This window comes from Thamnophis elegans, chromosome 13, assembly GCF_009769535.1.
Source record: "Thamnophis elegans isolate rThaEle1 chromosome 13, rThaEle1.pri, whole genome shotgun sequence".
Lineage (NCBI taxonomy): Eukaryota > Metazoa > Chordata > Lepidosauria > Squamata > Colubridae > Thamnophis > Thamnophis elegans.
Genome location: NC_045553.1, coordinates 33,307,586 through 33,379,674, shown reverse-complemented (window position 1 = coordinate 33,379,674; position 72,089 = coordinate 33,307,586).

Genomic DNA, 72,089 nt, shown 5'->3' with positions numbered 1-72,089 from the left:
CATCTGCCTGCAATCCACACTGTATATCGGATATTAATATGATTGAGCAGGTCCAGAGGTATTCCACGAGAAGAGTACTCCATTCCTCTACTCACAATAGAATCCCTTATGCCACCAGGCTTGAAAGTTTGGGCTTGGACAATCTGGAGTTGCGCCACCTGCGGTCTGATCTAAGCATAGTACACAAAATTGTCTGCTACAGCATCTTATCTGTCAATGACTTCTTCAGCTTCAACCTCAATAATACATAGGCAAACAATTGATACAAACACAAGGTAAACCACTCCAAAATCGATTACAGAAAATACAACTTCAGCAACAGAATGGTCAATGCCTGGAATGCTCTACCTGTCTCCATTGTTACATCCTCCAACCCTCCGTTGTTACCAGTGGTGGGTTCCAGATCCTGTTGCAACCTGTATGGTACAATGGGGCCAGCGTCCACCATATGCACACGTGCACCACACACACAGTGCACGCATGCGTACTTACCACCTGCAATGCTCCAGCTGCTCAGCAGAGCATCGCACAGGCGCTGTACACTCCATGTGTGTAAGCCCTGATCAGCTCAAATACAGGTAAGGAGGGTAGTTAGGCAGGTGGGTCCTCTGGAGTACCGTACCGGAACGGTAGCTGGTGCTCCAAGCAATCATTGGTATACCCGTACCAGGGCGTACCGATTGTATCCCACCACTGGTTATTACATCCTCAAACCCTCAACCCTCAAGTTAAGGCTTCAACCTTAAACTGTCTACCATGGACTTCACCCCATTCCTAAGAGGTTCATAAAGGGGATGTACATAACTGCACCAGCGTGCCTACCATCCCTGTCCTACTATCCCCATTTATTTATATTCATTTCCTTCGTTCATGTCCATGTTCTTATTTATACCTGCTATCTTGTACATGTTTGATAAACTAACTAAATAAATAAAAATAAATAAAGAATCTCCACATGGCCACAAGTCCAGCCTCCTTTGAATTTCATTGACTCTTATCTAACTCTTAGCAGGTGCTAACCGTTAGAATATTCCTGTGCATAGGCATGATTACAAATACTTCAGTTTCATTGGACTATCACATGTGGACTTGATCTTTGACCTGAACACCCCCCCCCATGCCTGAAATTAACAAATTGTTTATGCTATGTTTTGAGAGGGAATTCTCTCAAGCGATGTGTTTCAAGGCTATTGAGTTTCTTTCATCTGCATGTTTTATGTCACTCCAGTAAAATTAAATCTTGTCAACCTCTATGCAAAATGTATCACATTCTTATGAAAATGGAAGTGTAGAATGAAGAGCCTAGATATTGTTCAGCAATTAAAGAGATGCCAAATAAGTGCATGTATGTACAAAAAGTTGTATCTTAGACAGTAGAACATGCTAAAAACTACAAGTGCAGTTTACAGTGAAATGCACATTAAAATGCATACCTTGGGACAAATGCATGCAAGTATGCATGCAAATATTCTTGTATGCTGCCAAACTCCCTAGACAAGGACTTGGGTATAAATCTCTAACCTCTGATAACACGCTACTAAGCTTCAGTTCAGCACAAGTCTCTTATGTGCAGCATGGCTAGATAAGAATCTTTATTTCAACTACAATAAAGTCATATAAAACAGTAAATTGTCCTTTCTCCTTTCTAACAGGGAGAAGTTCTCACTCATATCCAGAGAAACTTAGAACATAGAATAATAAGTTTGGAAGGGACATTGGAAGCTCATGGCAGGAGATCCTATGCCATTGTGGACAAATGGCTTTCCAGTCTCTTCTTGAAAGCCTCCAGTGATGGAGCAACCATAATTTCCAGAGGCAAGCCATTCCAAAAATTTATTGTTTTTTTACTGTCAAGAAATTTCTCCTTAGTTCTAGTCCTGGATCTCTCTTTAATGACCTTTCACCCATTATTTCTTGTCCTGCCCTCAGGTGCTTTGGAGAATAAATTGATTCTGTGACAGTCCCTCAAGTCTTGGAAGATCATATCAACACTAGTCCTTCTCTTTGTTAGACTAAATTAGGGGGTGTCAATCTTTTTTGTATTTTGGTGATGAGAATTGGATGCAAGTCTCGCCACACTTGTAGATCCATTACAGGTAGTGACCACAATAGGAACTGATAACTCCATTGTTAAGCAATATGGTCTCTAAGCCAAACATCATGTGATTGTGATGGGTTTATGATTTCACTTCTCATTTGGGTGTTTAATGAATCATCTGCAGCCATTAAGAAATGACCACAATTTGCATTTTTCCTGCTGTTTCTACTTGTTAGAAGACAGTGAAGGTCATAAACAGCTATGGAGGTCATAAATGGTAATCACATGACCATGGGACGTTGCAATGCAAGACTGGTCATAAAGTTACTTTTTAACACAATTGCAACAATTTGAACAGTTGCTAAACAGGGCACCTGTTAAGCAATGTCTACCTATACTCCTTCTTTCTATTCATCCCATATTTCAGTAGACTCGTTGCCTTGAACTTCTTATCTTTGAAGTTATGCAATTATTGGTTGTTGTTATACCAAACATTTCTCATCAACTTCCTTGACTTATTTCTCAGAAATGATTTTTGGATGAAGTTTGATAAAAACAAACTTGAGGTCAGCAAAATAAGAATTTGATGAAATTGAAAAAGGTAGATGATGTTTATCTCCCAAAAGGCATGCCGGAATCCTCTCAGAAGAACTTCAAACAAGACTGATGTCCTCCTTGTAAATAACTCCAACTGTACCGTAGAAGAGAATACATTTTTTCTATTACCTGATAAATTCTTACAAATCTCAAAAAAAGTTTGCAAAATGCTGTTCAACCACAATTGCTGACAAGAAACTCTGTTATAACAAAGTTCTGGTATATTGTTCCATGTCTAAAAGAATTAGTTATACTTTTTTCTGCTAATGTTTTTTTTTTTTTTGATGTTTTAATTTATTACATTTCTGTTGCTCGATGTTTCAAAATAGAACACTGGTCTATTACTGTAAATAAAAATGTGGGAGAATTGGAGCCTTCACTAGCTGAAAATACATATTTGTTCTTTTACAGGCTGTGATATATTAAAATCCATCTGTAAGATCCACAGAAATAGAAAAAAAAAGAACCCCAAATCAAATATTACATGGCACAAGTGATTGGATCCATTCTACCTCTTGTAATATTGTTTGTTTTCTGATTTCCAAATAACCACTATTTTCTTACATATTAATTTTGACAGCAAACATTTCACTAATGTATAGTTAATACAGTAAGTTCAGTGGGAAATAAAGTATACTTCACTCTCTCCACACTCATGCTGAGAAGAAAGAAGCAGCTGTGACACTGAGTGAACAATATTGGAAGGAATGTTGTAGGAGGAAACAATCCACGTTGTATAACTTTTTCTGCTCTGAAAGTTGGAAATAGCAACCACTATACAAGAGTTGCATCTTCTCAATCTGAATCATTCCAGTAGAAACAGCAGTAAGCTACTGTTGGAACATTTGTCGTTAACTTACTGTCATTTACTGCTGGTTATGAGTGAAATCTATGGGAAACAACAGAAAACAAGGATACATGGCCAATGTAAATGCATTCATATTGATAGTTTAGAGCTATGGTGGCCTAGGGGTTAGAATGCAATATTGCAGGCTAATTCTGCCCATTTACAGTAGTTCTATCCTGACTGGCTCATGATGCAATGAAGTAACTACCGTATTTTTCGGAGTATAAGATACACCTTTTTCCCTTTAAAAAGAGGCTGAAAATCTAGGTGCATATTATCTACTGAATACAGCATTTTTTTGCCTTCTGAAACCCCGCCCGCTTCACCAAAATGGCCGTGCATAGCTTGTGGGAAGCTTTCAGAGAGCTCCTGGGGGCTGGGGAAGGCAGAAATGAGCAAAAAATGGCCTGTTTTTTTGCTCAATTTTGCCCCCCCCACCAGCCCCCAGGAGCACTCTATGAGCTTCCTAATGCCCCTTTTGACAAAAAAAATGGGCCCGTTTTTGAAAAAAATGGGCTATTTTTGCTCATCCCCCCCCCCCCCCCCGGAATACTCTACAAGCCTCCAAAGGGCTATTCATGCACTTTTTTTGAAAAAAAAACCAGACCCATCTTCGTGAAAAACGGGCCATTTTTGGAAAGTTTGCAGAATGCAAAACCTTTTTTTAAAATTTGCCTCTTCAAAACCTTCGTGAGTCTTATACTCCAGTGCATCTTATACTCTGAAAAATATGGTATTTCTCTGGCTAGTGGCTGACTCTGACTGGCTCAGAGGTAGCTTCCAAACTCAACCTCTGATTTGTCTGCCATTTGACCCCAAATAACTCTGCAATTTGGACACAGAATTCCCCTAGTAGGTAATAGTCCTGCTGTTCATATCTAAGCTTACATAAGGCAACTTTGCCTCCCCTTGACAAAGAGAAGGGGCATCACCATTTTCCTTAATAAGACATAGAAGGTTTTTCTAACTATTGTAACTATTGGAAGAAGCTTCAGGAAAAAGCCAAGTGGCTACTTTCCTCTTCAAAGTGTCAGAAGGTGAATGTGTGGAGTTTTGTGTTGCTGTTCATCACAGGTTATGTTTGCTAGAACCTTCATCCAAAAGATATGGTCCTATGATATACCCTATGATAAAATATATTCCAAATATTCTTTTAACTTTTCTTGAGTTATGTAACTTGACTTTAACCTGTTTATTTTTCTCTTTCAAGGGAAAAATGCTATTTTCTTGAAAGACTAATATAAATTGAAAGGGCTTGACTTGCCATGACCATACTCCATTCATCTTGATGTCCTTTCCTAACACTATTTGAGGTTTTAACAGAACCTCTTCAAGAATAAATTTAAGAATTTTGCTTTTACTAGTAATAGCTGCCAGTGTAATCCACCTTCCATCTTTCAAAAATGTTTCTGAGGTTCTGAAAAGCATTACATTAATCAAGGCATAATTTCAGGATCTTTTCCCAAGGACAGAAATTCTTTTCATCCCATAATTTCCATAATAACCATTATATTTCAAAATTAGTGCTTTTGACCTTCATCCATCTTCTCTATGGCCTTTTGCAATATCTAATTATGGGAGATTCATGTGACAGATGTCTAGAATTTTGGGTCCTCCCCATGCTTCTTATTCTTATATTATGCTCCAGGGAGAGGTCAAGAAGAAGGAGGAATATAAATGTAGCCTTTTTCCCCCCAAATGTTGGATTGGCCAGCATTTTGAAATGTTTGAATGTTCAAAGTATTCCATTTAAAAATGCTATGGTATGTTGACCTTGAAAAAAAAAAGAGGAAGACATTTCTCCCCTGTTCATAACATCTTCTTCCATGTGACTACCTGTGGAGTCTCAAGGACTTCAATGAGTGAGGATATGGACTGACGATTTTTGTTCTTTTGAACAGTTGTTAATGGATTCTTAGTGCATATATGATATTGTTGTTCTTTCAATTTTGTGAAGCCACTAGTGCCATGTGGAGTTGCCAGTCTAGAAGTAAAGCAACATAAAATAAAATATTCCCCAAAGGACAATTATATAGAAAAGGAAATGAATGGAAGGGAAAGGAGTGGAGTGGAGAGGAGAGGAGAGGAGAGGAGAAGAAAGGAAAGAAAAAGAAAGGAAAAGAAAGGATTTCCTTTAACCCTTAAGATGGATTAAACAAACAAACAAACAAACAAACAAATAAATGAATACGTACATACATACTTACATACATACATGCATAAATAAATGCATAAATAAATAAATGCATAAATAAATAAATACATTGAAATAAGTGAAGAGAAGGGAAAGGAAAGGAAGGGGAAAGAGGAAAGAAAAAGGGGGAAAAAAGAAATGCAAAGGAGGATATCCATTGGTATCTTTTGCTCATCTTTTACTAAATAAGGACAAGTAGAGCAGTTCAGTCCATGACATCATCATCCTATTTCTCTATTGTCCTAAATATTATAATTCCTTAGTGGAAGTTTAATTTTTTTTTTTTTACTTAAAGAAACAGTTTATTGGATGAAACTGTTCTCCCATATCCAGGAAAGTAATTTACCTTATCTATAACATGGGAGAAATACAGAATGTTATTTAAATGTGCACTAAAATGAGACACAGGAGGAGATTTTTAGATGAGAAACAAAGATGGGTTGGCCATAATTAAAAAATGTTTCTCCAGTAAATAATGCTTGATCAAAAACCACAAAACTTATTTATCATGCAAAGTTTTGCTCTGCAACTTGATTGTTTTCCCCCTGCCACCAGGATATGTAACTAATTTATTTTTTTCATGCACAATCTGAAAAGTTTATTCAAGTGATTCTAAGGATGTATAAATCAGTGTGGAAACGATTTAGTATTGGAATATTTATCTTCTCTCTTCAGGATACATCAGTATGAAATAAAAACAATCAAGTTTTATCTTGCTGCCTGAACACTCTTCATGCTTGTCTGGATCTTTTCACAAGAGGGAAAACAGCTGCAACTCTGATAGTCTGAATAACCAGAACTGGGGGGAAAAAACCAAATATCTGACAGGACAGAGAGAAGAATTGCATCTGGAGAAAAATAATGGAAATGCATGAATGATGTTTGCCAGGAATAATGTTTTGGATCTGAAGGAATTCAGAAAAATGTTCCAATGTTTTATTTTTCTTTGAAAAAAAGAGTACCAGCAATGAAAGAAAACACCGCTTTGTAGACATGATTAGATCTGCTGGTAGATTAGGTAAATTGGAGGCAATATTGAGAAATACCATATTTTTGGACTAAAAGACGCACCGGAGTATAAGACGCACCAAGATTTTGGAGAGGTTAATGAAAAAAAGAGGTTTTTGTCCTCCCAAGCCCCCCAGGAGCATTCTGCAGGCCTCCCAAACCTTCTGCATGCCCCATTTTTTGTGAAAAATGGGGCATGCAGAGAGTTTGGGAGGCCTGCAACGTGCTCCTGGGGGCCACAGAGGGCAAAAACGTGATGCATGTGGGATTTGGGAGGTGAAAAATGGGCCCGTCCTGAGCTGCGACTAAAAAGGAACTCTTGGCTGGCCAAGGGAACTCCCACCTATCACATGGCAAATGTCCTTGACCACCAGGACCTGGAAGCCTGAGCCTCAAGAAAAGGCAGGTTGTTAAAGGCAGGTTCCCTAAATTGCTGATGCAGGATGATTTCCATTTGCTGGGGGGGGGGAGATTTTGGGGGGAGGCGGGTGTGTGTGGATGAGGCTGCTACACTGTGCTGTGGGCTTTCTGAAACTCCTGACAAGCTTGTTCTCCCTAAATAGTAAGGCTTCATTTCAAATTGATCTCAAATCTGCTTTTCTCTACCCCTCCCATGGCAGGGCAAGACTAAACATCTCTCTCAGTGCTTTATTTTTTATTTTATTTTATTTTATTTTATTTTATTTTATTTTATTTTATTTTATTTTATTTTATTTTATTTATTTTATTTTATTTTATTTTATTTTATTTTATTTTATTATTTTATTTTATTTTATTTTATTATTTTATTTTATTTTATTTTATTTTATTTTTTTTTATTTTATTATTTTATTTTATTTTATTTTATTTTATTTTATTTTATTTTATTTTATTTTATTTTATTTCATTTTATTTTATTTTATTTTATTTTATTTTATTTTATTTTATTTTATTTTATTTTATTTTATTTTATTTTATTATTATTTTATTTTATTTTATTTATTTATTTGTTTATTTGTTTATTTGTTTATTTGTTTATTTGTTTATTTGTTTGTCTTGTATGCCGCCCACTCCCGGAGGACTCCGGGCGGCTCACAAAAGACAAGGGAAAAGGGGGAACAAGACAAAGACAACATATTAAAAACAAAACCAACATTCACAATTTCTATGGAGGTAGATGCTTCTCATCTCCCCCCAGCCTGCTGGAACAGCCAGGACTTGGTGGCTTTGCAGAAGGCCGGGAGGATAGTAAGGATCCGGATCTCAACAGGGAGCTCGTTCCAGAGGGCTGGAGCTGCAACAGAGAAGGCTCTCCCCCGGGGAGTCGCCAGCCGATATTGGCTGGCAGATGGAATCCGGAGGAGACCCAACCTGTGCGATCTAATTGGTCTGAGAGAGGTAATCGGCAGGAGGCGGTCTCTCAGGTACCCAGGTCCGATGCCATGTAGGGCTTTATAGGTAGCGACCAGCACCTTAAAGCGGATTCGGAGACTAATAGGTAGCCAATGCAGCTCGCAGAGGATAGGTGTAATCACTCGTGCGGCTGCATTCTGGACTAATTGGAGTCTTCGAACACTCTTCAAGGGCAGCCCCATGTAGAGCGCATTTCCCCCTTTCCTCTGACTGGCAGCGACATGGAGTTGCTTTGCCCAAGGAGTGGCAGTTGACTTGTTTCTTCTCTTTAGCGAAAAGGGAAAGACATGCGCATGCTGTAGAATGGCCACCATCACCACCACTGCTGCACTTGACCAGGAACGGCCCATTGGGCAAGGAGGTGTGGAGATCGCATGGCAGAAGCAGCACCTGCTCACTGCTGACTGGTTCTCGTGGTGTCTCGGGCATGCTCTGATTGGATGGAAGGGACACCCCCTGTGTCAGGGAGTCTTGCTGAGGCAAAGGAGCTTGCCTAAGCCAGCAAGTTCTATAGCGGAGCTGGGGGGGGACATATGGTCAGAGAACTGGCAGCAAAGATCTTTTGCCACTGCATCACTTCCATTTGGATTAACAGTTCTCGTGCCAGTACCTGAACGGCAAAAGGGAAGCCCCCCAAAAAATGACCTGGTAAGGCTGCCTCATTGAACAACTGGGCTTGTTCACAGCCCTCTTCGCAACCCTACTTCCTTAGTCTCTGGGCAGAAGCAGGTGCCAGGCTTCCCGAGACAACACTCCTGTATTCCAAAGTTTCCTTTCTAATGTGCGGTTCTTCCACTAGCCAAGATCCCAACAACGCCAATAGCTTTTTCCAGAGAGAAAGTGGAGATCTAGTGTCCTGAGAAAAGCCTTCATGGAGAGCAGATTGGTCCTCTTCCCTTCCTCCGCCCCCACCCCCCCCATCTGCCTAGATCTGTCATGTAGCAAAGAGATACAGTAATTGGGTGCAATAGCAGCAATAGTAATAAGTTACTCTAAAATAGATTCATTGTTTAAGAAATACCATAAAACAACAAACGAATTAACAAGAATGGAGATGCAATAATTAGTGCATGAGACAAACATAAGACAATCTGGGCAAAATAAAGTCGCTGCATTTGTAATAACAAGAATCCATGATAGGACCATCCACCTTTGCTATATCAAGGGGTTCCACCACAAAACCGCGCTTGACTAAACCGCGCCCAACTAAATCGCATCGCTGACGTCATCAACAGGGCGACAACAGCGCGGAGACAGAAGCACGCTGTAAACCCTAAACCTAAAATTAACCCCTAAACCTAAACCTAACCCCCCTAAACCTAATCCTAAACCTAACCCTTAACCTAACCCTAAACCTAACCCTTGACCTAACCCTAAACCGAATCCTAACACTTAACCTAACCCTAAACCTAACCCTAACCCTTAACCTAACCCTAAACCTAACCCTAAACCTAAACCTAACCCTAAACCTAACCCTTACCTTAAGTTGAATCGGCTTGCTTTCAAAGCGCTATTTAAATGCCCTTCTTTCTCCGCGCTCGCTGTTATCAACCTGTTGATGACGTCAGTGACGCGGTTTAATCGGGCGCGGCTTAGTCGAGCGCGGTTTTGACGGGTCACGATATCAAGGTTCCCCCCCCATGGTAAAGAACATCACAAAGAATAAATAAGTGAACAGATTTTGCTAGGTTCTGCAGAGCATCCTTTCCAGAATCACAGGACGGATATAGAAGCGGATGGTTACTGAAATAGTTTGTCTCTAAATCAGTTTGGAGTCTAGAAGCTAAACAACTATTTTCCTCTCATTTGATTTTTCCATTAAAACTTCAAGTTTTTCCACCTGTTCCATTGATGAAAAAAAAGTTGTATATTTTGTTAAATTCAACCTCCACAAATCAAAGCTCCAAAAACCAGAAATAAATTCTACTTCCCCTTGGCTTTATAGGTCTTATCTAGCCAATCATGAATTGAGGAAAGTTAGATGGATCAAAGAATTTATTTATTGGTTTGTATTCTACCTTTTTTGTTTTTACAAGTAATCCAAGGCAGCGAACATATCCAATGCACATTTCTCCTCCTATTGTTCCCACAACAAACCTGTGGGGTGAGTTGGGTTGAGCAAGATTGACTGCTGCAAAGTCACCCACAGCTGACTTCTATGCCTAAGATAGAACTAGAACTCATGGTCTCCTGTTGCCGTCTCTGGTACCTTAACTATAGACCAATGCTGTCAGTGATATCAGTGGTAGTTTATCTCAGACTCTCATTGACATAAGCAGTTGCTGAGACATGGAATGCATGTATTCATGTATGCTTATCCACACTGTGGGTTCTGTTTCATTGTCATTTCTCATTTATAAGCTGGTTCTTGCAGACAGTGAGAGTCAGTGAAGTGGGAAGGCCACTGAAAATAAGCAAATAAAATAAAGCTTGTAGAAGTAGGCAATCATTAAACCTGACACCCTTTCACATATTTATTAATTATGGATCCATTTAGATAATGAACTTTGTTTAAATTGCTGACAGAGGCATTATGCTTGGTTTCCAAGAGCAATGTCTCAAACATGGTCACTTGAGCAGTAAGCAACGCACGTCAAGAGTATTCTGAAGAAAAGAAAACCAGCTCTAAGTCATTCAACAAAATGTATATACCTGTGATGGTGAACCTATGTCATACATGTCAGAGGTGGCACGCAGAGCCTTCTCCGTGAGCACATGCACTGTCGCCAGCTGATCTTCAGCTGGAGTGCCAGAAAATGGCCTGAAAAATGCCCCCAAAACAGGCTGCATGTGCATTCCGGTTTGGGCACTTGATGCCGAAAAGGTTCACTGTCACTGGTATATACCATGTGATCCTTTCAAATTGGCCTGTCCCACTAAAACAGCATTGTTCCATTGGGCCAGTGTCAGCTCTTACAGACCACAAAGATATTGCAGGATTCAATCTGGGTTGGTTACTGGGGAACCAGAGGTTTAGTCTTCTGAGCTTTCAGCTTCATGCTGGAGCCCATCCTCAGGGAGTTTTCCTCTCACATTTTGGTGAGAAAGATAATATCCTATATTTTAAAGCTGAGAAGGCTACATTTTTTTAAATATAGAACTGCATTTACATATCATCTGTCTTTCATGTGAGCAAGGCTGAAGCTTTATAGTGTCTCAAATATAGTGTCCCAAATATTAATTACCTAGTAATAGCAACAAATGTATTTCATCTCCCAAGCACCAGATTTTTTGGGTATCTATAAGATAGTTAAGTAATGCCATACCATCTTTCCCTGCAAAACTTTTCCGTTAAATGCATGTATTATTATAATATTATAATGTTATCCATATTATGCAGAAATTCACCATCCATTTCCCCAGAAATGATTAGCTTGGGAAAAAGTGATGAGTTTTACTTTATTTATTTTTATTTTTTTTCTTTACATGGGATGAAATGTGAGAAAGAATATAACAGTGTGTTTTCTGGTTTACTGCAACAGTTGTATTTTTCTCCTTTATATTCTTTCTAAACCATACTTTACTGAATAAATGCAGCTTTCACAACATTGAAGTTCACAACACTAAATTTCACTGGCTGAATTCACACAATAAAGTGAGACATAAACTGGTCATTTAAAATTTAGCATGATCTGTGAACCCCATCATATTTTGAAAGCTATAAACCAGAATTCAATGTCAGTCATGACTAGGACATTGTAGAACCCCAATTTTACAATTGAATAGACTACTAGACCCATGGTTCTCAACCTGGGCAATTTTAAGACATTTGGACTGAGGAACTTTAAGATGCTGTGTCAAGGTTCCAAATAACATCCAAAATTAAATCAGAGTCCAAGGCAAAGTATTGCTCAAAGTTCCAGTTTATTAAGAGAGTCGTGTTGGCACATCTGTGGAAATCCGAATCTAAATGCTTCCCAGTTTTCCCCACCCAGTTGAAAGTTCATGATCTTGCCCCCACACCCACAAGTCTATCACATGATTCAAACTTCCACTGCCATGCTGGAAGTTCCACCCATCCAGTTCCGGTCAGGTGCAGAGGTGTAGTAACAAAGGATGACCTTGGCTTCTAGAAAGGAATTTTATTTTGGCAACATCACATTCTACTCCTTACTATTCCCCCTCCCAATTCCCCACTAATGAAACAGGATAGTAGAATAGAATATTAGTGTGGCAGATCCCAAAAGGAACCGACTGCAGGCCTGACATGCTGCCTGGGGAATTCTGGGAGTTGAAGTCCACACATCTTAAAGTTTCCCAGGTTGAGAAACTCTAGACTAGACCACTCCATACAGTTGAGATTTTACTTCATCATGCAAATCTCCTGAGAAGAGTTATTTTATTTCATAACAGAAAAGTAAGATGTTGAAAATCAGGATTAGCCTGGACAGATTTTGAGTGAGAAACCAATGAGCTCTTCCCCAAGCAATTTCCTTATGATAACAAGGAATACAATGCCATCTTTGTATATCAAATTGAATGCTTTTGAACTCATGCTTAAATCAAGTCCCAGAAAATTCTTTAGCATGAAAACCATATTAGGTCAATAAGCTTATGGCATTATCTGCTCCTTGGATAGAATTGTTGTGAAATTTAGCCCAAAGTGTTATTTGATACAAATTTTGAGAGATGTCAACCCAATTTCAATACTACCATTGCTGAAACTTCTCTGCTGGCTTTTATAACTATTTTTATCCCTAGAGCTGTCTCTAAATCTGACATGTTTCAGATTGGAGCTTCCATTGACTACCAACGTGATATTAATGGAAGAAAAAAGCCTATACAAACTCTTTGATTTTTCAGTTGAATAGCCTGTCAGAACACATACTTTCCCCCCCCCCACAAAATTAGACACAGACTTGCAGGCATTTATACAGCAAATTTTGTTGTGAGTAACCTTCTAGCATTTGGTCATAATTAGTCTGCAAATCCACACATATTTACCTTGGCAGAATCACAATGAATTCAACTGTGTTTATTTCTAAGTAGAGAAGGAAAAGATGTTCCTCTGATCTTCCTTGAAAGAAAAATATCAATTATTTATTCAAAGGAAGAACCTTCGCATCTCCATGAGGCACAAGGATTAGCAGCCACCTCTTCCTTATTGTTCAAGAGAAGGCTTTCAGTGTAACTTTAAAAAAAGAACATTCCTTTCAGGGGTGGGTTTCTCGCCCTGTTCCAACCGGTTCGGTTGGAACGGGGCCGGCGGCGTCCTCGTGCACGCGTGCGGTGCACGGATGTGTACTAGCATCTGTGCGATGCTCCAGCTGCTCCTGGAGGATCGCGCAGGCGCTGTATGTGTCCTGCGCATGCGTGGAAGCACAGAACTCATCAAAACCGGGTAAGGAGCACGGGCTGGCGGGTGGGCCAGTCGCCGTTCCCAGAAGTTACTTACTTCCGGGTTCGCCGACCAACCGGTTCGCAGGGACCGCCGCGAACCGGTTGAAACCCACCCCTGATTCCTTTCCAAAAAGGCTAATTTTGACAGGATATGAAACAGTGATGTTTTTTTTTATATTTATTCTGAGGTGAGTAATGTTTTGGTGTTTGGGATGTAATTCATTCCCCCTCCCTCCCTCTCTCCATATGTTGAGCTTATTTGTAAATGTATATTTTTAGGCATTTCCTACCTTAGAGGGACATCCATGGTGGTGTCAAAAAAGTCAACATGGCAGCTGAAATGTCATGACTTTAGCCACACCCCTTTGGATGCTTGCTCTGTCTGCCATGTTCATAAAAAGGGGTGAGTCTTCAGTCCTACAGTTGCAACTGCCATCTTGATTTTTCAGCATCCTTCTGCTATGGATAGAATTGGTGACTTAATATGATAGGAAGCACCACCAATGACTTCCAGTAATCATGTCATGGAACATCAGCCACAGAATTAGAAGGGACTCTAACAGCTGCCAAAAAATATAGTCCTAAAATATACTATCCTTTCCTATGATACAAGATTAAAGCCTGAAAATAATCTTTCAAGAACAGGTTGGTAACTTGCTGTTCGATGTTTTTTAGCAACACTGGAACATCCAAAGGAGTTTTAAAATGAAAATTTATGATAATTGCAATATGAATTCCATATCAAGTAGGATTTATTTTTGAATAAATGTATAGGATTAAGAGTTTAAGGTTAAAGACCATATTTAATATTTTGCACACATTAGTAGTGGAAAAAGTTCTTTTCTTTTCCTCTTTTCCTAAGAAATAATAGCTAATTCTGATCAATTGTTATTAACTTATATAGGCATGATATGGGGTTAGGGCTAATAGTAGTAGCATTTGTTTTACAAAGCTGTAGTGCTTAATATAAATTTTTAAGCAGGGGTGAGCAAATCTAATAAAATTTGCTTTCATTCACTAGTCACAAATTACCTCCTCTTTCTCTACTACGTATTCAGATTTTAAAAAAGGAACCACAAAAAACACAAAAATATTTTTGTATGTTTCATAGTTACAGTATATACAATTTTGTTTCCCAACATCCTTGAAAATATTCTCTGCCATGCAATGCTCGTTTAAAATAGACGTGTTCAATGCATTTTAAGAAGAAAAAGGGAAAGGATGGAGGATAAAATGGAAAAAAAAGATGAGAAGAAAGGAACAGAATGAGATGTAGACAAGAAGAGAAACAGGAAAAGAAATAGCCTAATCTATCCATCCATAATTTCAAAGTAAGAAAATGAGAGACTTTATAAAAAAGTCATATCTTTGTGTCCTTAAAACTACTGACCTTCTCAGTGTTGGCACAAAGGGAAGGAACACTAAAACAAGACATCGTTGCAGCTGACGGGTAATAAAATATGGCAATAAAGTGCACAGAGGCTAATTATTATCATTAGACAACTAGGACAGAGCAGAAAGTTAATGCAGCAAATGTAGCACAGCACAGCAAACCTTTAAAAAGAATATGGAGGGGAAAACTGTGCTATAACCTCCCATCAGGCTGGCAAATTTAAAGGAAATGCTTCCTTTTTCCATAAGCCAAAATGTGAATGCAGAGTGGCTTTTATTTATTTACTTATACAATATTTATTTGCCAACAAAGGCTGGGTAGCTAACAACCAGAAAACTCATAGAATAAGGCAAGACAGGACAGAACAGAAGAGAATGAAGGAGAGTATGAATATTTTCTTCACAAACTATCTCAAAATGTATATAACTTTCTTTGATCAAAAAATTGCCACTGTGGTTTGAAATCTGGAGGACAGTTACTTTTGAACCAGTGCATGTGTTCCCATGGCAAATGAAATTAAATGCTGTTTCAATGTTTGTTTTCTATTTAGAAATCAAAGGATTCACTTTATGCAAAAAGAGAATCCAATGCTTCTACAATGCAAGGTAGTAATTTCCATTCCACCCATAGAAATTCAGTTGTCAATCCAGTGTGAATATTCAAGAATTCCAAGATGGGGCAGTTGGTAGCCACAGAGAAGAGGGGGTCAATCTAGTCTCCAGAGCAGGCCAGGACAAGAAGTAATGGATGGAAGCCTATCAAAGAGAGATCCAACCTAGAATTAAGGAGAAATTTCTTGACAATGAGAACAATAAATAAATGGAACAACTTGCCTCAGAAGTCATGGATGCTCCAGCACTGGAAATTTTTAAGAGGAGATTAAGCAGCCACTTGTATAGAATGCAGTGGTGGGATTCAAATAATTTAACAACTGGTTGTCTGTCCTAATGACCATGTGGATAGGTGGGGCTTTTTTTTTTTTTTTAAACAGAACTTTTTTATTTTTCTTTAAAAAAAACCCAAATATGTCATCATTTGTCAATCATTAAGACATTGAAGTACAATTTTTTTTGTTGTGTGTACCCCTCCCTCCCTCCACGCCCCACCCCCCCCTCCTCCTCCCCCCCCCCCCGACTTCCCAGAACCCGTACACGGTATAGATTTTTAACTAACACAGTCTAAAATCTATTGAGAAAAAAGAAATAAAGAAATTAATGACATTCTAGATTGACCTTAGCTTCTTCTTACTGAACTGACTTTTAACAGTTTAAATCATTTCTGATCTTAAGCATAGGCTAACTGGAATTTCTTAGTCCCGTATTTATTTTGTATATAGTCAATCCATTTTTTCCAGTCTCGTTTATATCTCTCATTTGAATGATCTTTGAGATATGCCGATATTTTAGCCATTTCAGCTAAGTTTGTTACTTTCAATGTCCATTCTTGGATTGTAGGCAAGTCTTCCTTCTTCCAATATTGCGCCACCAACAGTCTTGCTGCAGTTATCAGGTGCAGAATCAAATTGGTCTCTACCACTGTAAAGTCAGTACATATACCTAGTAAAAATAACTGAGGACTAAACTTTATCCTTCTTTTAAAAACATTTTGCATGACCCACCATATTTTTATCCAAAATGCCTTAACCTTTTGGCAGGTCCACCATATATGATAGTATGTAGCATCGAGAGAACCACACCTCCAACATTTAGGCTGTACATTCGGATACATAGAAGCCAACTTTTTAGGATCTAAATGCCATCTATAGAGCATCTTGTAAAAATTTTCTCTCAGATTTTGAGCTTGTGTAAATTTCACATTTCTTACCCAGATTCTTTCCCATGTATCCAACATTATTGGTTCCTCAATATTTTGAGCCCATTTTATCATACAATCTTTAACTAATTCTGTTTCCGAATCCATCTGTATTAATACATTATATATCCTCTTTATATGCATTAAGCTTTGATCTCTTATTTGTTTAAACAGATTATCCTCAACTTGAATAAAACCAATTTTTTGATCTATTTTCCACCTAGCCTGTAGTTGCCCATACTGGAACCATGTTTGAACTACCTTCTCCTCTTTTAATACCTCTAAAGATTTTAATTGTAATACCCCCCTTTCCGAGGTAAGAAGCTGTCTGTAGGTAGTTCTGTCATGTTTTTGTGCTGTATTCATATTTTCAATTGCGTGTCTAGGAATTGCCCACATGGGTATCTTGTCATTTAATTTATATTGATATTTCTTCCAGACCCGCAATAAAGCATTTCTTAAAATATGACTTTTAAAGTTCTTATCCAATTTTTTGTTGAATAACAGGTAAGCATGCCAACCAAATACCAGATCGTGTCCCTCAATGTTCAATATTCTATCATTGGTTAAGTGAATCCAATCACTAATTACAGATAATGCCACTGCATCATAATATAGTTTTAAATTAGGTAGTTTCAATCCTCCTCTCTCACGTACATCTTGCATTATTTTCATCTTTACCCTCGGCTTCTTTCCTGCCCACACAAATTTGTTGATACCCTTCTGCCATTCTAAAAGGTTCGCATCTTTTTTAAGTATAGGTAACATTTGGAAGAGAAATAAAAATTTTGGTAAAATGTTCATTTTCACTGCCGCTATCCTACCCAGCAAAGATAAGTGCAATTTCTCCCATTTTTTCATCTCTGTCTGTATGCTATGCCAAAGTGGTTCATAATTATGCTTATATAATTTCCCATTTGAAGTTAAAATGTTAACTCCAAGATATTTGACTTTTTTAACTACCTCACATCCTAGCATCACTCCTAATTCTTCCTTTTGTTTAATATTCATATTTATAGCTAATATTTTGGTTTTTCCTAAGTTTATTTTAAAGCCCGACACTTTACCATATTGATTAATCATATTCATTAAAACCATACTGGAGTCCTGCGGTTGTTCCAATATTATGACCAAATCATCCGCAAAAGCGCGGACTCTATATTCTTGCTGCCTAATCTTGATCCCTTTTAAACCATCCAAGCCCCGTATTTTATTCAACAATACTTCCAAAGTTATAATAAACAATAATGGGGACAAAGGACAACCCTGTCTTGTACCTTTTCCAATTTGAAAAGAGTCTGTTAGACTTCCATTGACTATGATTTGTGCTGTTTGCTGTTGGTATATTGCTTTAATTGACTGTAAAAAATTATCTCCTATCTGCATTTTTTGCAGTATCTTCAACAGAAATTGCCAGTTAACTCGATCAAAGGCCTTCTCAGCATCCAAAAATATAAACGCAGCAGGGATCTGATTGTTCTTTCCCAAATATTCTAATGCATTAATAATTAATCTAACATTACTTTTCATCTGTCTCCCTTGTATAAAACCTGTTTGGTCCGTATGTATCAATTGTTGAGTGACCAACATTAACCTATTTGCTAATATTTTAGTAAAAATTTTATAATCTACATTCAGTAATGAAATAGGTCTATAATTTTTGGGTTGAGTGGTATCTTGATCTTCTTTGGGTATCAAAGATATAAACGCTGTCTTCCAAGATGGAGGGACTTTACCTTCCGTTTGAATCATATTAAATAATTCTCTAAGAGGTTCTACCATTTCTAACTGTAAGTTTTTATAGTAAACCGCTGTCAAGCCATCTGTACCTGGTGCTTTCCCTGACTTTAATTGCTTAATTACCTGCAGGATTTCCCCCGAGGTTATTGGTTGATTCAATTTTTGCCTGTGTTCTTCTCTAACTGAAGGTATTTTCTCTTTGTCTAAATATTTGTCTATGTCTAAACCATTAATTTTATCCCCTTTATACAGTTCTGTAAAAAATTCCCAGAAAGCCTTTTGAATCTCTTCCTGTTGAAACACCTCCTTCCCTCTGTAAATCAGTTTAGATATATTTCGAGTTTTCCTTTTTTTCCTAATCTGATAAGCTAACCATCTGCCAGGTTTGTTTGCATTACAAAAAGTATTGTGTTTTGCATATAATAGATTAGTAGCCACCTGGTCAGAGATCAACATGTCAAATTGAGATTTTAATATGTTAATAGCTTCCTTAACCTTTGTATCGTCTGGGTTCATTGTTAACTCCAGCTCTTTTCTCTTAATTTCCTCTTCCAGTTCTGTTCGTTTTAACCCTTGCTTATTTCTATGTGTTTTATTTATATTCATCAAAACTCCTCTCATGTACGCTTTGCTTGCGTCCCATACAAATTCCATAGATGTACCCTTATTCATATTCAAAACAAAATATTCAGATAGTAATTTTTTACAATCATTAATATACTTTTCATATCTAAATAAGTTTTCATTCAATCTCCAAGACCTTCTTGCCTGCACTACCCTTCCCAACTCCATCCAAACTGGGTTATGGTCCGAAAGGACCCTAGCTGCAATCTTTGTTTTCTTGACCCTAGAAAGCAAATCATTAGTGGTTAGGATAAAATCAATCCTTGAGAGGGATTGATGCCTGTCCGAGAAGAAAGTGAAGTCACATTCCTCTGCATTTCTTTCTCGCCAAATATCTCTCAATTCAAAATCATCCATAATGTCAAAGAAAGATTTGGGTAACTTTGCTCGCATCTTGGTATTTAGGCGGGAAATCTTCTTATCTCTCTTAGTGTCTATCACTCCATTCCAGTCACCCAATAGTATACAGGAACTATAGTCCCACTGTACTAGTTTAGCATGAAGATTTCTATAGAATCTATCTTGCTGTTGATTGGGAGCATAAATTCCCAAAAGTAATGTCTTTTTCCCTTCTAAGATTAAGTCTAAAGCAATATATCTTCCGAAGGGATCTGCTTCTATTAATTCAGCTTTCATATCTTTTCTTAAGTATACAACTATACCATTCTTCTTTTCCATAGCAGAAGCTGCAAAATGTTGACCAAGTTTTGAGTTGATCAAATATTTTTGATCAGTTGACTTGATATGAGTTTCTTGCAAACAAATTACATCGTTCTTAAACTGTTTGAGATAATGAAATATTTTCTTCCTCTTCTGTGGAGAGTTCAGTCCGTTGACATTCCATGTTAAAATCTTAGTTGTCATCTTTGGTTGGTTGAAGCATTTTTAGAGCTTCCTGCACGGCCTGTTTAACCTTAGGTCTAGCTCCTCCCATTACTTCCAGATTTGTTGTTGTAGATCCTTGATCGATGGCCGATGATTGTTGATGCTGTTGCTTTTTAGCTTGTTTCTCCATACGTCTAGTAGTCATACGGCTAGGTCTTGGTTCCATAGCACCTTGCACTTCTAGAGAAGAGAGATGCTCCATCTTGTCTGGTGGTTGTGTAGTTTGCTGTCTATCCTGTCCTTCTTGTGGTCTTTCTCTAGGTCCAGATGGTGCAGGGTGTCCGGCCTTCAATATATTATAATAAAAATCTCGGGCTTTCCATACAGAGTTGAGGCGGTACCTTTGCTTATCAAATGTAAATATGATGCCAAATGGTGCATCCCATCTATACTGTATCTGGCGATTTCTGAGTTCTTCGACCAAAAAAGCGTAGTCTCTCCTGGCTCTTAACATTTGAGGTGGTATCTCTTTCAAAACAGCCAGGTCTTGACCGCCAATTTGAAGCTTAGTATTGTAAGATGCTTGCAGTACCATATTTCTAAACTCTCTTGTAGTAAAATATATAACGATGTCTCGAGGAAGCTGCTTCTGCTTTGCCAGCCAGGAGTTAACGCGGTAAGCTTTGTCAATTTGCCAGACTTGATTGGTCCCTGGTCTTCCCATCAGGCGGTCAAAAGCTTCCGATAGGATCTGTTTCAGGTTCTCCTGTTTCTCCTCACGCAGCCCCCTTACTCTTAATGCGAACTCCATTTGTCGGTACTGTATCATAATAATTTCTTTTTCAGCATTTTCCACTTTTTGTTCCACCACCTCTGTTTTCAATGTCAAATTAGCATTGGCATCATTAAGAACCTCTAGAGTATCTTCCACTCCAGAAATATGTTCTGTTAATACAGTTACAAGACTCAGCATGTCGTCTCTAATTTTATCAACCTTAGCATCAAATTTCTCATACAGCTCCTGTTTAAGTCCTTTTATTTCACTTTTAATTTCTTCTTTCATTTCTTTTATTTCCTCTTTTCTCTCCTGCTTTACCACCTCTCTATTATCTCTAAACTTATCTTCCATTTTAATTGTCTGTGCGTTAAGAGCCTCGCTTAGATTACTCAGGAAAAATTCTTTCGTTAACACATCCCCAGCAGGGGGTATAGGAAGCGGAGGCTGCAGCTTTGTGCCAGGCACTGAGGATGTGCCCCTGGAAGTAGAGGGTGACGACTTCAAGTTAATATTTGGTTTTGAGGCCATTTCAAAATTTATCTGCCTGCAGTTAATAAAACTCTATTGCCTGAATATGCAGCTTTAAGTAAAGAGGCTTTTATTTTGAAGTTTAAGGCTTGGCAAAACTTTCAGTGAGTAAACATTGTAACAAGACCATTCAGCAGATTCATCACCATTTAACTTCCAAATAAGCAAGGTTAATGAAGGAGTAAAATTCTTCTGTTGTGAAACCAAAAACAAATGATAAGCAATCTCTTTTGTTTTGAATTCTTGTGAGGATTAGTAAAAAGTGTTCGTTATTACCGGAGAAACCAGCCTGCTCGGCGCCATTTTAGAAGCCTCTGAGTAAATAATTTTTCGGAGGAGAAAAAGAAAAGAAGCTAAAATGTTGATAAACAATTATTGTCCACGCAGTAAACGGATTCAGCTCGTGATAAGAATAAATCAAACAAAACTTTGAGCAGAGTGGGAGAGACCTACTTTGTCCTGCACAAGGCAGTTTGAAGTTCCCAGCACAGACAGCCGTTCTGCCTTGGGCTAGCCCCCCTTTCCTTGCAAGCACAAAAGCTGCAAAAATCGAAGAGCATTTGCCAGCAAAACAGTTTCTTCTTTCCTTCTTGCCTGAAGGATAAGAAAACCTGATAAGACGTCAGATGGAAGATCCTCTAAACAGGTACGTAGCCAGGAATTCGGAGGCAGCTGATTTTTTGCAGCCTCCACCAGTAGGCTCCTCCCAGGAAGTCTCCGATAGGTGGGGCTTAATGGTCATGTGACCGTGTGGGTGTGGCCAACTCAACATTACTCAGGTCAATGGGTGCTTTGCCTTAGCTGTTACAATGGTAATAAGGGTTAACAGGAGAGGCAGTTTCTGTAAGCAGGGCAATAAAGATGAGGCTAGAAACAACACCAGAATGTTTCCTTCTTGCCTTCCTTACAGGATTAGCCCTGTAAAGTGAAAAACAAAAAAACAAAATAAGATTTCTTCCAACAACCAGTTCTCTGAACCTCTTAGAAAGTTAAGAACTGGTTCTCCTGAATAGGTGCAAACTGGCTGAATCCCACCCCTGCTAGAATGGTCTACAGTTTTCTGTTTTGAGCAGGAGTTAGACTAGAGGACCTCCAAGGTCTCTTCCAAGTCTGTTACTCTATATTCTGTATTCTAGTTCTTATTCAAGGCTACTCAAGATAGTATCTCTATTTTAGAAGTCTAAGTACCTGTATTTTAGATTCTCTTCCTAGTGCTTCATCTTTAGCCATCTCCTTTCGAATGAAAATCACTACCAGCATGGCATGCACTGGCAATTTTAGTATTGATTTATGCCTTTGGTGAAGAGGTTAATTAAATGTGAATTTTAAGCTGACAACATGATTAGGGGGCTAAGGAAACCTGAATTCATAATACTTCCAGAGGTGTTAAATCATTTAAAATGAGCAAGAAGTGGAAGGAAAGCATCTGTTACCCAACACTGGATTAATAAAAATTCTGAAGAAGTTAAAGCAAATAATGGATTTCAGTTCAGGTGGTTCTCCTCTGTTTGTTTGCATTTAGATTGACATTAGTAAGGAAAAGGATTTGCTAACTGACTTTAAGGAGTTTTTATATAATCTTCCAACTCCTGTCTCTGTTTCTTCTTTATTTTAATTTCTAGTTTAGACTAGCGTGCTCACAAACAGCTCCACAGGCATTTTACTACAGCTCTTACAAATGAAGGATATAAAATAGCATTTTGATGTAAAACATAATTAATGTAATTATGTAGATCTAATTTTGGATGTAGCTTGATTCTTGTATATATTGCTGATGAACAAATACTAGCACACTTGATTTAGAAAATGATAAATATTAATTCTCTTGCTCTTGAAAGATGAAATTTGTTATATATGAGATAGATAGATATCTTGCTGGGAATATATATTCTGGAAAATATCTTATATTGACTTGTTTTAACTAGAAACAGAAGGAAATTCATTTTGTTTGCCTCTAAATGCAAATTCATCTAATTTTGCATTTTTAAAATCAAGCATACAAACGAAACTCGGTTTTCATTCACATTTGTAGTGTTATGAATTTTGCAAAACAGTTTTCATTAAAAAAACATCTGTACAAAATGCATATATTCATGAAAATAACCTAAACTCACATTATATTAGGGAAAAGGTATAAAGGAATTACAAATAAGGAGTGTGCATAATATTAAGCAATTTGCAAACAAGAGTGATAATATTTGAAGAATGTGCTTCGGAATACTGTAAACACAAAAATGAGTGCAGCATATTTTGCTTTTTAATTTTGCTTTCACTTTGAGAACAGCAAGGCAGAGGACTATGAAAAACATATGGGAAATTTGCTTAGATCTTATAAAACATTTGGGGCAAACATATCATTGAAAATTCACTTCATACACTTGCATTTAGACTGTTTTCTTTTGAACTGTGGGGCAATGAGTAATGAGCACAGGGAGAGATTCTACCAGGATATTGCAGGCATGGAGAAAAGATACCAAGGGAATTGGAGTCCGTCCATGCTTGCTGATTCTCTGCTGGCATCTCTCCAGGGATGATCTTACTGCAGTTCACAAGAGAAAAGCCAAAAAGCGCAGTTTAGATATGGAATAAAAATGGAACTTTGTCATTTAATCTATGTTATAGCTTGTCAGTTTTTCATGCAAAAAGCATGAAAATGTTACATGAAAAACCAATAAATGTATGGAAAGTTATGTTGTTGGTATCAATAAAACAATGTCCCTGATGCTTCTGATTCTCCTGATTGTTCCTGATAGTTACTGACTGCTACTGTATGAGCTTAGTATTTGGAGAGAAGACCATGTATTGGATGGTGGCTAGTCTGTATAGTAGTTACCTGTCTACATGGTGAATTGTGAGTTGAGCAACTGTAACTTCAACGTATTGTAAATAGACTGTTTATATACTACAAGCAGGGGTGGGTTTCTCGCCCCGTTCCAACCGGTTCGGTTGGAACGGGGCCGGCGGCGTTCTCGTGCACGCGCACGGTGCACGCATGCGTACTAGCGTCTGTGCGATGCTCCAGCTGCTCCTGGAGGATCGCGCAGGCACTGTATGCATCCTGCGCATGCATGGAAGTGCAGAACTCGTCAAAACTGGGTAAGCAGCGCGGGCGGGTGGGCCCTTCGCCGTTCCCGGAAGTTACTTACTTCCGGGTTCGCCGACCAACCGGTTCGCAGGGACCGCCGCGAACCGGTTGAAACCCACCCCTGACTACAAGACTACTTATAGTCTGTTTGGAAGACTATTCTATTTTTGTTACACAAGTAAAGATTTTCTTTGTTTTACCTCTGGTGGCTGTGAGTGACTGTTCAGCGACACATTTGTTACTAACTTCTGCTGCACAACTCTAGTCTCTAACGGGGATAGACTTAACATGTATAATTATTGGTGTGGCACTATTTTCATTGCAATATTACATTTTGCAGGAAGGTATAGAGCAGGGATGTCAAACCTTTTTCTTACGGCGTGCCAAAATTGACCGTGCGTATGTGCTATTGCCCATGTCCGCGTGTCCACTCAATCCTCCCTGCCCACCTGTGCATGCACTCATGACACCCCTCCAGTGCATGTGCGTGCACCCCCCATTCATGCATGCACGGCATCCCTCCAGTGTCCGGAGGCTTTCCTGAAGCCTGGGGAGAGTGAAAACGGCTGCCCCCATTGGGGCCATTTTTTGCCCTCCCCAGGCTTCAGGAACCTAAAGTTCTGAAACGATCCCTTTCTTGCTTCCGGAGGGCCTCTGGGGGGTTGTGGAGGCTGTTTTTGCCCTCCCCAAGCTTCAGGAAAGCCTCCGGACACTGGGAATGGCAGAAAATGCCCCCAATGGGCCAATCAAAAGTTTATCCCCAAACTTCCGGTTGGGCCATTGGGGCCCCCCTGGCCCTCTGGAAGGGTAGAAAATCAGCTGGCCTGTGCACACATGTGCGCTGGAGCTGGCAGCTGACAGCACATGTGCCATAGGTTCGCCATCACGGGTATAGAGTGTAATCACACATCCCTCTCATAATTTTGAATGAGTGTGATGCAATTCTGACCTGATGCTGTAGCTTGGAAGCTGGAGCCAATTAATACTCAGGACTTAATTTTCCTTTATTAGAGATCCAATTCTGGTATTTTATGAGCCGAAGTGGCACAGTGGTTAAATGCAGCACTGCAGGCTACTTCAGCTGACTGCAGTTCTGCAGTTCGGCTGTTCAAATCTCACCGGCTCAGGGTTGACTCAGCCTTCCATCCTTCCGAGGTGGGTAAAATGAGGACCTGGATTGTTGTTGGGGGCAATATGCTGGCTCTGTAAACCTCTTAGAGAGGGCTGAAAGCCCTATGAAGCGGTATATAAGTCTAACTGCTATTGCTATTGGTAAAAAATTAAACTACTTTCATTTCTGAGGTTTTCTCCTTGAGGACCAATGCTACCTGTATAGCCAAAATTTGCCACTTTAAGACAGATTGATTTATCCTAGTTATCTAACAAATCATGCAACAATCATGCACGAGTGGCCTGGAAATTTAGATTAAAATCAGTGGTGAATGTCCCTGTAGAACTGGCAGTACAAAAGAACATGTGCTGTGGTTTCTACATTATTCTGCCATTAGGGTGACACAAAATTTCATAAGAGATTTTCCTGTATTTCCTTTCTAAAACAGCTGTGGGGAAAGCAAGAAATCAATAGAAATAGCAATATCCCTTAGACTTATATACTGCCCCAAAGTACTTTACAGCAGTCTCTAAAGAGTTTACAGAGTCAGCATATTGCCTCCAACAATCTGGGTCCTCATTTCACCAACCTTGCAAGGATAGAAAGCTGAATCAAACCTTGAGTCCCAACAAGATCGAACTCCAGCAGTGGGCAGAGTTAGCTTGCAATATTGCATTCTAACCACTGTGCCTTCAGGGCTATTAGAATCAAACTAGAGTGCAACTAGTTGCAATGTAAATATGAAGCTAGTACAGTATGTTTATTGATAAACATATTGTGAGAGAAAGCAGCAATTTCTGCTTAGCCTTCTGTTCTGACCCCCCCCCCCCTCATCCTACACCAAAGCACGCCGAAACAAGGATTTATTAACACACAGACAGGGCCTTGACACCAATCCAGCACAGACAAGATGTTGCCAGCAATCCAGCACAGACTAACCTTGACAGCAATCCAGCCTGCCAAGCTAGCCACAAAAGTTCTCCAACTTTAGTGAATACATTGACTCCTGCAAAAGGGCGTGTGCACAATCATTCGTTTTATAGTCTCGAGAGGAGCCTAATTACCACCAGCTGAGTGCAATTATCTCCTGTAACTGAGCAACTGTTCCTTATGCCTATTAGCTCTTCGGTGCCGGGCATCCAGGAACAACTCCCTTGGCTCCTCCCCACTGCTCCAATGCATGATGTCCAGATCACACTCCCTTGTCTCCTCCCCACTAGTTCAAGGCTTAGGCGCCTCCTGGTGGCCAACCAGCCTCTTTGCGCCCTGCTTGAAGTCGGAACCCTGTCCAGGGTCCTCCACATCCTCCAGAGCCGACTCATAGGGTCCCTCGCTGTTGGAGTCTGGTGGCAGCTCCAACGGCTCCTGCTGGGCCACAACAGCCTTCTATGTCTAAGATGCGATGACCTAATATTGATCTAGCTTGATGTAGCCCTAAATTTAAAATGGCATCACTGGAAAAGCCATAGTAGATGAGATTCTTTTGAAAAGGTGTTTTCTAAGATTTATAGTTGTCAATCAATATCAAATATATCCTCTAATATCCTCTAAGATTATAGTACAGTTTTAGTTAGTAGTTAAAGATATTTATCCAGAGACTGGATTCACGTTTACTGATTTCTACTTCCCATTAAAGCACCACATTTGGGACACAGAGGGTAACCTGAAAAATGCTTCTCGAAATTTATGGTTGTGTCTTTTCTAATCATAGTACTAATATAGTTTTGAGGCGGTCTGTGTGAATCTTCTCAGAGGTCTTTTGCTTTGTCAATGGCTTGCATGAAATGATGTTCAACGCAAATCTCGGCAATGACTTCTAAAACTTCATTGCATTGAATGCACACAGGGCTTGCACAGAAGACATTATCATCAGAGCAAAGCATTCATTCAAGCAGGCCAGTTTCACTTCAGTGTGCCTTGAAATGCTGCACGGCGCTACTGCAAGATTAAAACACTTCAGGAAAGGAAGATAATGCCAGGTAATCTGGACAACCTAATAATTATGAAAAAGCTGTCTGCACCCAACTGTGCATTCCTTGTTCAACTGGCTGTCTTTCATTAGTGTTTCACTTATCTTCTTTTTCAATGGTGCTTTTTTTTTTTCATGGTAAGAAAACACTCTGAAAAGATTATCAAAGTTTGTTTGCTAGTTCCTTCTCAAACAGAAATTGCTCAATTCCTGCTTTCCCACCTTTCTTGCAAATCTTTTTTTTAATGGTGATCAGTGGAATGTCAACTTTTTCACTCTTGAACATACTTTCTTTTAACATAAGATACCTTTCAAATTTCTTCATTAGACTGAATTACAGAGATTGTGATAAAGTATTAGTTTCTATTTGCTCTTGGCATAGTCTGTACTGCTTAATAGCATTGCAAACACATATCATATCATATACAGACACAAACACACACATAAGGTAGGACTAAAACTCACAGCTTCCTGGTTTCTAACCTGATACACCAAACTGGCTGTCAATCTTTTTTATACTTTTATATAAAGGCAGGACCTTGTTACTTAAAAGTCATTCAGTTTACAATATAATCACATGATTATGGCGATCATTTAGTTCAACTCTGAGAATGTTAGAATTCTATGGCATCATTATAATTGTGTAATATCTTTCCTTAATTGCATGGTTGTTCTAACTTTAAAAAGTTAGCTTTGTTTAAGCCCATTGATGTGAAAAAGCAGTATCTGATTTCTGTGTTGTTTAAATTTCTTTTCTTTAATTGCAAAACAGAAACACTTTTTTAAATTCTTGCAGAAATATTTTAAACAGTCAACCAGTTATTAATTATATATTAGCTGGTAGATATACTATGCTGCCTTTTCTAGCAAAACCATGCTCTAATTTCAGTGTTGTGATACTCTTTTCAAAGAATATTTCTGTTAAAGTGGATGAGTTACTCACAGTGACTAACTTATTTTCAAAATTTAGCCTCCTGCTGTTTTTAGCCCTAGAAACCAATTTTGGTTTATTTCTCAATTCATTCTTTTGAGTCTAACGATACAGTATTTTTTTTCAGGCAATATATTTTATTAATAAGAGTTACTTTGAGAGAGAAACTGAAAATAGCAAACAACACAGAATATTAATTTCAACAATAGTAGATTTGATTGATTTTCAGCAAGACATGACATTCAAATATGATGCAGGTTAGAGTGGTTACCAAACATTTTCTGCTCCAATTTAATTCATTAATATTGTCTTATAGATGTTTTAGGACCACCTAAATGAAGGGTTTTTTTCCCTTTCCTCCATGGGATGGATCACCAAAATTTTCATCTGATAGATCAGGGGTATCAAACTCAAGGCCCGGAGGCTGTATCCAGCCTATGGGATGCTTAGATCTGCCCCGCAGGGTCACCCTGGAAACAGAGAAGGACTAGCCTGCAGTGCTTCTGCCAGAGAAAATGGAGCCCACAAGGACCATGGGCGACCCTCCTGGGTTTTCGCTGGCAGATGGTAGCAGGAAGTCATCATGGGCAAACATGGAGCTTGGGAGCCTGTTTTTGCTGGCAGAGTGCTTGGGCCACCAAAGGCATCCCTGATACAAGTGATGTTGAGCTGGCCATACCCACCTGGCTTCCCAAGATTAAACATAATCCTGATGTGGCCATCAATAGAATTAAGTTTGACACCCCTATGATAGATGATAGAAAAATCACAGGTTTTCTTTTTACACCATGAATTCAGATAACACATTACAACTTTTCTTTTATGCATAATTGATTTCTTCATCTCTTTTAGTAATTTTCTGTTTGCTTTTTAGCTCTTATATTGGACTCATTATCCTGTCAATTTTTATTCATTATTTCTGGTTCTTCTATTTGCAAGCCACATAATTTGACAGTGCATGTTTAATTAAATTTAAGTTTAATTATATTTGGTTTTAGCAAAGTGAATCAGTTTAAATGTCTTTAAAAGGGAGTGTGTTATACAAATTCATGGAGGAAGCAGTTTATCAACAACTGTTAGGCTTGATTCTTGAATGGAGTATAGTAAATATCAGATTGAGAATTAATAGACTTCTTACTGCTAGCCAATGGAAAAAGGAGACTGGAGCCAGTAGATTTTCATTAGTATGGTCCAACAGCATTATTATCATGTTCTTTTATAATTAGGAGGAATTCCAGAGAATTTGATGGATGGGGAAAATCACATCAGAAAATTGAACTTTTTAGAAGGGTCAAAGAATTTTCAGGAATCTATGATCCTGTTCACATATTGTCTATCAACTATTGGCACTGATTTTTGCATAATTACTTAGCTCTTTAAAGATAAAATTTAAGGGCTTTAAATGTCAACTTTATACTGAGCACCAAAGCAATTAGATTGTCAGTTTAATCACACTAGGGAAAGATGAGATATACTTATCATATATATTTCCACAGTTTGGTATCACATTGAAATAAAAATAAAGGTATACAGTGAAAACTCTGTTGGACCTGAAGTCTAATTTTGTATAAGACAGCCTCATGAAAAAGTCTACCTCCTTTTTTAAAAGATAGGGAAGCTGTTACACTCATTAACATGTGCATCATTATCCCCAAAGCAAGATTCAGTGCAGGCAAAATTCATTTCACATCCTAATGAGACAGTTGAATTTTGTGAGATAGTTCAGCTGTCAAAATTCAGTGCCAAACTAATTATTTTCCTCATTCTCACTTAAAAAAATGTTCAAAGAGAATTCCTCTGCTCTTTCATATATAAGGGAAGAGAAACCCTTGAATTACATAAAGTATGTGTAAATACTGCTGGATTTTCTTTTACTTCCATTCTGAGGATGGAAGCCTACTTTAAAAAAAAAATACACCCAAACTGATTGTCTTGTCTGAGCTGAAGCAATGCAAACAAACTTCAGTAAAAAAACTGTGTTGAAAACCCCTTTCTTTCTCCAGTCAACCTCAAGAAAGTCCCTTCGGGAAATGCTAAGCTGCATATCATACACAACACTGAAATGTCACCAAACTCTTATTGAGGAGGTGACATTTACTTATTTGGAAAAACCCAATAGTATTGGGTTCTCTTGATAACTGGGTTTATTTGATGGGGGGAGGCAGAAGTAATAACAAGAAAGAACAGAAACTTTAGATCATTTGTTTTTCAAGCTAATAAAAAGAGCCCAGAAATATTTCTAAAAACCTCAATAATCTCTGGAAATCCACCACAAATCCACTGGCAGGATTTGTGAAATAACTTTTGTCTCATTATTGGTTGAGTTTGTAGCAACTACACACAGAGGCAGTGTGTTATGAAAAGATCGATGGTGTTATATAGAATATGGGGAGTGGGTGGTTGATCATCAGAAATGAGTGATTTAAATAGATTATTTGAAATACTTTGACATTTTTAAAGGAGGTGGTTGTAAGTGGAGCATGCCATACACACAAATGTATCTCTGTTAAATTAATATTTCATTATTTAGAAAGAGTCTCTGATAATAATGTCTTGTCGCAAATAAACCCTCGTGTGTAACTTTTGTTAGAAATGCTCCCTCCTTCTGTGTCCTTTTCAGCTGAATGCATCTCAACTCTTCCTTAGCTGTTAGAAGTGAAACGTGAGCTAAAATTGGATGTACATTGCTTGGCAATGGGAACTCTGGTCTCAATTGCTGTCATAAGTCAAAAACTATCTGTATTCTGTGCTCCATTCCATGGGGGCTACCACACACAGATTATAGCAATAGTACTTAGACTTTAGACTTCATCGTGCTTTACAGCATTATGCAAAAGGTTTACAGAGTCAGCATATTTCCCCCAACAACCTGGGACCTCATTTTACTTATCTTGAAAGGATGGAAGGCTGAATCAACCATGAGGCAGTCAAAATCAAACTCCTGGCAGTCAGCAGAATTAGCCTACAATACTGCATTCTAACCATTGTGCCACCATAGCTCTTTTAATTTCATCCATCCATCCATCCATCCATCCAACTTCTATAGCTGTCCATCTCAATCACTGACTGTGGACACTTTACAATTCAAAATTGTAATTTTTCCTACTTATTCTATTGATCAAGGGAAAAAAATACTGTTGGATTTGTCTTAGTCAATTTCTTCTTTTTAAAAGAGGCAAAGAAGATCTCACCCTCTTACACCAAATGTTTCACTGTGAATCAAAGCAGGAAGTTTCAGAGACCAAATATCTAGTCCTCTCTAGCACCTATAATTCAGATTCCAGGGTAATCCCTATGGTGATTTCTTTGTTTTAGCCAGTAGCAAGTATAACGTTTTCAACAGCTGATTTAGTACTAGTTTTGATCTAAATTCTATAACTTTCCCTATGTTTTTTTTATCTCTCTCTCTCTCTCTCTCTTTCTCTCTTGTACTTCATTTAAGTCAATTGTTCAAGAGTTTTTTTTGTCTTTGTGACTATCTCTAACTTACAAATATTTTTAGATGGTGAATAAAGTAGGTCTACTTGGAATAGTCAAAAATTCAGCTTCTAGAGACTAAAAGATGTCATGGACAGGCATCCTCAGCCAATCACAAATATCATTAAAAAAGAAGAATGTTTCAGGTGCTCACCTGCTTTCCAACAATATATATTTTAAGTGGATCTTGTATTTTCATGTTACACATGAAAACAGGTTCTTTTGGTATGTTCTATGTGCAACAATACTGCAAAGAGTTTGGTTAATTAGTGGTGTTTCCAATCGAGAATTTTAATTTCTCTTCGGTTTTGTAGCAAGTCTCTATGGAGCAGTGATGCTCAGTGAAGCGTATTATGCTTCTCCACAGTGTCACCAAATATTATGCAAACTAATGTGTTACCATTAATAGTAAGACTCTTATGGCATTTTTCAATAATTATATTATAAATTGTATCAGTGTGTGTGCTTTCTCTCTGTGTGTATCTCTATAAGTTTGTGTCTGTTTGTTTGTATCTCTATAAGAATGTGCATCTGTTTATATATATATATGTAGTGTGTATGTGTGTTCGTAGAGAGAGTGTGTGTGTTTAAGCTATAAAGGACACTTTCTGGAAAACTATAGCATTGCAAATTAAACTATTTAGTCTAATGCACTGAAAAGAGCCTATTATTGATCAGAGGGTAGGAATACCACTGTATGAAACTCTGAATTATTCAGCAAAGCTAGATGCGACAGAAAAGACTATATGATATGTAGTTCAGAGAAGAACTGTGGAGCCCTTAGGATTGATATTTTGTTTTCTTATAGACATTCCATTACCTGATCAAGGAACACCATCACTGCTAGTGAGTGTGGGATTTGAAATAAACTAGCACTCTTAAAACTTTACCTCCCAGCATATGAACAAACACAACCATAGTTTCAATTGTGAAACTGTGAATATCTTAGACCAAGCTAAATCCAAAACTGCTAGGGGAAAAAAACACTTTGGAGACATTCAGAAAGCATATCTAAAATATGAAAGCTTTGTATGCAGTACAATGCCACTTCAAACTCTGTTGGTAACCTGGATCTTTTTTTTTAGTGGACATAATAATTATATTATATTTCTTGCTGTTTTTAGTTCCAAGGTGTTGTGTTGCATTTCTGCCTTTCTTTTCATTGTATTTGTACAGCACTCTGGCATTTGACATGTCAAGGATGGCATTTGTAGAACTACTGTGTGGATTGGAACTGCATTGTCCACCTGATTCCACAATTCTACCGATGTTAGGGTACAGTCCTTCAAAGCTGTTATTTGCTTTGATCTAGGAGCCCCTTTCAAGGGTCAAATTGGATAAAGAAAAAAAAGTGTGCAACAATCTTACAGGTTTTCTGTATGATCTAGAACCCAAGTAGAGCTAAACCTGGTTCAATTATGTGAAAATAATGTGTTTGAGTTGACGGCCCATAGTCATTTACTGCTGTACATTTTTTGGTACAGAAATAACTTGTTATTGCCTTGCTTCAGTTTTCTTTATCACCTTCCCAATCTATATCCTTGCAAATTATATATCCAAGCACTGACTAGGATCAACCCAAACCTCAAACCCTATCCCAACTTATTCTTAGTTAGCCAATGCTGAAGGATGTTTGTGAGTGTGGGATAATCTTCAAGCTCAGCTTGTCGCCTGTTGACTCCATCCATGCAATTTTCCTTGCCAGCATTACAGATATTTATTTATCTACTCTACACAGACTCCCATCAGTTTACAGTAATAAGGATAGTAAAACAAAATTCAAGTCAGACTATTCAATCCATAAATCCATGCCGAAAAAAGAAACTATCATATCATTCTCCTGGGAGAATTGTTTTCAATCTTCCTCTGTAGGCAACAACAACACTGGAATTCCCATTCAAGTATTAATTGGTTGGCTTTAATTAGCTTTAAGAGCCAAGGTGGCGCAGTGGTTAAATGCAGCACTGCAGGCTACTGCTAGATCAGCAGTTCAGCGGTTCAAATCTCACCAGCTCAGGGTTGACTCAGCCTTCCATCCTTCCGAGGTGGGTAAAATGACGACCCAGATTGTTGGGGGCAAACATGCTGACTCTCTGTAAACCGCTTAGAGAGGGCTGAAAGCCCTATGAAGCGGTATATAAGTCTACTGCTATTGCTATAGCTTCCAAAATCAACAAAACCTAGCTAGATTTTGTCACCAAGAAACTAATAACCATCTTTGCTTTCAAATGGACATGGATATAATCTCCCTTCAGATCTCCATGCATCTTCCCATTCACAATTAAGATGAAAGCAAATATCAAATATCAAGAAGGATTGCAAAATGTATTTCTAAAGAAAAAAACTGTATATATAAAAAAACATGTACATATTTATGTGCCACCCAGTTTTCTACACACATCACACACAAAGGTGTGTGGAGCATATCTGCAACTATGATAGACTTGATTTATGAGCAAACATATATGAAAGCAAGACTGTTTGAACTGCATATGACATGACTGAAATCTGGCTATAAAATGCAAACTCAACTAAGGAAGGTTTATATGAATGGCTCACCAGAGGGATTGTGCATGAAGGATACGTAAAAGCAGCTGGTATTTCTTTCTTGATTTGAAATGCCTTGATTGAAAAGTATATGCATACTATCCATTTAAAGCTTTTTATTTCCAAAAAGGAAAGAAAACCACGCATATTAAAATACCAGAAGAAAAAGAAAACCTCTTCTAGTACAAACCAGCTTTATGGTATCCTCTGGATGTCTGAGTTTATTTTGCTCATAATTCCCAACTGTGATAGCTGAGAATTTGAAGAAATGTACTATAATTCCCAACTGTGATAGCTGAGAATTTGAAGAAATGTACTAAGACAAATCTGGAAAGTTTACCAGGTAAGAGTAGTATTAATGGAAGAGAGTGGTATAAACCACCTTAAAATATTATATGGGAGTGTAGGGAAAGAGCAGACAGAGATGAAGAATGGAGTTAAATACATCATCAGCTTAGAGTCGCATTGCATTCCACAAGTGCTCCCAGTCCAACCCCTCTTGAATTCTGTTGACCCTTATCTGGCACCAATTTAGTGTTGAACTTCATTTGACCAGATACTTGTGTGCAGGGTTGAATAAATGTTCTATGCTACAACCTTACAAGTGGTCCTTGTTCTTTGTGTCTTACAGTGAGTCAGGGAATGCTCAACACCTTTTAGATATGTGTGCATATCATCTTGCATCTATAAAAAGGTGTGGAATTTATACTGTGATACATTTTGTCTGACTGACTCATTTGATCCCCTTCTTTGAGAGGGATCTTGGAGTCTTAGCGGACACTCAATTAAGTACTCAGTGTGCAGAAGCAGCCAAAAAGCCAATGCAATCCTAAATTGCATTCACAGAGGGATACAATCTAGATTGAGTGAGGTACTAATACTACTCTATAAAGCCACATCTAGTACTTCCTCCAGTTTTGATCACCATACTAAAAAATGTTGAGACTCTAAAAAGAGTACAGAGAAGAACAACCAAGATGATTAGGGGACTGGAGGCTAAAACATATGATGAACGGTTGTAGAAACTGGGAAAGAGAAGGACCAGGAGAGACATGATAGCAGTATTTCAATATTTCAGGGGCTGCCACAGAGAGGAGGGGATCAAGCTATTTTCTAAACCTGAAAGCCAGACAAAGAATAAGGGGTGAAAACTGAACAAGGAGAGCTTCAACCTGGGAATAAGGAGAAATTTTCTGACAGTGGGAACAATAAACCAATGGAACAGCTTGCCTTCAGAGGTTGTGGGAACTTCATCACTGGAAGCTTTCAAGAAGAGACTGGACTGTCATATTTCAAAAATCGTGTAGGGTCTGCTGTTTGGAGGGTTGGATTAGATGACCTATAAGGTCCCTTCCAACTCTGTTAATCTGTATCATTGAATGGTGGAAGACAGTGATGTTTACTGTTTCACAACACTTTGAAACTGTCTATTGTGAAGCAACTGTCAGAGGGCAATTGTGTTAGTTTCTCATACTAAAAACAATGTGGCTCCCTAAAGCCTAAGCAATGTGTTGTTTCATTAACTCTTAAGAATCACAGTCTTCTTCATCAAGATATATGGAATGTAATGCTATGAAAGCCTTCTTGAGGACTCAAAAAGTATTGGAGCCTTCTTAGTAATGTTACTTGTAACTGGTTTTATGCCCAAGCCTGGGTCCGAGAGTGTGTTAAGGGTTTCCCTAGTTCTAATAATATTTATGGTTATATTTTTTTCTCAAAACATACACATACACGTACCTATATACATACACAGTGTACCAGGAAGAAGGAATATGTGAAACTGGAGACCTACCATGGCCTGAAGGAGGAACTAGAGAGGATGTGGAATCTAGAAGCCAAAGTGGTCTCAGTTACAGTAGAATCACTTGGGGCTATGTCTTTTAAGCTGGGAGAGAGGCTTCAACAAATCCTAGGAATAAGTTCATAGCTCTCTGTCCAGAAGACATAATGCTGGGAACAGCTCAGATGTTGTGCAGAACCCTCCAACTCTCAGACCTCTAGTAAAGGACCCAAGATTGAGGAAAACCCAGACTACCCATAAGGTAAGAAGGGAATTTTTACTTGTACTTTACCTCTAGTAAAGGACCCAAGATTGAGGAAGACCCAGACTACCCATAGGGTAAGAAGGGAATTTTTACTTGTACTTGGTTTTAATGGACTTTATGATTGTCACCTAGAGTTGCTTGTCTGAGATAGGTGGCTGTAAAAATTGAATGAATGAATGAATCAATCAATCAATCTATGTTTATAGATGTTTATATTATCATTTCCTTTTTTAGCTTAGCACTGGTCTAAATTGGCAATTGCCTTTAAAAAAATGTACCAACATTTGAAAGGTGTGACACAGAAATCAGAATCCCATTCAAGCACTGGTTTAGAATGCTGCCAATGAATCTAAAGGCTATTGAAGTGCTACCTTTTAAGGCACTTTAAACTCAACCAACTCCCAAAGGTTCAAATAATGGCCACAGTAACGCACCAAAAATAATTAAAAGGAGAATAATTGGTTAGATTTAAAAAGATGTCTCATCAGAGAATGATAGAAATGATGACCAAATTAAATTAGTTTTATGCAGCATTTAATTAGGAGGGCAGATGATTTACAAGCTAAAATACATTAGTTAATTGCAAGGTTCTATTATGCTTTGATTCAGTCAAGAGTTCAGATATCAGATCTCATGTGTGTGTGTGTCTGAGAGAGAGAGCAAAAGTAACACAGAGATAGATTATTCATATTCCTTGTATTGATTTTTCGCCATAGCAAACTTCACAATGATGTTGATTAGCTCATATTTAGTTGGATTCTCAAAGTTTGACTTGAAAGGAGCAATCAAAGGGACAATGCTGCTTTGGATTTAATGGGAAGAAAAATAACATTACAGACATATTCCTTTGGGAGGTGTTATGAAAAATGTGGTTGGTTTTAGCATCTCCACTCTTACTACTTCCCCACATATAACCAAGCACACCCTCTCCCTTCTTTCTGTATTCCTTTTTCACTCCAAATTGGATCCAATAATTAAAAGAACTGATAAAAATGCTGTTAAAAAGATTCTGTATGAGCTGGAGTTCATCAAAAGGTAATTTGCACATAACAGGGATATTTCAAATTATATCTATGTGAGAAAAACAAGTAGGAAGAAAATGAGTTTCTACACCCATCCTCTCCCAGCTTCAGGCAGCATGTGTTAATTACAATGTATTTATAAAATCAAGGAGAAAAATATGCATTGGGCAATAGCTACTTCTTAACTGGAGTAAGTTTATAGAGGCAGAGTGGAATGGAACACAAACTTCACAACCCGGAAGGCCTTAATTTAAATTTTAGGCAATTATCTAAAGATGGAACAAATTCTTTTGTGCATTTTCCCAGCACTTACAAATGTGTGGAACATCTCAGGAATGAGCTGGTATTGACCTATTCTTGTTCTACTGTGATGAATGTCCAGAACCTATTTCTTTGAAACTCCTTGTTTCAGCCATGGTGGTGCAGTGGTTAGAATACATTGCAACAGGCTAACTCACTGCTCACTCCAGGAGTTCAGTTCTGTGGAGCTCAGCCTTCCATCCTTCCGAGGTAAGTAAAATGAGGAGCCAAATTGTTGTGGGCAATATTCTGACTCTGTAAACCACTTAGAGAGGGATGTAAAGCACTGTGAAGCAATATATAAGTCTAAGTGTTATTGCTATTATTATTGTCTAGTTGACATTGAGAATTTTTTTAAAAAAAATATATCCATAAGGCACAGTTGATATAAAATACAACATTTAGACTATGGTATTAACCAATGCAAAGTTTTCATAATACCTGCATTTAAGTATTTGTATTGCTCACCAGTTACTCCAAGGAACAATTTAAGGTGTTGGTATTGGCTTGAAAAGCCTTAAGTGGTTCAGCACCTTGCATTTCAGGGACTCTGTTTCCCATAATGGGGTTGTCCAGGTTTTAACCTTTAGACAAGATGGGTTTCCATAGATAGCTATGTGGTACCCAAGTAATGTTGCTTTCAAGCTATACAAGATACACCTTCAGAGTGTGTCCCTCTCTTAATATTTACAAAAAACATAAAAATGCTCATAATAAGGAATTTTAGTATTCATTTCCTTGTTTTAAGATCTGTTGCTGTGTGCTCACCTGAGTTGAAAAATGAGTTATAAATTTAAACAAAAGACAAATAATGAAATTCTATATCAATCATGAGATTCTATTAAAGATAACATTCTTGTTCCTGCTTGTGGCCATCAAAGATAATGAGTTAGGAAAAAAGTTGGCAACACTGATCCTCTGCTGAGATTTGCTTTTCTTAAGTTTTTTTTAAAAAAACCCACAGAAATCTGATAAAGTTGTCAGTTTTTCTTTCTCATTATTTTTTAAAATCCATTTATTACTATCCCATCTATGAAAAAAAGTGTGAATTTTGCTCAATCTTTTTTTTAAGTGATCAAAAAATAGTGAGCCATCTGCAGCTGAAATCTTGGAGACCCAGTAATATGCATAACACCCATTGGAGAAATGTTCTTATGGAATATTAAACAATTTCCTAAAGCCACATTTGTAAGCTTAATGAAGTAAAATAATGGAGTAAGGGTTATAACAAACAATGCCGGCAATAGCAATTCTCAGACACACAGAAGCATTATGTAAATTTTGAACAGATCTTGCCAATGCTCAAGGCTGGCAAAACAGCACCCTACAGTTCATTGACTCAGAAAAATGGGAGAAAAGGTCTTAGAATCCATGTTTCTGTATTTTTCATTAGGCTGGCTTACTTGCTACTAATACATTTCTTCTCTGTTTGGAATAAAGCAACTTTTCTATCCATATCATGTCTTTGAAATGTTGACTGGTAAACAAATTCCTGAATATAGAGTTGAGTGCCTGTAACATTGAGATTTATGGCTGTGCATGGTTTGAAGACTGATGGATACCTACATAAAAGCCGGTTCAAAGCCTGAAACAATATCACCTAATTTGTTCTCTTTTATGCCTGTCTTAGTGTCATAATTCACAGCTTATATTTCTAGAAGAATTTTGGCATGGTTCAGTGTTGTGGCCCAGCAGGAGCCGTTGGAGCTGCAAACAGACTCCGACAGCGAGGGGCCCTATGAGTCGGCTCTGGAAGAGGTGGGGGACCCTGGACAGGGTTCTGACTCCGAGTAGGGCGCAGAATGGCTGGTTGGCCACCAGGAGGCGCCTGAGGCATGGAGCAGCTGGGGAGATCGATGGAGAAGCAGTTAGAAAAGATAATTGGACCCAGCTGGTTGTAATTAGGCTCCTCTCAAGATTTTATTTAAGGAGGGACTCGGGGAGGAGTCTGATTTGCAGGTTTCAACTTCATTCTTAATGCTGGAGAAGCTGTTACCTGTATCTGTCGAAGTCTGAGTTGCTGCCAAGGTTCTTATCGGTTTGTTGTGTTTGGCTTTCAGCCACCGAGGTTTATGTTTCCTGATAATAAAGTGCGGTGAAATTCCAGTTAAGCTTGTCTTGGCATTTGTTACTGGATGGAGGAGGGGGGTCAGAACAGTTCTCTATGCTGACAAAATTGGTTAGGAAAACTGAGAAGTCTGATTAAAAACATTGGAAAGATACTGTATTGAAGAACTGTATTGAAAACATTTGTACTGGAATACAAGAAAATAGTATAGAAATAATACTAAGTTAAAATGCTATTGAATGCCCAATGTCTTGTAAATGTCTATGCACATTATCAGTCATCCAAGTTATGGTTGTGACAAAGCAGCTTTTTCAAAAAGCAACTGGATTTTGTTTTTCCTTGAAGATATTTTGCTTCTCATTCAAGAAGCTTCTTCAATTCTGATGAAGAAGCTGAAGAACTTCTGAAATGAGAAGTGAAATATATTCAAGGAAAAACAAAGTTTAGATGCCTTTTGGGAAAACACCTTTGGACCAATGTCTTGTAGCGTGCCATTCTCATAAACTGATTGAAAGTACCTATTAAAAGATATTACTTCTTTTGTTGTTGTCTTTTTTCATTTATTTTCTTCTTCAGAAATCACACTAATGCTGCCACTTTACCATTCATTTCTGACTGACGGCATGGTTATTGCAGCTCTACCAGCTGCACACACAAAAACTGTTTCCCAGCAGTGAAAATCAAAAATTCCAATACCATCTGGCATGGTTGAGTCATATGGATTTCTCTTTAACCTGTGGAAATTAGTATGCAAAAATGCTAAATTGTAGCATCTATTCACTGTAGCTCTCCAAAGGAAAGCTGAAGCAATCCAAATCTTCAAGAGAGAATGGTTTGAAAACATGGTTTTTGATTTGGGAGACCTTGAAATCACTCAAATCATTCTTGGCTTCCTCACTTCATGACATTTCTTGATTTTTATCATTTTTGATTCAGAATTCATCCAAATGTCTATGGAAATTCTCAGTCATCCAGGTCATGGTTTTCCCAAAGGTGCTTTTTTTTTTAAAAAAAAAAAAGGCAACTGGACTTTCTTCTTGTTATTTTTTAAAAAAGAAAAAGCACTTTTGGGACAATTTATCCAAATGTTATTGTTAATCCATTCTTCTATTTATTTTGTAGACTTCAAGAATGTGGATCATGGTAAATATTTATGTGATTTGGGGCTCATCAAATAAATCATAGCTACCTCCATCTTCAATTAAAGTGTTTTATGTTCACTGCTAAATGAAGCAATTACAAGACTTTTACTGAAGAAATCTTCCCTTGATCTGGAGAAGTGGATAATTATACTGATCACTCTCAAATATATACCTCTTGGTTGAGGTGCTTGGGAGTATCATCACTTAGTAATTCTATTCATATTTGGAATATACTGCTTATTCCAATATAGTCAATTAGAGTATAGGGATTTTTGAAGAGAACTAGAGCTAAGCATCAATGGACTTTCAATATTCTCTATTGAATCTCTAGTTAGACAAATTAGGTGAATTGATTTTTCCAAATTACTTCAAAGAAGTAAAGAAGAAGGGTAATTTTTAAAGACAATTTTATAAGGCAGGATTTTTCTTTAGAGGTAAATAGCTACAGAAAATGGCCAATTGGGGAAAGCTTTCTCATCTACTGTATATCTTCACGGGACTCAATGGAAACTTTGAAAATTCTAGAAACTGAAGGCCATTCTAGAGTTGCATAATCCCAAAATGGACCTTGATATCAACTGTGTAGCCATGTAAATGCAAGTACTGTAATTTCACATGTGAGAATTTTACTAAACATGTTTTCAAAATTATTGTTTTTTACTTTCAGGGAAGAACTGAAGAACTGAAGATAGATATGGTTAAAGTGGAGCTGACAATCATGGAAGAAGAGATTGTGAATAGACCAACTTAATTTGTTTTAATACTTGCGATGAAGAGGCAAGTCATTTCTTTATATATGTTTTTAATTTTATATATATATATATATATATATATATATATATATATATATATATATATATATGTGTGTGTGTGTGTGTGTGTGTGTGTGTGTGTGTGTGTGTGTGTGTGTGTGTGTGTGTGTGTGTGTATATATATATATATATATATATATATATATATATATATATTTGTATTTGTGCTGATAAATAAATAAAGTGAGACTAGTATAGATCTATTTCAAGCTATTTAGCTCTCATCAGCTAGCCATACCCTTACTGGGATTTGAACCTGGGCTATATTACATACTAGGCAGACAACTTAGCCATTAGGCCACAGGCTCTTATCCGTTATCAGCGAAGCCAGGGTGAAAGGTATCTATTAGATTTTTTTTTACAACCCCCGGTATGCCCAAATATGGGAGGAAGATCACTACTTCCATTCTCTGTCCTTCGGCTCGTCACAAGAGACCATCCAGGCAGAAACCCAATATTTTTACTGTTGCCTTTTTTGTTACAAAAAAGGCACAAATATATGTTGTATTTGTGCTGATAAATAAATAAAGGGAGACTAGTATAGATCTATTTCAAGCTATTTAGCTCTCATCAGCTAGCCATACCCTTACTGGTTCAAATCCCAGTAAGGGTATGGCTAGCTGATGAGAGCTAAATAGCTTGAAATAGATCTATACTAGTCTCCCTTTATTTATTTATCAGCACAAATACAACAAATGTAACAAAAAGGCAACAGTAAAATATTGGGTTTCTGCCTGGATGGTCTCTTGTGATGAGCCGAAGGATGGATGGATATATATATATATATATATATATATATATATATATATATATATATATATATATATATATATATATATACACACACACACACACACACACACACACACACACATATATGTGTATGTATGTGTATGTATATGTATGTGTGTGTATGTATATATGTGTGTGTGTGTGTGTGTGTAAATATATATATATATATATATATATATACACACACACACACACACACACACACACATATACATACACACACACACATACATATACATACACATACATACATATACATACACATACATAGATACATACATACATACACACACAAACATATATACATACATACATATACATACATACATACATATATATGTATGTATATATATTCTTTTTCTTTTTTAATTTCTGAACTATTTTATTATTTTTCTTAGTTTGTACCACTTTTCACCCTTTTAATTGTAATTTTTCATTAAAATTTGGTATTAAAATTAATTTTCTTTCATAAATTTTGAAATGGTATTGTTAGTTTGAAAGATGATCATTGTCAGGAAATCAATGGTGGCAACATGTCTTGCTAAGTTCTCTTAATAGCTCTTGTTGGCTGTTGATAATGTTAACCATAACAATCCTTTTAATCATAATAAAGATCTGACTTATGTAAACTTATTTGAAATACTCTTTTGGTATAAAGGCTTCCTACCATAAGAATGAAGAACCAAAGTCTTTAAAATATTATTTCATGGTAACTCCTAGATCAGCCAACATAGTCAACTGTGAGTGATGCTTGGAATTGTTATGAGTGCAACAGTAGCTGGAACACTGCAGATGCTCTATTGCCAACTGTTATTTAAGTGCAATGTATTATTTGAAGATGCCAGATTTTTGAATGTCCACAGCAACGAGTGCCCAATTTTCATGTAGAAAGAGGCTAACATTCTTCAGATAAATATTTCCCCAACTTTATTTTGACTTTTTGAAAATCCATGCAGCTCTTATTCTTTCTCCAGCCTACGTGGTATGGAACAAAGTGCTGAAATATGCCAGCAATCATGACTGACTTCTATTTTGCTGCTGAGTGACAAGACTGATTGTGTGAATTCATTCCACAGTGAATGAATTCCTTCAAGCATCTTTCAGAGAACAGAAGCTTTCACAAAGCCCAGGTGACTGTTGCTCCCAGTCTAACATTGTTTTAATTTATTTCTTTAGAAGTGAAGCCAAGCCCCTGTTTTTCATTACTGTCTACAGTTTTATGGGGTTACAAAATACATGCCTTTATCAGTTGGTTGAGAACAAAGAGAAAGATTCTAAAGCAAGAGTCAGAAATTCATAATAAATAGGAAAGCACAAAGCTAGGAGAGTTTCACTTTGTAGAGTGCTATTATTTCAATTTATCTTCCCTTAATTACTTTATTTATTTAACATAATTATTAGTAAGGGGAGAAAAAGAATCCTGCATTCTTTTCTAATAGTTTTCATCCAGTTTGAAAAATGATTTGCTTCTGAAATTTTGAATGAAGTAGAACAGAATTTTGTGCAATTATTGTGAGTGACTTTAACTGTGAGATGGAGAAGGGAGGAATGTGAATGCCTTCTTTTTTTATTGCATAATTCTGTTCCTGGTAGTTGAAAGCTTTCCTGGCTCCTCTTATTCACATTTGATTCCAAGTGAACCGCTGCTCCCTTCTAGACAAGGAAATGTGGGAAACCAGGGTGATTTTAGAATAATGGAAAGGTGTGTCGCAGAAAATATCAACAATTTCAACTCAGCATTATTTCTAAATCACTTTTTGGAATATTTAGTCCACACAAATGGACTACCAAAGAGATCTAAGAGGAGGAAAATTCAAAACAATAATTAAATATCAGGCCGCACTATTAATAAAGTTAGATTATTTCTTCTAAATCATATCTATCTATCTATCTATCTATCTATCTATCTATCTATCTATCTATCTATCTATCTATCTATCTATCTATCTATCTATCTATCTATCTAGCTATCTAGCTATCTAGCTATCTAGCTATCTAGCTATCTAGCTATCATAGCTATCTAGCTATCTAGCTATCTAGCTATCAATCATCACTGGAGGCTTTTAAGAAGAGACTGGACAGCTACTTGTCTGAAATGGTATAGGGTCTGCTGCAATGTCAGAAAAAGCAGGCACAGCTACACACCTCTACATATTAATGATTCACCTGTGGAGATAGTTAGTAGCATCAAGTTTCTGGGTGTGCAGTTAATAAGTAGGCTAGCTAGGTCGCTCAATAGCAATAGCAATAGCAGTAGACTTATATACCGCTTCATAGGGCTTTAAGCCCTCTCTAAGCGGTTTACAGAGAGTCAGCATATTGCCCCCAACAATCTGGGTCCTCATTTTACCCACCTCGGAAGGATGGAAGGCTGAGTCAACCCTGAGCCGGTGAGATTTGAACCACTGAACTGCTGATCTAGCAGTAGCCTGCAGTGCTGCATTTAACCACTGCGCCACCTTGGCTCAACAGTGAAACACTGGTGAAGTGGGCTCAGCAGCGCCTACATTTTCTGTGTCTCATGAGAAAAAAATCATCTTCCTTCCCCAGTCCTTACCACTTTCTACAGAGGGATGATCAAGAGCATCCTGTCATATTGCATTACTGTCTGGTTTGGAAGCATTACTGCTTTAGACAGAAAGGCAGTGCAGAGAGTGGTGAGGACAGCAGAAAAGATCATTGGCAGTTCACTTCCTTCTATCCAGGACAGGGCATATAAACAATGTTTGAGCAGGTTTGTCTGGAATACTACACAACCTCTTCACAACCTGTTTTTCTTGTTACCTTCTGGGAGGGGGATTCATGGTATCCAAAGCAGAATTCAGTTTTATTCCATATAGCATCAACCTTGTGTCCTCTCAAGTATCCTCCGTCTGCCACATATTCAAAATGGACAGTGATTAATTGTATATGTAGATGTAGATGTGTATGTGTATGTAGATGTGTATGTATATAGCATGTGTATGTGTGTGTTATGTGTGTGTTTGGGTAGATATATACTTGCTCTTGAGCAGTATATATTTCATTTTTAATGTGGGCCAATATGCTCACAGATATTGACAATAAAGTTATCTCATGTTATCTCATGTCATCTCATGTCATATCATCATATCATCTTATCTTAAACAGGGGATTGGACTAGAAGACCTTCAAAGTCCCTTCAAGCTCTATTCCAATTGATAGCTTTCCAAAAGACCACCATGATGTCCAATATTTTCACATATACATCCATACTGATACAGGACAAAGACCCAATTTTCTAAGTTCAAATCTTTGATTCAATCTCTGAATGAAGTTGAGAACCAAACCTTATTAGGTTTAAGATTTCAGAAGAGTAAATATGTTTCTATTATACATTTTAGAAGGGCCGCCAGGAAATCAAATGTTCCAGTCAAGTATAATGAAATGTGACAGATTAACAGAGTTGGGGGGGGGGATCTTTTAGGTCTTCTAGTTCAACCACTACACCAAGCAGGAGATCCTACACCATTTCTGACAAATGGCAGTCCAGTCTCTTCTTGAAAGCTTCCAGTGATGAAGCTCCCACAACTTCTGAAGGCAAGCTCTTCCATTGGTTGATTGTTTTCACTGTCAGAAAAATTCTCCTTATTTCTAGGTTGAATCTCTCCTTCTTCCATTATTCCTTTTCTGGCCTTCGGGTGCCTTGGAAAATAGCTTGACCTCCCTCCTCTCTGTGGCAGCCCCTCAAATATTAGAACACTGCTATCATGTCTCTCCTGGTCCTTCTCTTCACTAGACTAGCCATACCCAGTTCCTGCAACCGTTCATCATATGCTTTAGTCTCCAGGCCCCTAATCATCTTGTTCTCTGCACTTTTTCTAGAGTCTCAACATCTTTTAACATAGCTATTGACATTAAGCCTGGTTTCACCCAGTCTATATGTGTACTTGTGGTTTTCCTTGCCTTTCTCTAAATAGACGCACAGCTTCAGAACCAGCCATGAGAAAACAACTCTACTTTGGTACATTTTAACGTATGAAGTACTTGGCATCTCAGCTGCATGTAGTTTGATCAGCTATATCTGCAGCTGGATCCGTGAAAAGACTCCACCATGATGTTAAATAGATCAGTTATGCTTTCCTCCTTCCTTAATGCCATGTTCAGAAACAGAGAGCAAATTAGATGCCTGTGTTACTAAACATTTCAACTCAATCAACCCAGCTCAGGGCAGCTTCACCTGCTAGTAATTTACAGCCATGAGCAGAATACTGCAAACTAGTTAAGTCCGTGTCATACTGATGAAGAGAGTATTGATTAACAGCAGGTGGTTGGAATAAAGGCTGGAGTAGTAGGTTTGAGATAAAACAAAACAGTTAAGCAAAATGATATTTCTTAAATATTTCTGTTAAGATCTCTCTCTATATATTTCAATAAACATGTATTTTCTGGGAATGGAGACAGTGGTAATTCTATTTTTTTTTCTTTCACTACCGAGTGATAGGAAAAGAACCACTTTTGGGGCATTCCTTTGGAGCATCCAATAGCTATTTAGTGGATCTTAATTAAAACTTAAATCAGGAAAGCCTGTTTTCCACCTATGAATTAGTCCCTAGACAACCAAGCAATGGATACAGCCGTTTCTGTTTATTCAGAAATCATATACTTATAAAAAAAAAAACATTTTACACACTCCCTAGTTTGCAAAACACTCACATACACACAGATATACACACTCTTCAGATCACAATTTCTGTTTCTGATTTCCAGTTAGAAAACCATACTATGCCAATCATTTCAGGCATCATACCAAACTGTTTGTAATGCTTTTTTTGTAGTACTTGAATTAATTTTAAACCTTTCTCTCTCTCTTATATATCATCTAACCAGTGGTGGGATTCAAATAATTTAACAACTGGTTTGCCCAGTTGTCGTGGGAGGCATGGCCCATCAGTGTCCTCCAGCATTGCCGCATTTGAGGGATGAGCCACCCTGAGGAAACTGGTTGTTAAATTTCCACCCTTTGCCAAAAGGCTGTTCCCAAGGATGTTTGTCTGCATGTTGGTCTTACAGCTGTTTCAGCCTTCTGGAGGTGGCTCCTTTAAGAGGTTTCTGAGGAACAAGGAGAGGGGTTACCATAGAGACAAAAAGTCAATGTTCCTGGGAGCTTGTGAGAGAAGGTGAAGAATTGGAAGGAAGTGGAGGGAGGAATTTGCCCCCTGCCTATGGAGCTGCATCACTGGGTGTTGGTCAGTCTGCAGGCAAAAGTGAGAGGGGCGAGGAATTAAGTTGGCAGCATGATCAAATTTGAACCCATTGTAGGGGAGACTGCAGGATTAGTTTGGCCAGGCAAATTATTCCCCCACCCTCCGGCTATCAAAGTGGATCCTGGGTGCTGCGCTGGACTGCAATGGAGAAACAGGAAAATGGAGCGGCAAGCATGAAGGAAGGAGGAGCAGGGGAAGAGGCCTCCTCCTTCCCTCATTGCCTGTTTCTCCATTGCACCTCTGTGCCATGGAGCTTGCCCCTCCCACCACCACCCAGATACCCTCGGTTCCCTCAAGCATTTTTTTGCATACGTGTCATATCTCTAAAAGTGATATTGCCATTTAATTGGGAAGTGGGGGGCCTTGGAGTCAATTTATTAGCAGTGCCTGTGACAACTGATATTTTACAACTGGTTTCCTGGCAACAAAGTGCCTTGAGATCCCCTCACCTTTTGGGGGAATGTTTATGATGGCCATGTAGGATGTTTCACTTTAATGTCTAACGGAAGATAGCCATGGGAATGTATGTTAAATAGGCTCAGTACTTCAAACAGTTTGAATTTACGCTCAGATATCTCTGAGGGGGGTGGATTTCTGGCAGATGCACTATCCAGAAAACTGCAATACAATAGTACAAAGCCAGATGTAGTCAAACCCATGATATAAAACAATCAACTAGCTGCTAAAGTAATTACCAGATCCCAGGCAAAACAGGAAACATTGATGGACAATGACACCACCCAAATTTTTAAACAAGCTTTAGCCACCAATGAACGGTTTTTGAGCCACAAATCCAGCTGCCTGATGAAAGATAACTTAGCTTGGGTGGGAAGGAAGTTGTATGTTCCTGCTAGCCAAAGACTGTGCTTAATGGCAAGGTGCCACCACTCCAAATTAGCTGGACACTTTGGTTTTGTGAAAACTTTACACCTAATTAAAAGACAATTTCGGTGTCCATCACTAAAAAAGGACATAGAGAGCTATGTAGTTAGCTGCCCTATTTGTGCGGCAGCTAAAAGATGTCAAGAGAAAATCCCAGGATTTTCTACCTTCAGCACCCTGGAAAGAGATTGCTATGGACTTTATTGTAGAACTACCAGAAAGTGTGGGGAATACTGTCATTTAGATCATAACAGACTTGTTTTCAAAGCAGGCACCTTGCCAAACGATTCCAACTGCCAAAAGTCGACAAGTTATTCCTGATATACATTTATCGTCTTCATGGAGCCCCGCAGAGAATCATCTCCAACAGAGGGGTCCAATTCACCTCAAAATTTTGGAAGGTATTTTTAACTTTACTTGGCACCACCCAAGGATTGAGCTCATCGTACCACACCCAAACTAATGGGCAAACTGAAAAACTTAACTCGGTCCTAGAACAATATAGAATACATGTTTTATTAATTTTCAGCAGGATAACTGAACTGAACTTCTACCTAAGATCTCACAGGTTGGGCCGGACAATGCCGGCTGGCGGCCCCTCGGGGGAGGGCCTTCTCTGTAGCTTCTCAGGCCCTGTGGAACGATCTACCCGTAGAGATCCGAACCTTTTCCACTCTCTCGGCTTTCCGAAAAGCCACTAAAACCTGGCTGTTCTGGCAGGCCTGGGGCTGTTGAACAATGTCCAGCCCCATCTAGACAGAATGGATGGTGTGTTATTTTTAAAAACTGTATCTTTTTATTCCTGATTTTTAACTTTTTTTATCTTGTCTCTGTAAGCCGCCCAGAGTCCTATGGGATTGGGCGGAATACAAATTTATTAAATTTCAAATTTTCTTTTGTGGAAGTTGCATTTCATAACGCTGTCCACTCAAGCACTGGTTTCACCCCTTTTAGAGTAGCAACAGGCCAGGATTTCAGCCCCATGCCTGAACTACCCACAGAAGAACCCACTATCTCCTCACTTAAGGAATGGATAGACATGTTACAAAACACATGGCCAGTAGTTAGATTAGCTTTACAGGAAGGTAGAGCGGCTTTTAAAATTCAAGTTGACTAGAAAAGAGTGGAACCCAAACTTTTCCATGTTGGAGATAGGGTATACTTATCTACAAAATTCCTGAAGTCATTGCAGCCATCAAAGAAATTAGGGCCAAATTTCATTGGATTTTCCCTATCACTAGAGTCATCAACCCAGTAACAGTAGAACTACTCCTTCCAAAGACACTCAAGCAAGTCCACCCAGTATTTCACAAACAATAAGTAATCTCACCACTCAGACCACCTGCACCTACACCACCTGTTCCTATCATGATAGAAGGTGAACAACACTTTAAAATTAAGGAAATCCTTGACTCTAGGATCTACAGGGGGAAAACCCAATACTTAGTTGCTTGGAAGCATCTACCTTTTTCCAAAAATGAATCGGTAGCTAAGTGGTGGGTGGGGCAAGCTCTTCTGCCTATAAAAAACTTTGTCTTTGACAGCCAATGCTGAAAGGCAATGAAAGATCTGCTGTTGGCCCAGGAGTTGGGAATATCCTTCCTCCCTTGTTGGGAATATCCTTCCCCTGACAGCTGCGGGTGGCAGGTTGCCAGCCGTTGCAGGTGCCCAGGGCTGCCTCGACCCATGCCTCCCCACTAACCTGGGGACACTCCCAGTTCTGCTGGGTGGCCACTCCTTCATGCCCTGTTGCCGGCAGTAGTTGGGCTTTTGGTGGCACTCCTTCCTGGCTGGGAGATTCTCCAGGACAGCCCCACCATCCTAGCCAGGTGCTGGGTCAGTCAGCAGCCCATGCACTGCCACCACGTGACCCTTGTAAATGGAAATTAACCAACTTCTTTTAAACTTTCCATTTCAATGAGAATTTTTCTAAAACTTCTTAAACTCTCATTGAAATGGAAAGTTTAAAAGAAGATGCTTAATTTATGTTTATAAATTGGCAGCCAGCAGGACAGCATCCCCAGGAGCTGAGCGGGCTGAGTGTGGCTTCAGAAGCTGAAAAGGAAGCTGGGTGCCCCCTCCCTTTCTTGCCAAACTTTTGGAGCTTCTCACCCACCTGCCTCAACCGCCCAAGGTCAGCAGAATATGCCTGAGGGCGCTTCACCTCACGGTGATCCGAGGGATGTTGTTGCCTTAGTAGGACATCTTCCCCTCGAGGCCGCACCTGCAGTGTGGGAAGGAGAGCAGCGGTGGCAAAGCGGCCTTTCTGGGCTCATCTGGCCCCCTTCCTTCTCTTTGAGAAGTGGCTTGCAAAGTCCCAGTTTTGCAAGGAGCCTGTCAAAGAGAAGGAAGCGTGGGCTTCTTCCAGTGCTGAGTCCGGCAAAGGAAGTGGGTGGGCGGGGCTAGCATGGTGCAGACAGGTGGGGAGAGAGGGAGGGAGGGAGGGAGAGAGAGAGAGAGAGAGAGAGAGAGAGAGAGAGGTGACTGGGCAGGCTGGGGAAGCAATCAGTGGGCAGGCCAGGGGAGGGGCTGTTACCGGCTGAAACCCACCTCTGTTCCAGCACCTCCCTCCAGGTGCCTTGTCAGACCTGCCTTGGGGTTTTGGCTGTACTGGCGTCGCTTGCTTAGAGAACATGAAGGGGCGGTTACAGGAGTGCCAAATGGCCTCAAGAGAGGCCGTGCAAGGCGAGGAGTATCTGGGAGGGGTGAGATGCAAAGTGGGGCTGGGAGAAGAGATTCAGCTGGTTCGCCGACCTGCACACATAGTTAACTACCTGTTAGCCTGAATTGGGGTGAACCAACTGAATCCCACCACTGTATCTAATTATCTCTATCTGTCATCTATCTGTATCAACTCTCTCTCTCTGTCTCTATCATTATCTATCTATCATCTATCTATCTATCTATCTATCTATCGATCGATCGATCGATCGATCGACCGACCTACCTACCTACCTACCTACCTACCTACCTACCTACCTACCTACCTACCTACCTACCTACCTATCTATCTATCTATCTATCTATCTATCTATCTATCTATCTATCTATCTATCTATCTATCTATCACAATTCCCCTGAAAAATATGTAGGAAGGGAGAAGATACATTCTTTATTCTTGTTTTGAATTCATTTTTAGAGCACCTTTCTTAATATCAGAGACTTTCTCCTAATTCTTCAGAGGTCATCTGGAAGAAATAAAAACATAACCTCTCTTCATTGCCTTTTTCAAATGACGAAATCTTGCAACCTCTCTTCACATTTTTCACCTTTGTTTCCTAGGCATTGTCATTATGATGCATGCTCTTGTTCTAGATAGGCTTGAAGGTCAAAGAGGAACAGCTTGCAAAGCAGAGGTGGTTTGCAAATCCCAGGGCTACTGGTTTGCTCATGTGCATGTGCGTGACAGGCAGGTGGGCGGAGCCTCCCGCTGCTGCCACTACTGGTTCGCCCGATCTGGCCAAAACAGGAGCAACCCACCTCTGTTGCAAAGCCATTGCTCACTAGGCACAAGCTCTTCAAGTCCTTTCTCATAACAGATCCGATGCTCCTTTAGTGTTTGATGTAGGTCAGATTCTTATGTAGGTCACTGAGCCGAGGTGGCGCAGTGGTTAAATGCAGCACTGCAGGATACTTCAGCTGACTGCAGTTCTGCAGTTCGGCTGTTCAAATCTCACTGGCTCAGGGTTGACTCAGCCTTCCATCCTTCTGAGGTGGGTAAAATGAGGACCCGGATTGTTGTTGGGGGCAATATGCTGACTCTGTAAACCACTTAGAGAGGGCTGAAAGCCCTATGAAGCGGTATATAAGTCTAACTGCTATTGCTATTGCTATTGCTTATAGCCTAGCTATCTAATTATGAAATCATGTTTTGATAAAATAATCAGGGTACCCCTGCATTAAATGCTGTAAAATATATTCTACCTAGCTTTCACCTGTGAATCTACTTTTAGCCCCAGAAATCTTGATGCTGGGATTAGCATATCTGAAAGCTTTGCTTTTTGGTATGAAAAATCTTCTCACCCTCTCTGTTGAGAATAATTCAAACACTGGCTGACAAAATGTGGTTTTTCAGAAAAGAACCTTTACAGAAGCCTTGTCACATGCTCTAGTAGGAATATCCAGTTTGACCCACCAGCTTGTGTCTTAGGCCTGGACAACCAAAATATATGTCATGGTTCCGAGTATTGCTCCCAACCAATTCAAGACTCTGAGGCCTTGGCTTCCTCAGAAAGCCTGTTTATTGGATATATCATATCAGTATGATCAAATATGAAACCAACACTGAATCATTCCCATGTTTTTGGTGCAATTAAAGAATAGATACTGTCCACCCCCTTGTGTCACAGGTCATGTTAGCCAACCAAGCAGGTGTTGAACTTCTCAGCACTTCCCTATATATTTGCTAGGGCACATTAATTCTCAGGAGCCTTATCGTTGTTATGTCTGGCACATTGGAGGAAAACATTCGACATTCCATAAGTCCCCTTCTCTCCCCCCCCAATAAGTAGGGCAACTTAGAAAGCAAGAAAAACATGTTGTTTTGAGAGTTGACAATAAGATTTTGAGACTGATATAGAAAGACGACAAGGCAAATCTCATCCAGCAAGTCAGCGAAGAACAGAAAACATTGTATACATTTTCACTTTGACATTTAATCTCTTATTTGCATGGAATGCCAATGTTCTTTGTATCTACATGATATATATTAGAGAAATATTCAAATATATTATCAGCTCAATATTATATTCTTTTATATTTATGTCCCTCTCATTGGTTCTTCCTTTCCACACTGTTTTAGCAGTGCCAAATTATAGATTGCAAAGTCTTCAGGGCAGTGATCTGTTCTCTTGTAACAAAAAAAAGGGGGAAATTTGTTTTCCATTTCCCTCTAGGATAGTAAGATGTATGGGTGGATGCATAGATGAGACAGTACTGAAGGAGCTTATGTTTAACAGTTAAGCTGATTTTGTTTTCTCCTATTAGCCTCCAAACTTCTGGGAAATGATTAATAAACCTGGCATTCATTATACTACATCAACTCTCATATCCTGTTTTTTCTTTCCAATATTGTTGCTTTTTCACAGGACTTATCTTTTGAAGAAAGCTTTCTACTTAGTTTAATAATTTTCTAGATTTGTTCTGATTAAGTGAGACCTTTAATGACATTTTCATTTTTTCATTTTTTCTTTCCCGAGTGACAATTTAGGCTAAAAGTCTATTTGATAGACCACATGCAAAAGAGACAGAACTAATTATGCAGTTTGCAAATGTGACAGCTCTGATGTTGCTGGCATGCAAGTCTCTGTGGTTACATTAAAATTATAATGACAGCAGTAATTACATTAATTAGCCCTTTTTTCCTCTTGTTTGTTACCAGCAACGTTTTTGCACATTTGCATGAGTAACATCTATCTTTGTGTCTCATGGAAAAGGGTACTGTGACTGAGCAGCTGATTTATTTGGGAATATTCATCCACATGTTGCACTAGAGAAAGCAATGGGGATCAGGTTTAACATCTCATTGTTGTTTTCTTTTCCTTTTATTATATTTAAATGCATAGTTGGTAACATTTCACATATTTAGAACGACTGAACGTTGCTAGTGTATGAAGCACGGCTATGACGGGTCAGGTGGAAGCAACTGAAGCACTATAAGGAAGACATTAGAGAAGACCATAGAGACAATGATCTAATATCTTCATTAAACATCACAGCTTTGTTGTGCTCCAGTTACTTTCATCTCTTGGTGACCTTGTGGATGTCATTTTGCCAGGATTTTCTGTCAGCAACTTCTACTTCTCTGAGTTCCTGTAAGTTCATTCTTGTAATAATAGCTAACCAGTATTGTCTTTTGATGCCTTTTCTATTTTTCCAAACATGACTTTTGCTTCCCATTGTATGTCTGAAATACTTAAGCATTCATTTCATTGTGAATGTTTCCTTTCACAGACTGGTATGTCACACATGCACACAAATTCTTCAAATTTTATTTCTCCAGCAGAGTTAGCGCAAAATGATTCAAAAAGTAATAATTCCGGAACAGTTTCTTTCACATCATAATAGGTTGCCTTGATTTGCTCATTTTGAAGCAAACTGATCAGAGAAAGAATTTTCTGCAAATCCTAAACTTGATTAGAAAGCAAACTAGGCTATTTTTCACAATGGAAAAAAGTGGATAAGAGATGGAGTTACTGATTAAAGAGTACATTTCCATAACTGATGTAGAATTTCCCTGCAGTACAAACTAAATGGACAACTGTGGGTGGAACATGCTCTTGTTTTTATGAAGTTGGAACATTTTTTCCCAACTTGAAAAAAACAGCTAGTGAGTTGATTATAACAAATTGTAAAAGGTAAAGATTCCCTTCACAGTCATTCCCAACTCTAAGGGGCTAGTCGTTCCCGACTCTAGGGGGCAGTGCTGATCTCAGTTTCAAAGCTGAAGAGCCTGTCTGAAGGTCATGTGGCCACGCATGACTAAATGCTGAAGGTGCACAGAATACTATTACTTTCCCACCAAAGGAGGTACTTATTTTTCTACTTGCATTTATACATGCTTTCGAACTGCTATGTTGGCAGAAGGTGGCACAAGTAACAGGAGCTCACTCCATTATGTGGCACTAGGGATTCAAACGGCCGAACTGCTGACCTTTCTGATCGACAAGCTCAGCGCCTTAGTCACTGAGCCACCATGTCCCTATGTAACAAATTCTACATATTCTTAGTGTTTTGCTTTTTTTAAGTAGCACATACAAGCAGCTATATTTTTAATAGTTAATGGCCTAGAATTCTGCCTTAACAGACTCAAGATCTATGCCAAAATGATATCTGTCTTTTCTCTTTCTGTTTCTCTCTGCTTTGAAAAGCAAAGCTTCTATTTTAAAGGAGTGTAGAGATTGAAACACCATTGCAAACTTACAAGACATACAACTGCACATTGTTTCTATGGCAACATTGCACATTATTGCATTCCAAGAGGATGTAGTTGCAGGGAATTCTATTGTGTGTGTCCCTCTAGGAGTTGTACCACTATCCTTGCTGCTACTAGACTTATGCTATAAAATATAATTAGAAGATCTAGTGTCATTTACAATTCTCAGGATTCTTTATTCTACCATCTACAGCTGAGCAAGCAGACAAATTGCAGAATTCTGCATGACAATATGACAACTATTGGTAGAAATATGGTCTGCTGGTGGCAAAATGTTTGGTGATCCAAGATAAAAGTGGTTTGGCTTCTAAAATGAAATCTAGGCTGGGATGTGATATCCATTAGCCTATCATAATTGATTGCGAAAAGTAACTGGGTGAGGAACATTGGAAATGAACTTTCTCTGAAAAATAATTTAAAGCAAGAACTTCCATATGGGAACAGAGGGTGGAACAGAGAAAAAATGAAATAACCAGTAAACTGAATAGATTGCTGATTTTAATGAGTTTGCCTATGTACTGTATATCTAAAAACCAGAGTTTATGTTATCTGATTTATGTACTTGTGTCTGACTCTACTCTGTACTGCACTACTTCTCTTCATGCTGTAACCTGACCCAACACAAGTGTCTGCATTGCACTTCCCTTTCCTCCCCCCTCCCCCCTCATCTTCTCCTCTCCTTCCTCTCCTCTCCTTCCCCAGTGAATCCAATGGAAAACTAAGAAAATGCCAGGGCATTTATTCAGTATCTCAGCTGCTCAGTGTGCAGCTATGTGTTCCTGCTAAGTCAGAGCGGGGTATTGGGCGGGTGGGTGTTTAGGGATTGTCATGTGTGTTGGGCCTGACCAACACACACGCACACACACACACATACACAGCATTTGTGCTGATAAATACAATACACAATACATCTATCTATCTCTATCTCTCTCTCTATCTATCTATCTATCTATCTATCTATCTATCTATCTATACATACATACATACATACATGTATGTATGAATAGTGTGTGTGTGTGTGTGTGTGTGTGTGTGTCATTTGTGTAAGGTGACCAGACGTCCCGCTTTTGGCGGGACACCCCTGCTTTTTGATGCATTTTCCCGCGTCCTGCCCGCTTTTTTAAAAGGCACGCTTTTTTTGGCGCTCGCAGCTCCCGCCCATCAGCTGCTGGGCTGGCTCATCGTTCTGTTCTATGCTACCACCTACAAATTTAAACCAGCCCAGCCTGCCGCTCACTGATTTGATTGGCTGGACTTCAGCCAATCAGTGAGCTGGCCAACCAGCTCACTGATTGGCTGGACTCCTTAGCTGAGGACGCATGCGCGAGTCTCCATTTTATTTCGTCTTTGTTTTGGGCAGCTGCGCTTACTCACTGGTGGTGAGTAAATCATGTTTTGATTGTCTAATTTGGTACCGTGGGAATCGGGAGGCGCTGGGCTGGGGGAAGGAGACAGCCCCCTTGCGGAGTTCGCAGCCAGCCCCTGTTCTGCGCTGGAACGGGCGGCAAAACCTCTGGAACCACGTGGAAGTTCTCGGGCGGCTGCTCCCAGCTCTCCTGCCCCGGAGGGAGCAGCCGCCCGAGAACTTCCACATGGTTCAGGGGCTTCAGGGGACATCTCGATATCTAACCGTTAAGGGAGGAAGGCGAGAGCAGCTGGAAGCCAAGAAAAATTGAGAGAGAGGGAATCGGGAGGCGCTGGGGGGAGGAGACAGCCCCCTTCCCTTTGGCTTTGCGGAGTTCACAGCCAGCCCCTGTGGTTCCATCCAGAGCTTTGCCGCCTGTGCCAGCGGCAAAAGCTCTGGAACCACGTGGAAGTTCTCGGGCGGCTGCTCCCTCGCTCTCCTTTGCCGCCCGTTCCAGTGCAGCACAGCCTGTGCTTCCTTCCGACCTTCCTGCAAATGCGCCGCGCTCTCCAGAAGGGCTAGGACGGGTCCGGCGGCTAAGCAACGCGCGGCCTTCGCCGGGACTGACAGCCGCGGCGAAAGTAGCCCCCGCCGGCCGCCCTCGCTTTTGTCTGCTGGGTAGTGAAGGCGGCGGCGGCAGAGGAGGAGGAAGCAGCCCGGCCTCGCTGCTCGCCTCGCGCTCCCTCGCTTGCGGCCAGGCTTTGGTGCTGCCTTTCCCGCTCTGTGCGTGCTGCCCAGACCTCTCTTCCTTCCGTGGAGTCCGTTCGTGAATCAATGGGATTCGCCGCGGAAGGAAGAGAGGTCGGGGGAGCGGCAGACGCCAGCAGAGAACGTCCCCTCGCTTCTGGGCCTCCCGCTGCTGTCCCGACCTCTCTTCCTTCCGTGGAGTCCGTTCGTGAATCAATGGGATTCGCCGCGGAAGGAAGAGATGTCGTGGCAGCGGCGGACTCCAGCAGAGAACGTCCTCTGGCTTCTGGGGCTCCCCGCTGCTGTCCCGACCTCTCCTCCTTCTGTGGAGTCCATTCGTGAATCAATGGGATTCTATTAAGGTTACAATTGGATGTGTTGGACGAATCTTAAAAGATGAAACTTTTATTAAAACGTTTGACTTAACTAATAAACAAACTAATCCAACCTAAATGTAGAGGAGGAGAAGAAGGGGGGGGATTTAAAAAGAGCAGAGGAAAAAGAAAAGAAAGCATGAAGAAAACATAAAGAAAGGGATGGGAGGGAGGGAAGGAAGGAAGGCAGTTTATGTTGAAACAGAAAATATTATATAAGGAAGAAAATGGAAATAACTTAGGAAGGAAGGAAGGAAGGAAGGAAGGAAGGAAGGAAGGAAGGAAGGAAGGAATTGCACTTAATATTGAAGGAAAAGAGAATGAAGGAAAAAGTATTGGAAGGATTGAAAGAAGGAAGGAGGAACAAAGAATTACACTTAATATTGAAATGGAAAAGAAAATATAATGAATGAAAGAAGAAGTATAGGAAGGAAGGGAAGGAAGGAAGGAAGGAAGAAACAAAGACTGTTGAAACAGAAAAGATAATATAAGGAAGAAAATGGAAAGACGTATAGGAAGGAAGGAAGGAAAAAAGGAAGACAATGTTGAAATGGAAAAGAATATAAGGAAGAAAATGGAAAAAATTATAGGAAGAAAGGAAGAAATGTACTTAATATTGAAACAGACAAGGGAATGAAGGAAAAAAATATTGGAAGGATTGAAAGAACAAGGTTTTCCTTGTATGGGATTGATAGTGTCATTCTTAAATTTATTCCCCAAAATTTTTCCCATTTGTCTAGTTCAATGTTATAGCCAAAGTTCTGTGCCCATTTTATCTTTGGTTCTTTTACAGTTTCCAATTTCCTCTTCCATTTGATACTTCAAGAGGAATTTGTATATTTTCCCTATCATATTTCTGTCCAGACTTTGAATAATTTTATTCAATTTGTGTGGTTCTGTTTCAATACCATATATTTTAGTGTCTTTATTGTATTTAGTTTTAATTTGGAGGTAGGTTAGCCAGTCACCTTTCATATTCTGATCTGCCAATTCTTCAATTGTTTTTAAATTTCCCTGTCTGTCAATTAGATCTCTGTATCTTAGAATTTTGTTCCAATCTGTAAAATTTGGGTGTGTCGTTCTTTCTGTTGGTGATAGCCAATTTGGGGTTTTCACATAGTGGATTTTTTTGATTTTGAGCCATTGTTGCAGTAAAGTTCTAATTAAATGATTTTGAAAGTATTTGTGCGTTTTATGTTTGTCATTCATTCCATAAGAAATTATGCCAGCCTGCCTGCAGGTCATGGCCTTCTAAGATCAGAATTCTTTTATTCTTTAACTCAATCCAATCCTTCATCATTGTCATTGTTACTGCAGTTGCGTATATATAGGCTCCCTGTGTGCTTCCATCCATCCCTACGAAGATCTGCTGACTCTGCCTGCCTCTTTTATTTTTTTAATGTATTTTAAAATAATATTTTATTTATTGTGCATATGATTTTTAAAAATAGTGTTATTCTGTGTTGATTCTTTTTTTAAATTGTCTTAAACTATTTAAAAAAAGATTCTATCCAAAATAAATTGAAACAAGCCATTTTTAAAATTTCTATGCACAATACTTTGAAATGGACTCATGAGTCATGGTTGACACTGAGTGAATTTGCACTTTTAATAATCAGGAAGATACAATGGCATTGAAAAAAGTGACTGATGACCATTTTTCACACTTAGCGACCGTTGCGACCATTTTTCACACTTAGCGACCGTTGCAGCATCCTCATGGTCACGTGATCAAAATTTTGTTTGGCAACAGATTCGTATTTATGCTGGTTTCAGTGTCCTCGGGTGACCTTTTGACAAAAAAAATTTTTTTTAATCAACCCCCCCCCCCCCCCGGTCAAGGGCGTCCCTCTTTTCCAATCTGAAAATCTGGTCACCTTATCTTACACAGGAAAAGACCCGAATACAACAAGACCAGCATACCTACACCTGTGAAAATCTATCATATCATATATAATCATATAATCATATATAATGATATAATAATCATATAATAATCGTGTGTGTGTGTGTGCAATGTGCAATGCCCCAAAAAGACAATGTATGTACTTGTTTTCTTTATTATTGGTTCTTTTCTACTGCTGTGGATAAATGAATCAGAGTGGCTTACAAGTACAAGTGTGTAACAGAATAATTGGTGTTAGATAACTATTAAATCATAATAAATAATACCTAATCCTTAATAACCTTAGTTTCTAAATGCTAGGAATATTAAGTATTCTTAATACTAAGAAAGCAATTTTTCAACAATTTTCTGGATTTTAATACTAAGATTGCAGTTACTATTGACTCCATGGGAGGAGCTCTGGCAGACCACAATCAATATCTGAATTCTCTTACGCCCATCTCATAGAATGTTAAATGCCCAAATATTGGTAGAATTAGAAATATTAAGGTTTTGATTTGTATATAGAACCATACACTCTTAGTAGGAAAAGTGCTTTGTGGCAATATGATATTTGTTTTCGTATCTGTTAAATAAATATTTAAACCTTTAAAGTAAAGTCTTCACAGTATCTGATTTGTCTGCAGAAAGCCTAGATATAGCATCTTTAATGGGGTTTTTTTTCCTGAGAATTCCATAATTAATGAGAACCTTCTCATATAAATGCTTCTCTAAGCATTTCATCTAAGAAATGGAATCCTACACTAGTAGGATTCAAATAATTTAACAACCAGTTCTCTGCCCTAAAGACCATTTTGTACCTGTGTGTGTGTGTGTGTGTGTGTGTGTGTGCGCGCGCGCACACACAACATGCATTGCAAATCCAGGAGCTCAGAAAGAGCTCCCAGAGAAGATGCAGCATGGCAGACCGTCATGGGGTTCCTGCGAAGCCCTGCACAGATGCTCTCCCAAGCGCCCCACTCACCCACCATGCCCTGGTCCTTCTTCTTGCTCAGTCTCATCTTGATTCTCTGGCTGATGCCCACCATCGACTGCACCATGCTGGTGCAGGCAACTGATTGGTGTGGACTTTGGCTCCCATCCTCTGCAGCTGGCCAGGGCCAGCCCATCTGGGCAGGTGCCAGGGGCAGGGCACAGGGGAGACACTCTGGAGTGCCTCTGCCTTGAGCAGGGAGGGAGTTCAGCAGGGCAGGTTGTGCCCATTGCTCCACCCCTGGGCTCAGTAGGATCATTCAGTGTGGCCCCATCTCCTGATCTCACCCAGCGGGTGAATGGCTGAGCCAGGCTAGAACCCATGAGTTGAGCGGCTATCCTGATTCCTCCACTGATCTTGGCAGCAGAGGTCTGGCCTTGGGGTGGGGGGCAGAAGGGATGAGGTGGCAAAAGGACAGTGCTCTCTCAGTTGGGTGCGTGCAAGTCCCTTGTGCCTGCAGAGCCCAACTGAAGGATTCCTCATTGAAAATGGTCTTTCATCTCCCGAAGAAGATGAGTTGATGGAATAATTAGGAGGCCTTTAAAAACAGGGAAGGTTGCTGACTTCTTGACCCCCACAATGGATGACAGGAGAAGGGTGAAGAAGGCTCCTTTTGGCCAGCTCTCAGGTCCTCTGTGGCAGGGGATCTGGGCAATGCACCAGATTTAGGTCCTCTCTCTGGAGGGGGAGGTAGCAAGGACTTTGGGATGCCCACCGTGTTTTGCTCACACAGGTATTACTGGAGCGAAGCAGTGAGATCTGCCTGCAGTGTGGCCATAGATGTGGCATAGGCAAGAAGGGAGAGGCATGGGGGATCCCCCATAAGGAGGAAAGCTGAGCCTGCCCTCCTCACCACCTTGGGAGGCATGGAGGGCCGCTCTCCCTGCCTGGGATGCCACTGCCCCCCCCCCCCCCGGTGTTCCTCCCAGCCAGGGGGTGGTTTCCTTGCCTACAATCTGACACAGTCTGAGCAGAGAGAAAGAAGCACTTGCAGTGCGATCCCTGCTTACCCTGGCTCCCCCAAGGAAAGAGCCCCCTGCCCCTGCTGGAGAGCCCCCGCTGATGCTTAAAGGATGCTGCCTCTGTGCTCTGCAAGCTTTGGGGCCCCAGCCCAGAGAAGCAGTTCCCTGAGCCACATGTGGGGTCGGCTGCAGGACTGGAGGGGAGAAAACACAGATTTATCATAACCGGTTCACTGAACTCAACAAAAAATTAGGTATTGGTTCTACTGAACCAGTGAGAACCAGCTGAATCCTACCACTGTATGTATGAGTTTGTGTGTGTGTGTGTGTGTGTGTGTGTGTAATCATCAGCAACTGACAGAGGGCAGATCCCAAGAAATCCTGTCTCTGATTTGTGCTGCCAATTTAAACTAAAGATTAAAGGGAGGGAAAATGTAAATCCTTTCAAGAGCACGCGAAGCTAACAAACAAACTGATAAATCTTGACAGATCCTATGGGTTGGGAAGCTCCTCAAACAAGACCAAGAATGGAGTAGCATTGACAGTTTTTGCCTTATATTTGAAGAAGGATTAATTCCTGCAGAAAGGTCCCGTTGGGTTTGAGGCAAGGATGTGCAAATCTCTACAGAATCCATCTGGCTATCAGGTTGCTTAAACCTATCCAAGAAGCCCAACTGAATGAAAAGTCATTTTCCCCCTGCTTGGATTCCATTGCAAACTTCAAAAGAATGTCCAATGGCAAAATAAGTTGATTATCCAGCTTTCCTCAGCAGAAGCTTGCAAGCAATATTTGCTGATCAGAGTTGGATATTGCCCTTTGAGGCAAGAAGACACCAAATCCTATTTCTGGTCTGGATTTATTTGCCCGATTAGAGTTACTTTTTGTATGGGGAGTATGAAAGCTTCATTACTAGGCCAGTATACATTTGGCAGAAGCCCTATTGCTGACCTACAAAGGGTTGGCTAAAAATGCAATCATCTACAACCCTCTGATTTTTCTTACTTGTACTCTGAAAACTCTTTCACTTACCATTTAAATATCTGTCTCCCACACTTTACATCACAAATATCAATGACAGATCCAAGAGAAAATTGGGGCCATCACCAACAACTTTTAGGAGAAGCTAATCAGCAAAGAAATGTGTTTCAACAAATATTTACAGTCAACTTTATTTAATTCCAAATTAAATGGGTAGGAAAACAGGAAAATGTTTGCCTTTTTTTACGAAAAAAAAGTCTCTAGAAGATTGCTTCATTGCTTGAATTTGTTTATCTGACGGAGGTTCTCTCTTCCCCTCCCTCTCTCCTATCTCTCATCATCTCTCATCCAACATCTGTCACCTATCATCTACAATACCCATCTTAACCAAGTTTCAAGTAAGCTTTTTTGATTAGTTTTGACCTTTTTCATAATCTCATAGAAGTGATAGAGTCATCAGTCATGATGGGACTGGAGGTTATTTGGACTGCATTTTCACAGCACACTTCACTTGGGTATTGTCTTGCAAAATAACATGCAAAATAAAAAAAATAAAGCTATTGAAGGTAATAAGTAACCCAGAGTTGTGTGAATTTAGTTTAAGTGCCAGCTACTAGTATTATGCAAACTAAGCTATTAAAGAAAAATGACTCGTTATATATGTACTATTGGTATATGTCACCTAAAAATGTATAAAAGCACTTCACATTTTTGCTGGAATGTGAACAGGAAGGGACATTTTATCATATTCAATGGATAGAAGTTCTACCTGGAGGTAGAACTTTTTGTATTTAAATACATATATTCAGAAGAATTTAAAAATTAATATATAACTGAAAGCCAAAGGTTTTCTTTTGGGACTGATGGACAAGCAATTGGAAAAAAAATGGAACTTTGTTTTTATACATGACAACTGCAGCATGTATGCACAGAGATGGAAATATATTTGAGCATAATCCACAATGGGGGAATGATTGGTAAAGATGATGAAACTTGCTAAGATGGCTAAATTGACTTCTTTGATTAGACAAAAGACAATGTCTGTGTTTATCGCTAACTGGAAACCCTTCATAGAATTTTTGCAAGAAACAAAACAAAAGTGAACTTAAGGATGTATAGTTTTAATGATTAGACAGAATAGATAACAGAAAAAAACAGCCATGTTGTAACCATAAAATAAGAGTTAAACTTGTTGTTGTACTTATAACTACTTTAAAAAAGATCAGAAGCAACTTCTTTGTATCTTTTTCTTTCTTTTCTATTTTTACTCTTTTTTTTTGCACTTTTAACCCTCTTTTCTTCTTTTTTCTCACTATATTATTTTCTATTGATCTTTCTTTTAAAATCTTCAATAAATTACACACACATACCTGTACCCATAGTATAGTAGCCAAATGATAATTCTGAAGCCAACTCTTAAGATGTTTTCCCTGTAGTTACCAAGACTTTCTTGTAGTCATATAGCAGTACTTTTATTTTTTATTTTCTTTCTTCTCTCTTATCTTCTCCACTCCCTTTTTAAGAAAACGAAAACATATGATATATGCTCTCAAATTGATACAGAATGGAGAAACAAAATGAACCCAATTTAAGACCAGAGGAAAAACAGCAAGCTTAAGTTAATAGACCTATCCATGTCTTTGGCTGCTACAATATTTGCCACATTTTCAGCAAATTCCAAGCAGTTATTTTGCTACTTTGGGGAATAAGCAAAACTTGTTCAAAGTATTGAGGGAAATACATATGTTTTTAAAGCTCCCATCTACACAGAGTCACATTTGAGAAGGCTCCACTTGGAGAAAACTCCTGAGAGCACAAGGCAACCATCTCTAGGCCCTTAGCTGTATACCCTAGGCCAGCCCAAGGATTAAAGTTTTATTTGTAATTCAAAGCACTTCCTTTCTCAAAAAAAAGCCTTGTGGATTCTGGGGAACAAAAATATCATGTCAGTTTGAAGGAGGCGAGAGAAAGAAAACTCATGGCAATAACTAGAAGGAAATGAAATACACCCTCTATCGCATTATCTGGTTTTACAGACAGCAATAACCCAATTACTCAAAAATGTTGGTGGTTGCTGAAGATGTAGCAGCTTAAGAAAAGTAAAGGTCAAGAGAAATGCAGGGTATTTCCAAGAAATGAGAAAGACAAATGAAGCACTCTGAATTGTGTTGCTAGCCTTGCTTCAACAGAGTAATTAAAGGATGGTCAGAAGGAATAATGGTGATGGAGAATTTCAAGGATTGGTGTAAATTAATCCTTGGCCACAAGTCTGTGCTAATGAAAGAGTCCAATGATATCTGGAGAACATTTGATTTCTCATCCCTCTGTATGCTATCTGATCTTGGTAGTTACTGTCTCTTCCAGATAATGCTAATCATCTCAACTTCTCACCTTTGGTCATCTCCTCGTAGAAAAGAGGAAAGCAACCTTTTAGCTTCTAGTCCCCTTGACAGAGAAATAAAAAGGGCCAGAATTTGCTGATGAGAATTGGATTAGTCAATTCTATTCTGCTCTGCTATATTGTACCATATTGTACTCTCCTCTCCTCTGCTTTACGCTACTCTGCTCTGCTGTACTCTACTCTATGTTGTATCCTACTGCACTGTAGTTTGTTGTATTGTATTTATTGTATTGTATTTATTGTATTGAATTTATTGTATTGTACTCTACTCTAGTTTACTCTATTCTACTCTGGCTAAATAATCTGATGATGGCTAGTCCATTGTCCTTTTTATTTATTTTTATTTCAAATCTGGTAAGAAATCAAGGCCCTATTGTCATCTGACATTTTGCTAAAAAAAAACCTTCAGTGATTTTCTAGACTCTAGAGCAATGATGGCTAACCTTTTTGCCCTAATGTGCCAGAAGTGTGTGCACACACAAGACAATGTGCATGTGTATTCCCACACCATAATACAATATGCACGTGACCGCCTGCCCTGCGCATGTATGCACGACACCTCCCCTCGTGCAGGCGTACGCTGTTATAGGTGTTCTGTCTGCCTTGTATGCAACTTTATTCCTCTCTATCATTCATCTCCACTGTACAGTGATGCATTTCCTGCCTCTCTAGAATTTACCTCTATCTGCTCCTGTGAGGCACTTTCTGTTTCTGTTGGATGTATATAGTTATATTCTCAATGGTTTGTATAGTGTTTTAACTGCATTTTGATTAAACAACACGTGCTGCAGAGACCCAAAAATCAGCTGGCCAGTGGGAGGCACACACGTATGCATGGTGAAGCTCAGCTGGGGCAATGGCTCACATGCTGGCAGAGAGGCCTCCGTGTGCCACCTGTGTGCCATCAAAGGCTCTAGAGGATCTAAAGTTCATAAATAACAAAACAGGAATTATAAGGATACTGCTGATTCTCCAGAAAAAGGGAGACACACACACAAGAAAGAAAGAATGGAAGGAAGGAAGAAAAAGAAAGGAAGGAAGGAAGGAAGGAAGGAAGGAAAGAAAGAAAGAAAGAAAGAAAGAAAGAAAGAGAGAGAGATATAAGAAAGAAAGAAGGAAGAAAGGAAAAAGAAAGAAAGAAAGAAAGAAAGAAAGAAAGAAAGAAAGAAAAAGAAAGAGAACTTATGATCACAATTGAGCCCAAAATTTTGGTTGCTAAGCAAGAGCGTTGTTATATGAGTTTTACCACATTTTACAAGTTGGCCATTCGAACCCGGTCACATGACCACCAAGCCACACCCACAAAATAGGCCATACCTACAGAACAGGGTCTAAAAAAATTTGAAACCCATCACTGACCAAAGGTAATTTTATTTTCTCTCGAAGGAAGGCTTAAAGCTTGAATATTTAAAGAGTATTCATTTTCTTTTAAAAAGTGCTGAACGTTGCTGAAAGTTGTTCTTTAGATCTGTTTTCTGTTTCGCTTTGCAAAAACTAAACCAACATTCCAAGAAACAATTAGATTGAATGGTAACCTGCCTGCTGCATCTCTATTTCCCCCCTAGCAATGCCCTTGGAAAGGACTGTGTCTTCTTAAAATATTATTCCCTGAACTCACTGTGACCCACATTGTACATGAGAACAGCAGCTATGGTGCTTCAAGAATTTGCTTAGCAGTTGAAATTAAATAATGCAACTAATAGATGTCATGTCAAAAAGAAGAAGTACCCAAGCCAAAAATGCAGTGATTTCATTTGTTTGTTTGTTTATTATCCCTTCTCTATTATTTTTATAAATAACACAAGGCAGAAAACATATTTAAGCTTCCTTCCTCTTCCTATTTTCCCCACAACAACAAGAATCCTATGTGATGTGACCAACCCAAAATCACCCAGACAGCTTTCGTGTCTAAGGCAGGACTAGAACTCCCAGTCTCCTGGTTTCTAGCCTGGTGTGTTCATCACTAGAGCAAAGTAGTTGTACAAAATTACTTTCATCAAAGTTTATAAACTTTAGGGGATGTTCTCTCCTTCCACCATTTTTGCTCAAATGTCATGAACAAATAAAAGCAATTGATAACTAACTTTAATTAAGACTGAGCCAGCAGTAATTTGAACAGTGAATGGCTTGTATGCACATAAATATCTAAAGCAAAATTTTATTGAGTTTTTTTTTCATTTCTTCATTGGCTAGAGCAAATTTCTTTTGTATCCCCAAAGAAAAGAACATTAACCTTGAAATGAGCTTATATAGCATTAACAAAATGAAAAGTACATGCTTATAGGGAAAATGTCCTTGATCTTATTTTTCAAATTTACTGGTTGAATGGACTTTTTGAGATGTCTATGAAGATTCTCAGTCACCCATGTCATGGTTGTTTCAAGGGTGCTTTTTCAAAAGGCAACTGGACTTTATTTAATTATTCTTGAAGATATTTTGCTTCTTTTCCAAGAAGCTTCTTCAGTTCTTCAGTTCAGTCCTGAAGAAGCTTTTTGGATGAGAAGTGAAATGTCTTCAAGGAAAAAAAACAAAGAATGTTCACTTGCCTTTTGAAAAAGCATCTTTGGGATTCTTTGAGATAAGGCCTTGTAAAATTCCCTAGTTAGAAATGGCAGACTCTGATGTTTAATAAATAGTTACAATGGTAGGAAAATATGTTGGTCAAGACACACCAACAATGCCTTGATTAATTTCCTCCCTTATCATTATTTCACTTTAGGCAAATGCTTCTCTTGCAACATCAAGCATTTTTCAAGCCCAGCATGAGAATGATACTAATTTATTTTACATACAAGAATAATAGCCTGGATTCATACAACTGACATATTCCTAAATTTGGATTCAGAAAACTTAACCGCTGTGTTGTAGCTTGTTATGTTCAATCAACTAACTCATGTTTTGTCATAAAGAAGTGACCAGGTTCAACTAGCTTGTTAAAACAGTTGCTGGATTACAACAGCATACTGATCCACTAACTACCCAACCTTATTCTAGTTTAGTGCATTATGCAAACTTAGACACAGTATTAGAGCAACTGTGCTCTACACAAAAAACCCTAGGATTATAGCATCCAGTAGAAAACTTGAATTGATGGATTAGTCATTGCCTTTCCATTTAATTTGTTCCATTAATCTTAATATTCTTCTATATTTCCAAACTTTATAAGGTAAAACCATTATATTCTGGTCCTGCTGAATTCTGTGGATAACCTTTTTATGATTTTGAATAATTGTTTATTCTTTCTCTTTAGTCTCTTTAGTTCTCCAGTATAAACCTACTCAGGTCTTTCCCCATATGTCTAGTTTTCAATCATCAAACATTGGACTCATTTGAAACAGTTCTAATTTGTTAAACAGAGAATGGAAGGTTTATGCATTGCTGAATGGATTGTTTAGTATGAAGGGTATAATGCAGTCATAATCTATCACTTAATGAACAAATCTTTCAAGGTCAAACAAATATATGCAGATGAAGAAGGGAGAATACTAATGGTGGAAGTGCTAATAAACTAGAAACTTTTGATTCCAATAAATGTGCCAAACAATAAGCAGGAAGAGACTTCATAAAAAGATAATTGAAATGGACCACAAAAACATATGTATGATAGAGGACTTTAACACAATCATGGATGCCAAAATAGATTATAGAAGCAATTTAAAAGGGTAAAAAAATGACAAGAGACTTCCAAAACCTTTTTTTTTGAAATGACACAAGAAGTAGGCCTACAGGATATATGGAGAGAGAGAAACCCAAAGACAAACCAATACATTTTACTCAAATAGACATCAGTCATGGTCAAGAATATACATGGTGTGGATGATGTCAGAAACAAGGATAGATGTTCAAGAGATAGATATAGAAACACACATATGGGCAGACCACAACCCCATAAGTTGAAAGGGACAAAGGAAGAAACGTGGATGGACATTGAATCAAACTAATTTAAAAGACAAGGAGTTTACATAAATGATGAGAAAACAAATGGAAGTTTTCTTCAAAGAAAATAGAAAAGAAGAAAAATCACTGAAAACTGTTTGGGACATGGCAAAAGTATATATTCGAGGGTTAGCGATAACATATATAGCAAGAAAAGGGGTAGGGGGCTCACTTTCCTTACTGCTCACCACCATCACCATCCCATTGTGGGATGGAGCATTACCACCTCCTTCCCACCAGTTGCAGCTTGGGCCCCACCTACACTACTTAGCTAGGTGCCTGGCCAGGAAAGTGGTGAGGGGGCGAGTGGTGGTGAGAAGTAAGGGAAGCGAGTGCCAGCATCCCTGCCTCTTTCCTCTGAGAGCCATGGCAGCGGGAAAACTGAGGCTTCTTTGCCAGCCTCTCAGCTGGCAAAACAATTTTTTGGGTTCTGTGGGCATAGCTAGATGGGGGGAGTCATATGACTGTGTGTGCATGAGTGATGTCAAGTAGCTAAACAGCTCGAGTCCTAACCAAGGACCTAGGAATTGTTAAGGTAATGTCGGAGGTTATAATCTGTTCCAAGTAGCGTGGTTTTTTGTAGAGTCAGAATGTTCAAGTCCGATAAATTTAGAATTTCCATATAGTGAGGTATCCCTTTAGGTATTGCTCCAAGGGCTCCAATTACAATTGGGACAACACTCGATTTCTTTTTCCACAGTCGCTCAACTTCAATTTGCAAGTCCTGGTACTTTGTGATTTTTTTTTCTTGCTGCTTATCTTCATTCGCTCATCACCAGCTTTTGCAATGTCAATAAACCAAACTTTTTTCTTTTCAACTATTGTTATGTCAGGTGTGTTGTAGGCCAAGTGCCTGTCAGTCTGAATTGTAAAATCCCACAAGATGATGATGATTGGATTACATTTGATTTCAGATTAAATAGTATAGAAGATTATATTGTATATATTATGAGAATAATGGGTATAATTAAGGTGTATTATATGATGTGTATTCAAAATAAATTTGATACAGACAGTACACTGTCGTTGCAGAAATGGAAACATGATGTATAATAAAAGAAAATGTATAATAAAAAATAATACAAAAAAAACTCTTTCAAGGAAGAATCAATAATTTCAAAGCCAAACAAAACTGTTGGGAGGTGGTAATTTCAAGGTCTTAAAGAGAACAGCTGGATTTCTGCTGACCTATAATTTCTGCTGATCTGTAGTAAGCAGATGTTCTGGGTGTATTTGGCTTCATTCTTGTCTGTACTTAAGCAATTGATCTAGCTGTGAGCTTCGGCTGCAGGCAAGCTTCTAAATATGGGATTAAATCTCTAAAGAGTTTAGATTTATTGCCATGTCTGGCATGAGGCCTGATACTGCCTATCTTCCAGGAACTTAAAGTGTCATACATCATGCTCACTGTAGAATTTGATTGGAATAATTTCTCTTAGATGAGGCTCACAAAGTATCTGGTTCAACATAATGAATTTTATGCTGAGGGTTGTTGTTAACCTGGGTCTATCAAATTCTAATACAACCATTCACTAAACCATGCCAGCATTTCCTATTGGTCTTAAGAAATTGATTAACCTCTTGATAAATGCTATGGCTATATGCTATTATCTTTATTTATGGTTAATTTGTAAAATAGACTCATTGGGGCAATTAAAATTAATACCACATGCTTGTCATAAAGTTATTGTCTTTTAATGTTCACAGGTTCAACCTGTTTGAAAGAAATACGATGTAAAAATAAGCAATCACTACAATTCTAGCAATTTTGTTTACTAGAAACTCTCTGAATACTACAAAAATGTCTAAAAAACATTGTCTTCTTTTTTCCTGATTTTGTTCAGGAACATTTGGCCCATGTTAACATTACTGCATAGTGTATACTTTTCACTTTACTTTTTTAAGCATCACAGTTGTTGCTTTTGAAATAGCTACAGTACATTGACAGGCAAATCATTACAATGAAAATACAAAAAAGTAGAGCTTGTATTTGAATGTCACAATGCATGGTTTATTATTTTCAATCATAGCAGTGATGTACAGATAGTGATGTTTATTATAATGCCCTATATACCATCCAGATCCTTACACAAACAAAGCAGTTGATATTCATTGAATGCTTTGCAAATCCCTTGCTGGAAAAAAAAAACCTATTTCTATTCATGGTACACAGAGTATTACACTAGTACCTTACACTTTGCAATGTCTATCCACTTATTGTTTTGTTTCTCTTACTAATAACTTGCGCCCCTTCTCAGAGTTGACTGAAGAATTCCATTTCAAAACCAAACAAATAGGACAAAGTAAAAGCTCAAAAAACTAAAGCAATTTTAAGAGGATTCATTTCCCCCCCTCTTAGAGCTTATTCAGATGCACTAGAAGACATTTCAGTGACAGATAATGATTGAGAAATATCAATATTCACAGTGTTGCTCAAAGAAACAGGGTAAAGTAATTTTAAGAGACATCGTGCTCTGTGGTTATTGGTTGCTTCAGGTGATTATGTTAAGCGGATATAGTCATGCGGATTTGGGGAGGGGGCACATTCATAAAATAAGCACATAAGCTAAATGGAATTTGAAACAGGTAAACTACAAAGTCTTTTTAAGCCAAGGAGAGACATAAAGCAAGAAATGGATCAAAGAGTGCAGAGAAGAACAAGAAAGGTGATCAGGAGGCTAAAGGGTACAATGGATGGTTGTAGAAACTAGGAATATCTAGTCTAATAAACAGAAGGACTAAAGATAACATGATAGCAGTCTTCCAATATTTGAGGGGCTGCCACAAGGAAGAAAGGATCAACCGTCTGGTAGAGGAGAAAGGGCCTAAAGCAATCCATCCAACAAAGGGAACTGGTAACTGTGAAATATTGATGATGGCAGAATCGGTGGAGAGGAGAAATCCAACAGCAAAATTTGTGGTGGTGAGGAGATCATATCAGCAGAGACGGGAAGCACAGCAGCAGAGGCATGCTGAGTTGGAGACCTCTGATCCCTAAACCTGAGTGC